We start from the raw sequence: 72,089 nt of genomic DNA on the forward strand, positions 1-72,089 counted from the left end.
CTTTATTCATCCGGCATCGGAGCTTATTTGCACGCAAGTTTCTTTATTTTACTTTTTCTACACCATGGACATTTTTTCGGGGGAGCCTTTCCAGCTCTTTGCCTACACAGAGGAAGACCAGGAGCGGATTGTACGCGGGCTACAGGGCGATACGACCTTTTTGAGCACTCCTACAGTCAATGAACTCAGAAAGCAATATGAACAAGCCATGAAGAAATCAGTGTCTCTCCAACTCCATCTTGTAACACTCGGTGAATATCTCAAAGCCAAACGGATACCAAGGGGAATGCGGTCTAATGTTCGACCGAACCTCTTCTCACAGGACGCATCATTTTGTTTGAAATTCATGCACATTTCTAATAAGTACTCTCTTGATCTTATCCTGTTAAACATTGAATATCTCCAAACTGAGACCAAAAAACTGGATGCTTTCACCATGGAGCTGACACAGAAACTTAAAGAGATGTATACCACCGCGGATTTTGAACAATTTGTAAAGGAAGTAGACATGAAATTAACAACACTAAAGAAGGAACAGGAACAGACAAAAAGAACGAAGTGGGCAAGGGATAATGAGGACTATCGGAACGGCAGAATTTACACCTGGCAAGGCATACACTCCGTTACTGTGGGGACCACACCTAAGGAAGCTCCTATGAGAAAGAAAAAACGCAGTCCGACCATGAAAGCACAACGCGACGACCTGTCCTCCACTTCAAATTCATCAACACCAGGCGAGTCTTTTTTAGGGGACAACCCGGACAAAGACGATCCACCAGGAGGGGTGGCCGACGCCACTACAAGTGGAGAAAAAAGCATAACAGTAAAGAACAGAACTTTACCATTGAGAACAGCGAACAAGAGGAAATGAAACCGGTGGTAGTCAATATTTCCTCAAAACAACTAAATGTGAGTGAACTGTCTGTATTGGAAAAAGGCTTAAGTTTTTGTCCATGTACTTATACTGATTGGTTTCAACTAGATGTAGATTTACATAGATTGTACCGCAATATATGTCTTAAACACTGGTTTCATAACAATCCAGCCACTCCTAAGGTTCACACCAATCTTGATCCAAGACAATTTGGTTTAACGAACAAAAGTAATTTTTTTCCCAATACAGAGGTCCCAGCCATCATAGCGTTCAAGGATGCAGTACAACATGACATAAATCTATTACAACAGACCAGAAACGACAAGTTAACACACACTAACCTCAACTCTGAGGAAATCTTGGCGTTGGGACAACTTGCACGTGACAGTGACATCACGATCCGCCCCGCCGACAAAGGCGGAGCGGTAGTGGTCATGGACACGTCGATGTACAACGCCGAGATTCGTCGACAACTAGACGACACTACGGTGTATAAACGTGTCTCATTTGACCCCAAATTTGAATTGGGACGACGCATCTCACAGATCCTGGACACGGCCGTGAACACAGGGATCATTAGCGAGAACATGCACAAATTTCTAACTGTCACGCATCCACGTACCCCTATCATATATACCCTCCCCAAGATACACAAAAGTCTTGAACACCCCCCAGGGAGACCAATAGTGTCCGGAAGGGGATCTATCACATCAAATATAGCCATCCTTTTAGATCAGGCACTGAGGGAATTATCTACTAGGGGACAATCACACATACGTGACACCACCGACTTTTTGTGCAAACTGAAACAGACACAACCATGTGACCCGAAAAAGCTCACGCTTGTTTCTTTTGACGTAGTATCGTTGTATACTTCTATCAACCATGAGATGGGCCTGAAGTGTGTGGAGAAACAACTACAGAGATCCAGCTTCAAGCAATCTGAAATTTTTTTCATTCTGGATCTTCTAAGATTGATATTATTCAATAATTACTTTTTATATGGCAATGACTTTTTTGTGCAACTTAGAGGTGTGGCTATGGGGGCCAATATGGCCCCCACGTATGCCAACATTGTCATGACCACGTTGGAGGAGGACTTCGTCTATGTGTCCCACCACTTCCAGCATGTCATGGGGTGGTGGCGATACATAGACGATGTCTTCCTCCTGTGGACCGGTGACTTACAACAACTGACTGACTTCCACCAATACCTCAATACAGTGGACAGTGACATCAAATTTACCATGGTACAATCTAATGAGAACCTTCAATTTTTAGATGTACTCATCGAAAATACGCATCACGGCCTTACAACTGACGTTTTCTACAAACCCACAGACAGAAACACTATTCTACGTTTTGACAGCAATCACCCACGCCCTATGTTGAATTCTCTACCCCTCAGCCAACTCTATAGAGTTAAACGAATAGCCAGTGATGAGCACAAATTACAAAAAAACACCACACTGATGTTATCCAAATTTAAACGACGTGGATACCCCAATAGGGTACTTCTTGATAACAAGCACAGGTTGGAACGTAAAAGTAGGAATGAACTACTAACACCCACACAATCGGAAAACAAAGGTGAAAGGATCCCCTTCATCTCTACTTACTGTGATACGAGCACACAAGTAGCATCCATAGTGAGGAAACACTGGAGGCTACTACAAAGTGATCCCTCAAGAGTGCCAGCACTACAGAATCCCCCAATACTCTCATATAGAAGAGCCAGAAACATTAGGGACCGGGTAGTGAAGACCGATACAGGTCCATCCAAAACTCCAATACAAAGAGGCCTTTTAGGCCCTATCCGTAAAGGGTGTTATCCATGTCGCACATGTATTAATTGCCCCTATGTCATCAAAGGTGATACGTTTACCCACAAAGAGACACAGTTCAGAATACATCATTATCTTGACTGTAATAGTGACTTTGTAATATATCTACTCAGTTGCCCATGTGACTTGAAATACGTGGGGGAGACCACACTTGACTTCAAGACGCGATTTACGCAACATAGGTATACTATCCGTAAAAAGAAAAAAGATCTACCGGTCAGCCGACATTTCACTGAGGCAGGACACAAAGAGAGTGACTTGAAATGTATGATCATAGACCACATCCCATCATTGAGAAGAGGTGGCAATCGAGAAGCCATACTCAGGAGATGCGAATTAAGATGGATACAGAGACTGGGGACCTTACAACCCCAGGGTTTAAATGTGGAATACAATTTGAGTGGGCTTGTTTAATGACACTTCCCTTTAGGGCTGACAGTAATGAGAGCACTCTTTGGTAGGAGTCGTCCGACGGCCCTGTGTGTAGCCCTCCTGGGACTCCACAATGTAGGTTAAAGTATAGTATGGGGAAAACATCCCCGCCAGTAATGAACCAGACCGTATACGTCTGAATATTGAGAATATTGAAACACGACAATTCATTTTTCGTATGTATATATTTATTTATTTGTCTGTTTATTTATTTTTCTAGACATTTTGGAAACTTTTGACCCTCATCGGCTGGATCACCAACCCCCGTAAAGTCTCGTGCCTTCCTCTTCAGTCGCCTCCAACATACCATAGACACATCACCGGAATAGTCACTACTCTTTCACGCTGTGCACCTTGGATCACCATATCTACTTGACAGACACAGAAAACCATTGGTCGTAACCAACAGGGAGTACTTTAGAGGTTTTTACCTCAGATTGTGCCCATCACTCCAGCAACACCAGGTAAGACGTCGGGACGGGACAACGGTGGTCCATTTACAGGATACCGCGACCTGCCCCGGCGATCTGAGCAGGGTATCATGAGTGGTGTTTACACTACTTATTGTTGCCCCTATGCCCCTGGTTATGGAGTGGCACAGTATTGTATATCACCCATTGTGGGATTTGACCATTTCTGTATATAGTTTTTGTTCCTCTTTTCCCTTACCCAATATGGCGCCCGATATCGCAAGAACAAGTGCACATGCGCCAAAATCACGTGGACGGAGCCCGCCCACGTGACTATGACGACTTCCGGTGACGCGGTGTGATCATCATCAAGACACTGATACTTCCGGCGACCTGCCCCTCCTCCTTAGGAGCTGATGATTGGAAGGCTGAGACTGGGGGCGGTCCTACAACCGATGTGGAGGCATTACCTACTTACAGTTGTATTGTTCACTTATTTAACGCAATAATTTCTATATACACAATATACCACTGCGAGTTGATGTTGTATATGTATCACTTGTAAAGACACTAATACATTTTGTGTAAGTTTGTACACGATTGTTTAAGTCCGCCCACGGACCAATGAGATGTAAGACTGGCCCTTATAAGTTTGCACACTGGCCATGTATACTATGCTTGATAAAGGCTCTGCAAGAGCTGAAACGTTGCACATGGAATAAAGACACCCCCACCATTTTCACTACTACTTTGGAGTGCTGCCTGTTTTTGGAAAGATTATATTTGAAGACGCTCTAGCCAGAGGGTCAAGGACGTTGCACCCAACCAAGTTGCTGTGCTGCTCTGAAATTTTCCCTTTCTTTGACTTAATTGAGCTATTCAAAATGAGGCCGGAGGAAGTGGGTGTAGCAATGATTAATATAATACCCCCTCACCCAGGAACATGTATTTTTCTATATTTTCATCGCACCCACTGTTTAGGGTGGACCCAATAAGAAGGCAGGAACAGTTTGGGGGCCCAGAATTTGGGCTCACTGTCCTTGTCCATGTCCTCCCGTTACACAGTTGCTTCGAAGAATTGGTTCAATCACTGGCCCATATGATGGGGCTTTCACACCTTATTATGTAACCATTTCATATATTTATAATTATATCAAATGGCTTTAATGTATTTGGGAGTTTAGGGGTTTAATATAAAACTGCCTATTAATAAAGACAACGGGGGTCATTTACTAAGGGCCCGAATCGTGTTTTTACGGTGGATTGTGGTGCATCGGCGCCGGCGTGCCGGCGTGCACGCCAACGGAAATTGTGGGGCGTGGCCGAACGAAAACCCAACGGATTCAGAGAAACCACCGCAATTTTTAAAAAAAAGTGTCACGGGACACTCACTTACCTGCACCCGGCCTGGCTTGGTGTACTTCAGTGCATTCCGATGAACTTCAGCGCAGCAGCGACACCTGGTGGACGTCGGAGGAACTGCGTTAGTGAATCGCCGGAAGACCCGAATCCTCCACAGAGAACGCGCCGCTGGATCGCGAATGGACCGGGTAAGTAAATCTGCCCCAATGTATTTTATATAGTAATTTGGTGACTTGCAATACCGCAATCCGCACAACATCTCGGTGTTCTGTAATACTGACCAGTTCTAGTAGCATAGGAACGGCAACTCAACAGCACTTTTTAGCAAATTGAAATTCTCTTAATGGCACTATGGCATCATTGTATCACTAATGTCTCTGATGTCATTTTATTTGAGTCCTATAAATACAACTAAACCCATAATGCTTTTGACTTGCTCATTATATATAACAAAAAAGGTGCTTGTAAACTACTATTTCAGTGCTGCTATACCTCTAAGAACCTCTACCAGACTTGAAGCAGATTTAGGTTTTTAATCTTATCATTTTATAGCTTCAATGAATCCCAAAATGAGATCGCTAGGGTGAGAAAATTTGCTGTGTACTCATAGTTTAGCAATAAAACCGGTGTTATTTTTATGTGTTACAGCTATGGTGTACAGAATATAATTCCAGATGTGGACGATGTACTTGCTTTCAAAGATTGCAGGAGACAAATTGTTACTCTGTGCCCTTATAGTGCCCTTTTGTAGTAGATAACTTGCCAGCAATGAAATGTAGAGAGCTGAATCCCAGCTGTTGTACTTGTATACTCCTGCATCTAACTGTGTAGCTACAATAGCAATTATTTGTTTGACTATGGGGGCCATTTTAAGCAAGGTTATATAAAGTTCACTTGTTCAGAGGCTTTGACGAAGCATCTAACTACAAGAAAAGAAAAGCCTGCATATACATATTATACCTTTGTAAGTGCATTTAAATAAAATACCTGTCCTTTATGTTCATCTTATTCTATGTAACAGAAATAAGTGTATGACACAGACTGATGTTTCCCTATTGTTATGGATAGAGAAGAAGAATCCTGCATGAGCTCACACAGCCCTGGGGAGGAAGAATTGTTGTCACTTATAAGTCATTGATTTCCCTTCAGTAGGTTGCTTTTGTATTACACAGTAGATTTCTCTTTACTGCTTTTATATCTTTTTCTCACACGTCTCATGCCCCCATATTGCAAAATTCAGAGATGGGCTCAAGAGTAATGATGACTGGACCTGTATAAGTTCAGGTTTAGCGGAGTACTCCAAACCAAAACTTGAATTTCTGTTCGGGTCTCAACCCGGACCAGTACCACACCCTCAATCCTTGGTGTTAACTGTCATTGCAGACGCACGTGGCGGGATCAGTTTAAATTGCCAGCAGCAATTACTCTGCATTGTCTCTACATTCATTGTTTGACCTAGACTGTTGTGCTACTAGTCTTTATCGTATACAGTACAAGAAGGTTGATTTTTTATATATACACATATTTTCTTAGAGAAGAAGATTTTTAAGGAGCAGCTGAACATATTGATATACAGGCAGTTTTGAGTTCCGTGGACCTTCACTTTTTACATTACCAAGATACCAAGGCAAATATGGTGTCAATTTTCAGAAATGGCTCTATGTCTTCACCAAGAAATTAACTTCTACTGTAGGAAAAATATTGATGGGATACAAGAGACTACATATAAACATATCTGACATCACATAGTATAATATGTGACAGCCATAATGGGTTTACTAAAGATAGAAGTTGTCAGACCTGATCTGCTTCTATGAAGAGGTGAGCAGAAGCCTGGACAGAAGAGATTCTGTTAATATTGTGTTCTTGGACTTTGCAAAGGCATTCAACACTGTCAAAGGTTTGTCAGGAATTGTTTGCAATTGGATTGGAAACTGGCTGAAGGATCATATACAGAGAATTGTGGTCAATGATTCCTAATCAGAAGGGTCACCAGTTATAAGTGGTGAACCCCATGGATTTGTACTCTGCCCACTATTATTTAACTTATTTATTAATGATATAGAGATCATAATTGATAGTAGTGCATCTTTTTTTCAGATGACACCAAGCTGTATGATGTAATACAGTCCATGAAATATGTTCATAGGATGCAACTGATTTGAACAAACTGAGGATAAATGTGGATAAATGTAAGGTTATGCACCTGGGGTTTAATAATCCACATGCAACATTTGTCCTTGGTAGAGTAAATTTGGGAGAGTGCTCCAGAAAAGTTGTTCTTGGTTAAAAACAAAGGGACAGTGTCTCTGTCTAGAAAACAAAAAGCTTTAGGTCTCAGACACACAACCGTATTGGAGCACCCAATCATGGTGCGGTGAGCACAACTATGAACAAATAGTTGTAAAAATGTGTTGGTCTTTAGACCAGTGCAGAGTAGAACTAGAGAGTTCTTGGCGGCACCAGATTAATCATTGTGTCTGATATTTAATCGGGTGCAGTATAAGATTGGTGAGTTGTAATTTCTACCTCCTACTAGTTGGTGTAGTTTGCTGTGCCACAATATTGAATTTTCTGATGCTTGGGTTATTTTCGATTCGGACATGTCCACTGGTTACAAAGGGAAAAAACAATGTTCTGCAGGAGTAAAAAACAGCCTAAAAATTGTCTAAAACCTTCAGCAAATGTAGTGCATTGCATTCAGGGTACAAATTACTCCATTTTTCTGACATAGATCTATACACCAGTGTCTAACCGCGCTGTGACCGGACGACTGGAAATATTCACCTCCCGGCCTTGTGTTACGACTGGAATCCTATCTGGGCAAGCACATGGCCCTAAATGAGGCTTTACTCTCCAGAATTATTGTGTTGCCTTACATCCCTTCCTCATCACTTCCCTTTCTTGGTTAATTTTTTTTTTCAACTTTACTACCTATTTAACTATGCAATTATGTAGAGAGACTGAGATCTAACTGTATACTCACGTTCATACAGAAAAGTTGTCAACTACAAAGTAAGACAGTCTACTTTGCTCCTAAGGCTAGTATGAGCACATAACCTATGACAATAACACATAAAAGTATACAAATCTGATCAGCTCCTCATGCTCTCCAATATTCTGCTGGTAGATTAATGTTGGATGACAGATTATCTTTATATTGTTAATTCTTTTAGTATAATATCTTAAGTAAAGATGATTGAACCCTCTAAATTTCAGGTTCAGATCCTGCTTGCATCCGGTTTTTAGTACCAAACACGGATCCACAAACACACACCTAACAGGTAATTTAAAAACTGTTTAAATGTTGGTGGCAAAGTAACCAGTGAGATTTCAACTACTGCGGTTGTATTGCATACTGAAATTTTAAGGAGGATCATCGTTCTGGATAATTAGAACATTGAAGCGACACTTCTCCCCAAAATGGTGGCGCGTTTGACAATTGAAATGCAGTTTGGGACTTTTCCAGAGGCATTTAAAGAGTTATTGCTGTCACTGATCACAGGAATTGACAGTGGGAGTTGCGCTGAACCTGGACCTGACCTTAAACATCTAATGAAGTTTGGGGTTGGATCCAGGCGAACAAAGCCGCTAAGTTCAGTAGGAACCTGAACTTTGCAGTTCTGGTCTGCTCAACACTCATCTTAAGTCATTTGGGCACATGTATCACTTCCATTGCTTTCTTTTTTATGTGCAACTTTTTGTGAGACTTTTCGCAGTTTGAGACTTTTTAGGTGTAGAATCAAGCAGCGTACTGAAGTTAGCTTAGTTAGGATTTCATGCAGTGTGCCGTATTTATGTTTGTAGCCCAGATGTTTGTTCAACTTTGTAAGACTTTTGGGATCTGAAATTGTCCCATTCTTGCACCTAATAAGTCACAAAACAGAGCATACTAGACCCAGACTTACTTCTGGGAGCTACTATTTTGGACTAAAAAGTCGCACATCACAAAAAGTGAGACTAAACGGGTAACTCATCACATGTATCACAAAGGGGAAAACTTAAGATTCATTGCAATGATTCAGTAGGCCAACTTCAGGAAACTTGAAAAAGTGGCAGCCGAAAAACTGATACATGTGCCCCATTGTGTTAGTAACTTTATGTAGTAAGCAAGGAACAAAATTGGAACAACTCCAAAATAGACTGTATATTCTAGGTGTTGTATGTAAAAAAATAACAATTCACTAAAACAGCCATTATGAAAATATCTTAGTAAAAGTACTTTACAAAATAGTGTCAAACAGTAACATGCAAAGGTAATAATATGCATCCCAAATGCAATACTAACAATTTGTCTTCCTTGTCAAATGACAATATGTTTTCTTAGGTCTCTGGTCCACTGGCTGTGACATCAGGAACACAAAAATTGGTTTGCATATGATACTTTGGTAAATTCTGAAAACAAATAATATTATTCTTCTCCCTCCGAACTGAAAGGCAATTCTAAATATTTGGGACAACACATAAGCAGAGAAATGAATTATTCATGAAAGACTGAGATAACTGATTTATGTGAAATATAAATAGTCATTTTCCATTTACTAAGTAAGGACATGAAGACTGCATAAAACAAGATCTCTCACCTAGGTCCCTCCTCTATTATGCATGAAAGAAATGTCCTAACAAATAGAAGCTCTGCAAGATGGCCCAACAAATTCACACATTATTTGATGGGCCAAACATGTTTAACCCCTTAAGGACGCAGCCATTTTGCAGGTTAAAGCTCAGTCCGATTTTTTGGATTCTGACCTGCGTCGCTTTATATGGTTATAACTTTTGAACACTGTTACTTATCAAAACGATTCTGAGATTGTTTTTTCCCCACATGTTGTACTTCATTTTAGTGGTAAATTTTGGCTGATAAGTTTTGCGTTTATTTACAAAAAAAAAGAAAATATGATAAATTTTTTGAAAAATTAGCCATTTTCGAAATTCAAAATCATTGCGTTTCCAGGCAGATAGATTTACCACCTAAATAAGTTGCTGAATAACATTTCCCATTTGTCTACTTTACATTTTCATAATTTCTGAAATGTCTGGATAATTTATTTTGATGTCACGCGGCTTACAAAAAGAATATCGCTTTTCCGGATTTTCAGAATTGACTATTTTGGGGATAAATACAGTTTGGAATGAAATTTTACATATTTAGCATCAAAATCCCTATATAACCAACCCATTTTCAAATCTGCACCCCTCAAGCTATCAGAAACAGCTTTTACGAAGATTGTTAACCCCTTGAGATCTTCATAGTAATTGAATCAAAATGGAGGTGAAATTTAGAATGGTCAAATTGTTCCCTTATACGTTCATTTAGCACTAAAATTTACACATTTCCAAAATATAAAAAGAGAAAACCCACCATAAAATTTGTTCTGCAATTTCTCCTGAGTACAAAGACCCCCCACATGTGGCCGTTACTTGTTTTATGGGCGCACAGCGAGACGCAGAAGGGAAGGAGCGCCCTGCAGCTGCCAGGATTTTAGTTTCCTCATTGGCCCCTTTTGAAGGCTATAAAATTTTCGCTTTTGCGTTATTGGGGCCATGTGATGCCATTTTTTTTGCGCGATGAGATGCTTTTTCCATTGTTACCATTTTGGGGTTGGTATCACCTATTGTTGAAAATTTAGGAACTTTTTTTGAGGGCAGGAGTAGAAAAGCATCAATTCTGTACTGGATTTTTTACTCTTTTTTTTTTGGTGTTCACCGTATAGACTAATAATCATGTTATCTTTATTCTATGGGTCGATACGATTACGGGGATACCAGACTTGAATATATTTTCTTACGTTTTACTAAATTTGTCAAACAAAACCCTAATGTGGGGAAAAATCTATCATTTATGTATTGCCGTCTTCCAAGTGGCATAACATTGTTACTTTTTTGGCTACGGAGCTGGTTGATGGCTTGTTTTTTGTGGGACATGTTGTACTTTGCACCAGTATCATGTCGGAGTACACATGGTTTTTTGATCGCATTTTATAGCATTTTTTGTGGGATTGAATAGCTAAAAATCATAATTTTTGGAAGGTTTATAGCAGTTTTTTTTACGGCGTTTATCGTGGGGGTTCAATAATGATTTACTTTTATTCTACGGGTTGTTACGGACGCGGTGATACTATATATGTGGGGTTTGTGTTATGATTTAGACTTTTTTTTTAGTTATATGTCTCTTTATGTGTTTTGGGGGTTTTGGGCATTTTTAGTGATTTATTACTTTATTTTTTTATTGAATAACATTTTTTTTTTTACTTTTTCACTTTTATACCATGGTACATGAACAAGAAATCCTCTGATTGCTTGTTCATGATAATATTCTGCAATACTCATGTATTGCAGACTATTATCAGTGTCAGCCTATACACTTGCATAGGCTGGCACTGTGCCAGTAAGATGACGTCACAGACGCCATCTTACTGGCAATTCTTGCAGGTAACTCTGGGGTCCAGATCGGACCCCAGAGTTACTATAGCAACGATCGGCGCACCCCGAAAACGGTTCGGGGGGGCCGATCGTGGGGGAAAGACCCCCCAGATACATGTTAGATGCCGCGGTCGCGCTGACCGCGGCATTTAACGTGTTAAGCACCCGCGATCGGAGACAACTCCGATCGCGGGTGTTACACTGGGGTGCCGGCTATCAGTCACAGCCGGCACCCCGTCTTTCCCGATGCCGGTTCGGCTCAGATCTTGAGCCGAACCGGCATCAGCTCAGCGTCCGATATATCGGACGCTGAGCGCTAAGTCACTGAGCTCAGCGTCCGATATATCGGACGCTGAGCGGGAAGAGGTTAGAGGGAACCTGTCACCAGGGACCTCATTTTCGCAAGAGACAGAATGTAAAAGCCCATTACAGTTGCATTGCAAATATGCCTGCCTTCTCTAAGCATTTGCATTACACTATAGTTGTGTGTTATAACTTACCTTGCACCCTGACAGAATCCTCTGTGTAGTCACAGGGGTTGGGCTTTAGTTTGGATGCATTTCAAAACAATATGTGACTTGTCTGTGCGGCAGACTGCTCAGCTTTTGGCCTCCACCTTTGTGCTCCTGCGCATCCCTTCCCTCCCCCACTGATGTCAGCTCACCAGGCTGTGACCTCTGTGAAGGAACATGAGTGAGAAGCTGTACAAGAGCACAAAGGTGGGGGCTGAGAGCTGAGCAGTCTGCAGCACAGACAAGTTTTTTTGAATGCATCCAAACCAAAGCCCCCATTTTGTCAGGGTGCAAGGGAAGTTATACCACATAATTATATTGTAAGAGAAATCAGAATGGCATATTTGCACTGCAGCTGTGATGGGTTTTTGCAAATTGTCTTTAGTGAAAATGAGGTCCCTGGTGACAAGTTCTCTTTAATTCTTCAATTACCCAAGTGAAAACTGACCAAGTACCTCTTATTCCAATTATGTTAAATTTCAAAATAAATTCAAAATAAACATAAATAATGAAATAATTTATATAATTAGAATAATAATAAAGGTAATAATGTCATTATTAATATCTGCTTCACAATTTGCATATTAATTAAGTGGTTTCATCTCCTAAGCAAAAATAATTAACAAAGTGTTTCAGTTTTTTTTTTCCATTTTCAAGTAATTGGTGTATTATAATCCTGTAATAGTATTTTGATCATTTGCATTTCATTTTAAATGGCATAAATGCAAAATACACCATACCTAATGCCACTGCATTAACAGCATCATGAAACATGCTTAAAGCAGCACTTTTCTTGTTTGTTAATGAATAACTAGAACCTTGAATTTCATGAAATAATTTCCTTTTTCTAATTAAGAAAAAAACCTAAAACGTTACAGGCAGTATATCCGTCATTGCACTTCATTTCATGACTCTAGGCTACACAATAGAATCAGACAGTATAGCAGCTTGGGCAAAGTTATCTCAGATTTTTCAGGGAATGTGTCATCATAAAATAATTTTAAGTCAATGTATTATGTTTATTTGTTGCAATCACCACTACCGAAAAGTGATCTCTACAAAACAAGCATCAGTTATCTTTACACAGGATTACACAAGTAAAAAATAAAGTTCAAGCACAAATATTTCATATAAAATCATAGTAAATCCTTATTGCAGCAAATATTACTCAGGTATGTGCTATGACAGGTTTCAGTCTCAGTCTTTTCAAGCCTGGAAGCCGTGTGTCAAAGAGGGAAGGTATTAGAGCTTGATCATGTACTCCTGGACTTGTAAAGGTATAGCTCTTCCCAGCACAACAAGCCAGTATTGATATGTTGTCAAGCAGTTTATTACCTTTTCGACCATGTTTCCTTCATGGCCCATCATGATGGCATCATCCAGAAAATCAATTTTACAGTGAGATGCAAACTGATAATAAAAAGTGAGGGAGGCGGAGAATTCCACATTGAAGTACATCTCTCCCTCTCAGAACATCCCATCTTAGATGGGGAGAGCTTGACTTCTGTGACAAGTTCTTTGTCTATGTGACTTTAAATAGCCAATATATATCTCACTTCAAAGTTGATTCTCTGGATGAAGCCAGCTCCGCGGCAATGAGAGAAGCATGATCTGGAAGGTGTTAAGCGGCCTAAAAAAATTCTGGTAGGGGCTTAATAGCTAAATTACTACTGGTAGGTTCACTTTCAGCTCTGGTAAAAACACAACACTTGGTTAATACTCTGTTTGCTAAACAAAACTTATATTGTGGTTAAGTGGTTCAGTAACTTACCTGTAAGATAGTACAGAAAAATGCAGCCAGTCTAGAAAAAGGAATCAAAAGCAGAGAAAAATCCACAATCCTAAATATTAATTATTTTAGGAAGAAGATATGTATATTACAGCACATGTAAGTGTAAGTATTTCTTTCAATATGTACCTACATAAGCCTCTACTATTCTGCGAAAAAGTGATTACAGCTCAGCTCTTTTATCCCGTGGTGAAAAAGAAACAGTCTTGTCTCCAACTAATAGAAAAAAATTGCTATTGGTACATTTCATTTCAAGACAGGCTGCTCCATGATAAATCTTAATGTGACATCTAACAGAGAACGGTAGCAGAGAAAATAATCCCGAAGCCCAGGGCTGGAGGAAAATGGGCTTGTAATGGTGTTGTCAGATATGACTGCACCACAGCACTACTGCCCAGGCTCCAGAGGAGATAAGAAAGTGGCAACCAGGGAAATCATCCGGCCCCGTGGTTTATGTTGCACAATTTAGTCATTCCCTAAAGGCAATTTAACTTAATTTTCAGCAACAATATCCCAGTGTTTGGTAACAATTATACTCAAAAGTTATCAGATGTTGTCACATAAGCCATAAGGACACCCATAATGGAAAATGAAGCAGTGGGTTTCCTACATTACAATCTGTTTGGTACTAAAATCCATTAGTCATCAAACATTAATGGAAATGATGGTGGGTTACTTTATACTCTGCATTTTATAAGGTAGTTTGTAAGAGATGTACATAGAAGTGACAAAAGGCAGATCCATGGTATTTGTCCATAGGCCATTTAACATGTGTAGCAAGTATGTATTGAGCCTGCTGTTCCTCTAGATTTTTACCTTTGTTACATTTTGTGTCTGCCTTTAATTACATATAACAGTAAGGCTGCATTCTCACTGCCGTATGGGGAATGTATATACGGCCAACGTATATACGTCATATATTCGTTCCCCATAGACGGCAATGGGCGCGCGGCATCCTACAGGAGTAGTACGGTGCAGAACACGTGTGGCATCGTACTGTTCCGTAGCTGGGCACACCTCAGTGTGAATGTAGCCTAAATGTGAGTCTTATTAACAATTTATTTTCAATTTTTGGATTTCGATTTTCAACTTCGTTCATTTTAAAAAACAAGTGTTTTTATGTGCACCATCTAATATGTTGTGCAGTATACTGAAATGCTCCAAAAAAATTACAAATGCAGTGGAAATGACAAAAAAGGCAGCTAGGACTTCCTAGAGGGCTTTATTTTATTCTGACACCTGTTACTTTCGTTTTTTTTTTTTTTTTTTTATTTTGTTGGGCCTGTTGAAATATTCATTGATATCATTTATTTTTTCTGTTACTTCAGGCCCTTGGGGTTCAAATATCTGATCACTAACGACATGTAGTACAACAGTATTGCAGTATATTGAGAATATATTCATTTTGTAAATCAGCCTGCCACATGCAGACTGTAACAGGAAAAACAAATGAACTTGGCTAGTGAAGCAAATTTGTTAGTGCCAATGTGCTGTCACCTAACAGGTTAACTGCTGTGATTGGAGCTAGCACCAATCACAGCAATTAACACCAAGTATCTTCTGTATAAAACAGCAGCCACTTGTACTGTATAGAGATTGCTAAGCACATGTGCACTCTGAACATACCCCTGGAATACAGATATATTGTAAGTCAGTATGTTTGAATGGGTTGAAAAGGATCTATCTGCTTTCCTGACTCTTCTGTTTTATGAAATAAAAGCATCATGGACCATCTTTTCTTCTAATAACTTTCTTCTAATAACAAAATATTCCTCTATCCGCAGTAGGCAGGTTAGGTGGCGTAAGTTCCTGTTTGTGTAAACTGTGACTTGGCCTTAGCCTGATTTACTGAGCCACACCCTGCTCTCTGTAGTTCAGTCCTGTGCACCAAGAGTTACTAACCGGATGGGCAGCTGCTCCGGTCTGCTGCTGGAGGCGTGTCCTGGATCTGCTTTATATACCTGCCCACTCACATCAGACCTTGCTCATAATACTTATATGTCAGCTCATTTCTCACCTATGCTTGTGCTATTGTATTCTGCTGTTTACTTGCTTTTCTGATCTCCGCTTTGTACTATTGACTTCCCCTTTTAGACTCTGATTCCGTACTGTATTTGCTATCTCGTTGTTTCCCGGACCCCTGACCTCTCTTTCTGTGTTTGTTTGTCAGTCTTGTTTTGTGCCTGCACCGTGATTTAGGGAGGCAACGACACCCAGTTACTGCCCACCACTTAGGGTGGGGCCTGTAAGAAGGCAGGTAAAAGCTTAGGGCTCATTGTCCGGTCTGTACTCCTGCGCCCCTTCCCACTCTCCTTAGAGAATATTTATTAGCCATTCGAGGATACGGGACTACCATTCCCTTAGTCGAAAGGGTGTAAATCAACACAGTTTTACATTGTCAACATTGATAAACATAGTGTGGCCACAACTTTCAACTCATAAAACACAGTTATTAGTTCATTATTCATGATGTTAATAATGTGTGAAGTTTTATTATATATTGGATTATTTATAATTATTATATGATACAACAAATCTGTCCAACCCTGAGGCAATTTTGCTTGAAAGGAGCATAGGGGCTTATTTACTAATTGTATTGTGTCGCAATCACGCCGGCTTTCACGCAACACAAATCAGGGGGCGGGCCGTCGGACGATGCGACTGATTCGGACAAACCGTGGGATTTAACATTTAAATTGTGTCGCAATACCAAGCACTTACATGCACCAGGAAGAAGAAGGTGAACTCCGGCGGACCTGAGCGGGGAAGCAAAACATGCAGGAAATCGGGCGCATGATCTTTGTGAATCGCAGTAGCTGTGCAGGATCGTTGGACAACGCACCTAGGGGATCGCACAGGGATGGGAAAGTAAACGTGCCCCATAGTGTTAGAGTCAGTGTAATTGACCCAGTGCTGCATCCAGATCAACATTAAGGAGGGGTCAGGTACATTTGTAGTTCTTTTTTCATCTGTATGTAGCATTTTATTGGAGTTGGGCACCCCCCTTTTAAAATGATTTTGTTTTCTATTGCATTCTGTGCTAGATTGGTTATTGTGATGATTCTCTATATTTTTTAAATTACTGAATAAAAGAGAATAACTAAATGTTAGTTTGAGTAAGCGTGCATGTATCTTCTATTATCTATATAATAATAATAATAATATCGATATAATTAACATAACAGTTATAAAAAGCAGCGCTTGTTTTTTAACATAAAAAGGATGCACTTAACACAGCTTTGTTTACTGACTACAGAACATTTCATATTACCTTTTGTGTTGTCTGGATAATTCATAGCCTGGAGAATTATGTACCTATATTTCCTGAACTACTTACTGAGAAGGTGGCTATGTGGTCAATCATATTGAAGCTTTTGCTATTCACAACTTTAGAAATATGCGATTGTCACTACCAAGATGAAAATAACTTGAAGCCTGCACCCTGCGGGTCCACTTATAGCTGAACCTGTGACAGTTACATGACATACTATATAGATAGTTACCATGACAATAATGCTCTATAATCATTTATTTAAAAAAAAATACCTATTTATGGCCACTTTTATGAAATTACGTGGACATTTTTATGAAACTACATGGACACTTTAAATATTGTTATGCTGTGAGAGAAAACTAGGTATCGACCCAAAAAGCATATGGTTCAGGACTGAATAGAGTTTCAATTCCAATTACTATGGTGCAAGTTATTATTTCCTTGGATCTGCGCCTTAGTGTCACATGGTTCCTAAATATCTGTTGTTAGATTTTACCACATAAAGACTAACAGTACCCTTAGGGTGGGTATGAAATGTGCTTCCTAGAATTCCCTCTTTTATGTGAAAGCTCACATGGTTACCTAAAAAAAAACATAAAGTCACCTCCAAAGCCACATGAAAATGAGCAAAGAAGAGTCATTTATTGGGTGAGATGAGTTAAGTTTAGAGGCGGTGGTGTTACTTCAGACCCCAAATATGCAGTTCTATAAAATCTCAAAACATGCCTTAGGTGTCATATTAAAGACAAGAATCTCATCTTTGGATATTTTTCATGAAACTAAGGATCCATGTGGCCTCAGTAATTACATAAGATTTTATACAGGTATACAGGTCTCTGCATGCAGCTTTTCCATTCGAGCCATAATTCATAACCCATATTTATTAGTACAGGATGGGACTTTAAATACTCTGTACTTACACTGCAGTACTACTTTATTTTTTCTGCAGTAACTAAATATGTGCTTGACCTATCAGTCTTTATCTGTATCATCACTTTTAATCTAATAGAAATCTTTCCGTTCTTACATTAGCTCAGAGCTTTGGGGCTTTCTATTATTTCACTGGAAGAAATATAAGGAAACGCAATTAATCTTCATTTTCAGTAGAAGGTATACTCTGCCATGCATTCATTTAGTTGGAGACAACTGGAGTCAGATACTACTCAGGAAACTTTGTGGAGAGAATTATTGTTTGCTCAGCTAAGCAGCGAATGTGACTGGTGTTTTATCATAATTACTCCTGCCTGTCTTTCATCATTTTAATATTGACTTAGCGGAAGTTGGAGAATTATGTGGATGTATATTTTTAAATACTTTTTTTGCTTTATTACCGTATATACTCGTGTATAAGCCGCGTTTTTCAGCACAAAAAATGTGCTGAAAATCCTCCGCTTGGATTATACACAAGTCAATAGGCAGCTCAGCACTAAAAAAAAAAAAAAAAACTTATATACCGATGTCCGCGCTGCTCCCCGATGTCCACACTGCTCCCCCGGGGAAGGATGGGGGCAGGCTGGGCTGGCTGTATACTACTGGGGGCAGGGTGGGCTGGCTGTATACTACTGGGGGCAGGCTGGGTAGGCTGTATACTACTGGGGGCAGGCTGGGCTGGCTGTATACTACTGTGGGCAGGCTGGGCTGGCTGTATACTACTGGGGGCAGGCTGGGCTGGCTGTATACTACTGGAGGGGAGGCTGGGCTGGCTGTATACTACTGGGGGCAGACTGGGCTGGCTGTATACTACTGGGGGGAGGCTGGGCTGGCTGTATACTACTGGGGGCAGGCTGGGCTGTGCTGTATACTACTGGGGGCAGGCTGGGCAGGCTGTGTACTACTGGGGGCAGGCTGGGCTGGCTGTATACTACTGGAGGCAAGCTGGGCTGGCTGTATACTACTGGGGGCAGGCTGGGCTGGCTGTATACTACTGGAGGCAGGCTGGGCAGGCTGTATACTACTGGGGGCAGGCTGGGTTAGCTGTATACTACTGGGGGAAGGCTGGGCTGGCTGTATACTACTGGGGGCAGGCTGGGCTGGCTGTATACTACTGGGGACAGGCTGGGCAGGCTGTATACTACTTGGGGCATGCTGGGCTGGCTGTATACTACTGGGGGCAGGCTGGGCTGTGCTGTATACTACTGGGGGCAGGCTGGGCAGGCTGTGTACTACTGGGGGCAGGCTGGGCTGGCTGTATACTACTGGGGGTAGGCTGGGCTGGCTGTATACTACTGGGGGCAGGCTGGGCTGGCTGTATACTACTGGAGGCAGGCTGGGCAGGCTGTATACTACTGGGGGCAGGCTGGGTTAGCTGTATACTACTGGGGGAAGGCTGGGCTGGCTGTATACTACTGGGGGCAGGCTGGGCTGGCTGTATACTACTGGGGGCATGCTGGGCAGGCTATATACTACTGGGGGTTGGCTGGCTATATACTGGGAGGCTATGACCAATGCATTTCCCACCCTCGGCTTATACTCGAGTCAATAGGTTTTCCCAGTTTTTGGTGGTAAAATTAGGGGTCTCAGCTTATATTCGGGTCGGCTTATACTCGAGTATATACGGTAAGTACGTTCTGCAATCTTTATTCATTTTCTATTCTATTTCTATTCTTGCTGTGTCTGTCAACATAGTGTCCAAAGGCTAGAGGTGCTCCCAGGAGACTAAAATGACCACCAGCAGCCACAAATGTGCATGTGTCTGCACAAATGGTTAGAATCTGACTCCTGGAGGAGGTATGTGTGCTCATCTCTCCAGCGGGAGCACCCGCTTTTCCTCCTTTCCATCTGCGCTCCAGTGGTCATAGCACCACATAACATTTCCATTTCCACTTATACCTTGCAATCCGTGCCTGATGAAGGTCTGAATTAAAAAGACCGAAACGTTGCAAAATAATAATTTTTGTTGGATTGCTAAACTGTTTATTCTGGATTAAATAAATTCTCATCAATTTTTGACCTAAAAAGAGTGCCAAGTTATCTTTTTTCTATAAATACAGTGTAGTAGCCTACCATATACCATATGCACCCATTTAAACATCGAGTGATGTGTATTTTCTCCACCAATAAATTCTCAACCCCTAATTTACAGACCCCCCCAACATATGGTTTACATGATGCAAAGTAATCTATAGTATTCTATAACTAATATATCCCATCCTGTTATTATGTTACATATGATTTTATATACAGTGCTACTCTGACCAATGTAAATAAATAGCACCCCCTAGTTAATATATCCTGTCTATATATCATTTATTTTTTATAAATCCCTGCTCTCATATTTGTTAAAGGTCTCGTTATTCACCCCCCAATTAAAATTATATACAGCTCCCATATACAGATCCCCTCCAGCTTAGTAATATACTGTACCCCATATGCAGCCCTCCCAGCTTAGTAATATACTGTACCCCATATACAGCCTCCCAGCTTAGTAATATACTGTATACCATATGCAGCCCCCCCAGCTTAGTAATATACTGTATCCCATATACAGCCCCTCAGCTTAGTAATATACTGTATCCCATATACAGCCCCCCAGCTTAGTAATATACTGTATCCCATATACATCCCCCCCAGCTTAGTAATATACTGTATCCCATATACAGCCCCCCCAGCTTAGTAATATACTGTATCCCATATACAGCCCCCCAGTTAGTAATATACTGTATCCCATATGCAGCTCCCCAGCTTAGTAATATACTGTATCCCATATACATCCCCCCAGCTTAGTAATATACTGTATCCCATATACATCCTCCCAGCTTAGTAATATACTGTATCCCATATACATCCCCCCAGCTTAGTAATATACTGTATCCCATATACATCCCCCCAGCTTGGTAATATACTGTATCCCATATACAGCCCCTCAGCTTAGTAATATACTGTGCCCCATATACAGCCTCCCAGCTTAGTAATATACTGTATACCATATACACCCTCCCAGCTTAGTAATATACTGTGCCCCATATACAGCCCCCCAGCTTGGTAATATACTGTATCCCATATACACCCCCCCCCCCAGTATAAGAAGTATCTGTCCCCATATAAATATACACAGCCTCCCATCAGTATAAGAAGAATCTGGCCCAAATATAAATATACACAGCCCCCCCCCCAGTATAAAACTAATCTGGCCCCATATAAATATATGCAGCCACCCAACCCCAGTATAAGAATAATGTGGTCCAAATATAAACATTCAGAGCCCCCCAGTATAAGAATAATGTGGGCCAAATATAAACATACACAGCCCACCCCCCAGTATTAGAATAATTTGGCCCATATAAGTATATATAGAAACCCCCACCCCCTATGCCGTTATATCAGTATTCGCCCCTTATATATATGGCCACTTTTAATTGAAAAGTGTATATGAAAAATAATAAAACTTATACTTACCTCGAGGCAGGGTGCTCCCACGGAGGAGCACCCTGCATGGGAGCACTCATTGAGATCATTTTTGGTCTGAGTACTGGTTAGGTGTAAAGATTGTGGGTAGAGCCGTGAGTGTTTAGAAGGCTCATTAGATGGTTGGTACCTCCTGCTTTGATTCTGGGGTGATGAAGCAGATGCAGCTCAGTTGTGTGTTTTTTACATTCACTCAATTTTCCTATATCTGCCTCTTTTATTAAATGCTCCCTGCCTGGTCCAATTGGGATGAGGAAATTGTTCTGCTTCTTCTTTTTCAAACCTACCTCAGAATGATGAATAAGTCATTACCCACTCAATTTTTCAATCAGCTACAGTCCATCTTGTTCACAACACCCAAATGTTCACTACTTAATCTTGTATTTGATGATGCTCCTATTAGTTGCTGCAATTTAAAAGGACAGGTGGATCTCAATGTAATAACTAGTTTGTAGCAAAGGGCCATTAATACAGAAAACATTCATTTGTTTCTTTTAATTTCTCTGTAAAAACACTGAGTTCTGTATAGGAAATGCGTCCATTTTATAGCGCCATCAATATCCTGCACGCTCAGCATTCCATTTCCAGAAGCTTAGAACAATGATCTCACCAGACAGTTTATAGAAAAAAGCTATCCGCTCGACTTCTTTAAGTTATTAGAAGAACAAATATCAATAAAGCAATTTAACATCAGTAATGATGCAGTTAAGCAGAACACTGCAGTATACCAGGGTCTGGCATTTCCTCACGGATTTGTATTTTTATTGTATCAAGGGAACTTTTATTCCTTAAGGAAGTATAAAACATTCTGCCTATAATTATAGATAATCATCAACGTACATGAAGAATATATTAATTTTCCTGTTGTGTCATCGCAATTCATTTCCATTTTCTTTTTTTGATTAACTTATTCTGTGTCTAAATCAAATGTGGGAAAAAGGGGAAATGTACAGAAGTCATGGGTGGTCCTATATAATATAGTGACATGGTCGGTGCCAGCACTGAGCTTACTGGGGCAAGTGCGGGGCCCCAGGGCTACTGGGGGGTGCACATAAGGTTGTACATAAAGAATCCATTGGGGTTAGAGGGGCTGTTTCTCATGAATCCAACGGGGGCAGGGGGGAGCTTATATAAAATAACCATGAGGGGGCTGTATATAAAAATAACCCATGAGGGGGCTGTTGATAAACTAGGGAATATTTTAGGGAACAGGAGACTTTTTTAGTTTCTGAATTTTTAATGCCTCCATGTGAGCTCACTGCAAAAGAGCCCACTGAGGCTCTGTCGCCCAGGGGCCTACTGAAACCCGGAGCCGACCCTGTATACTGACATTACAGTATATCACACAGTCCAGTCCAGTATATCTATGGTTAAATCATAGACCTCCAAAGCCATATTGACAGTTTTACATTGAAAGCTCACCACCCTACTATTAAGTGAACATATCTCTTGATCGCTGGGGTGATGTCTATAAATCAGGAGAGATTTCCTGTCGCTAAACCTTTCCATTCTTTACAGAGTTTGATAAATGCTTGTATTTTAGAACATATCCCTTAAGACCTGCTTAAAATGCTGATTCTTCACAGTGAGAATAAAATTGCTTTGCTTTTTGTCTTGTTAATTTCTGTGTCAACACAATTTTGCAGTGGTATGCAGGAGTTCTATTATTACTTTCCACAATTACGTCTACAAGTTTCTGTATGTTTTCATATTCAAAAAGTAAGAATAAAGATTAAATTATGACTACACTTTCATCAGACCTACTCAGGGTTGTAATGTTTAGGTATCTTTGACCCTATGACCCTATGACCATGGGGGCCCAATGTGTAACACAAAATGCATGCTGAAAGAGCAGTTACATTTTAATAAAGCTCCGCTGACAAAGGGGCAACTGGCATTATGGTTACAAACTTACTAGAAGTTGTAAGAGACAAGTGAATTAGAGGTAACTTGTAATTCTAGGTGTTTGCTGACCGTCACAGCACAGCTTCTCCTTGTTCCCATTATACCAACGTGCACCTGCAAAGCAAGCAGCAGCAAGAGGGTAAATTATTCATTTAACACCAGCTTTTGGTGCAAGCAGCAATCACGAGTATTTCTTATCAGGCTTCATGTCTGAACAGACTTTTCAAGTTCGACTTTTCAACTTTGTTGGGTCCGCTCATCACTAATCATTACTGTTAATTGTAAAAGCAGGTCTGGAAGCAATATTAAAGTGCCTGTGGGAACCTGTCATTAGGTGAAAATGAGTATCCTGATGACAAGTTCCAAGTACAACAATAAAGTGCACTGAATTTACCAATTTGTCCATAGAGCATATTGAGGAGAAACTTCAATTGTCCCCATCAAGCTTTACCTCTACTAAAAAAATGTAAAATATAGGTGAACATTATAAACTATATTTTACTGTATCAGATGGAATATAGGTTTCGTAGTTATCATAAAATGCTCACTGACTCCAAAGCTGTCAGCTAAGTGAAGGATTAAATTACATTGGGCCTCATTTATTCAAGTGTTTGCACCAGTTTTCTGTCTGATTTGGCACTGAAAGTGTGCGGTCACACGTTGCAGTTAAAACTGCATCGCAATTAGTTTTGGGTTGGTTTTAGGTGGTATTACATATTTTAACAAGTGAAAGACATCAAATCAACAGGTGAATGAAACAGCTTTCTCCTTAAAAATCTAGTTCACCCCTTCAGATTATGTATTTCACCTGTGAAATTAACAAAACTGCACCTAAAACCAACTCAAAACAAATTGCGATGCAGTTTTAACTGCAACGTGTGGCCGCACCCAAAAGAACGTGCAAACTGCTTGCACATGTATTTATGAAGCGTCAGTTTTGCGCCAGTTTTGTGTTTTGGCTGCACTGTGTCCACAAAATTCTGCACCTAATGGGGTGTTCCGATGCCGATTCAGACCATGCGCTACATTTATTGCAGTGATTTTGTCACATGCTGTATGTTTATGGTACACCAAAAAAAGTTGGTGCACGCTTCCAGAGCAGTACAGGGAGTGCCAGATAATTAAAGACCATGCACCCGTATTCAATAATCTGGTGCACTCTGCACACTCCAAAGGCACTTTACACTACTTTTGATAAATCTGGTCCATTGTGTTTATAGGTCTATAAAGAGGGGAAAGAAAGGGGGTCATTTACTAAGGGCCCGATTCACGTTTTCCCGACGTATTTCTGATTTGCGGCGATTTTCCATGAATTGCCTCAGGACTTTGGCGCACGCGATCGGATTGTGGCGCCTCGGCGCTGGCATGCACGCAACGGAAATCGGGGGCGTGGCCGAATGAAAACCCGACGGATTCGGAAAAAACGCTGCATTTTTTTTAAAAAAGTGTCGCGGGACTCGCTTGGTCGGGCTTGGTGAAGATCAGTGCATTCCGGGGAACTTCAGCGCAGCACCACCACCTGGTGGACATCGGAGGAACTATCTTAGTGAATCCCGGCCGTACACGAATCCACCGCAGAGAAGGCGTTGCTGGATCGCTAATGGACCGGGTAAGTAAATCTGCCCCAATGAGTCAATTCAGAGAGGAAAAAAAAATGCACATACACAGATACTATTACACAGATACTTTTTTATACTGTGCTTATAGAAATTGGTGAAAATGGAGAGGAAATAACAGCCAAGTGAGAAAAAAGTCAAAAGCCAAACAGTGAAGCTATGTAATATCCTGATGGTGTCAATGTCTGAAAGTACGTATGCTCAAGAACATGATAGTATCCTGTCTCTACCACTAGTACATTGAAACTAAAAATTAGAGATAGACATTGACTGAATATATACTGTAGGTCCCCATTGGAAAAGACCCTTCTTCAAAGCAAAGAAAAAGTTGCAAAGGTTTGCCCAAATCTGCATTTGAGACAATTGTGAGACATTTGCATGCCAGAAACTGAAAATAATGCTCATAACATTCTACAATCAGGGAGATAGCAGAAGTTGTTTTTCGCTCACTGCTGTGTTAACAAAGAAGTAAGAGTCCCATCTTCACTTCTGGTAGACAGACAGTCCTTGATAACGAAGCTTTGAAGCCATTATCAACAGGCACTTTGCAGCCTGTTTATTTACAAACTAAGCTGAATTTCTGAATGATGTACCATATGTACTCGAGTATAAGCCGAGTTTTTCAGCACAAAAAATGTGCTGAAAAACTCAAACTCGGCTTATACTTGAGTCAAAACTCACCTTTCCCATGCCCCCCATAGTCTTCTCTTTTTCACAGTCTATGACATCAGCCGCCGCTGTCATCATATTGGGGCTTATTTACGAAGGGTCCGCAGCCGCACTTTCGTCAGATTTTCCGATGTTTTTCGGGGATTAAGGTATTTAACAGGGGATTGTGTTGCACATGATTGGAATGTGGCGCAGCTGTGCTGCTACAGAAATCGGGGGGCTGGCCTTCGGAGGATCGGACTAATTTGGACTGAGCGCAGGATTTATCTTTGAAATTGTGTTGCAAGATCAAGCATTTACATGCACCAGAAAGAAGATGGTCAACTCTGGCGGACCTGAGCAGGGAAGCAACACATACAGGACATCGGGTGCACCATCTTAGTGAATTGCGGCACCGTGCATTATCGTTGGTTGGACAGTACACTTTCTGTGAACTCCTCCAGATGAGTAAGTAAATGTGTGTGCTGGCCGTGGTATGTCCGTGTGACGCTCGCGGACACAAGCTGTGACGTCAGCCACTGCTGACATCAGAGTGCGGGACCTGCCGCTGCCAGACCGAAGAACAGAAGACCCGGGAGGGGGGGGGTGCCGAAAAGGTGAGTTTTGACTTTTGGCTGACCATAGGGACAGGGGGCTGAATATATTGGGGAATGCTGGCTTACTACAGGGGCAAATGGGTTGGATAACTACAGGCAGGGCCGGCGCTAAGGGTAGGCAAAGGGGGCAATTCTTTCAAATGCATCTTGAATTTTGTTTCTAGGTGCTATGGATCCAGAGATATTCAGGTTTAAAGTGAGAATATCAGGTGCCATTTTTATATATAAAAATCACTCCTGACGGCATTTTAACAGTTAATAGCTCTGTTTTCCTAACACTTAGAAACACAAAATTAGATTCATATAAAAGAAGAGACTCTTTTCTTTCATAGAAAAAAGAAGTGAGGTTCTATGTGTCACAGAGCCAGAGATCCAGCCCCCTGAAGTGTACCCCCCCTTCCAGATTCTTAACCGGCAGCTACAGGGAGCATTTGCTGCACACAGGAGCTGCTGCACCTCACAGATAATGGAAATATTCACTTTATATGTTACTACATTTTGAGAAGGAATAATATCAACTAATATTTATGTTTTTAAGCCCTCTCACACTTTCTCTCTTATTGCATTTTATTTTGTGATAGTTTACCTTACAATGAACGTTTGATCCTCTTCGCCTAATGTGACTACACCGCAACCAAAACATGTCCATAAAGTTATATGTAACACCAAAAACACACACATGTTCTGGAATAAAGTTTTCATTTCCCACCATCCTCCATTACTTACACCGATGTTATGACGTTCTCACTCTCTTTCTTATGAAGTGCGGAGGGTTCTGTTATTGTGCGGATAATACAATGGTGACATCTAAAAGTGACTTTTATTATCTCATTAGAGAGGTTTATGGATATATAGTTATTTATTTTCTAAGGAACAGACAATGATACATCTGTGTGAATTTTCTGCAGTTCCCTTTGCTGTAATATTTTGGTGAATATCCACATGTGGGGTCTGTATGATCTCCTCACATCTTACTGTATTAGGAAAGTATATTTTCTTTATATAAGTATTCTGGATTTGTACATATTTTAGAGGACATTTTGAATGTTAATTGCCAAATGCATCGCTTGGTTGTCTGCTTTCAAAATTCTATAGGTTTTATGGTGCATTTACTTTTTATTCTGTTTTATTGCTATATTTTGCAGGTTGGGACTTAAAATGTCTAGCTGAAAAGCAGATATCTAGTTATTACAGTTTTAATGATATTATGTGGATTTATTTATGTGAACGTATCAATATGGGACATTTGTGAACTCTACAAATGTCCATGTATTACATTTAGGAGATGTGAAGGTAAATATTTTCTGTTTGGAACAAATTTTTTGCCATCAAAGTCAAATTTTAAGTATATTTCATAAAATGTTTCAGTTTGAATCAAAATTGCATGAAGGCGCCGAGGTCTATAAACTCTTTGATGCAATTTTGAAAATGGGGCAAGTGTCTGCTTTCAGAAAATATCGGTCCCTGTCCCCAATGGGCCTCACAGTCTAATCCACCTACCTGTAATTTTTTGGAGTGTGGGAAGAAACCGGAGGACATGGAGGAAACCCACACAGTCACAGAGAGAACATACAAACTCTTTGACCGGCGCTGCAAGGCTGTAGTGCTAACCACTAAAATTCTCCAAAATTACAGTTTGTATTACCATACTAAAGGGAGCCTCTTGCTGACTGTGACTGTTCATAAAATAGTTTTATTTTGGGGCCCCACTTTTAGTTTTGCCCAGGGCCCCACTTTGTCTAGAACCGGCCCTGACTACAGGGGCAAATGGGCTGGCTAACTGCAGGGGCAAATGGGCTGGCTAACTACAGGAGAAAATGGGCTGGCTACCTGAAGGGGAAAATTGGATGGTAAACTAAGGGGGCAAATGGGCTGGCTAATTGCAGGGGAAAATGGGCTGGCTAACTGCAGGGGCAAATGGGCTGGCTAATTGCAGGGGAAAATGGGCTGGCTAACTGCATGGGAAAATGGGCTGGCTAATTGCAGGGGCAAGGGGGAAGGGGACTTGCTAGCCATATACTGGCTGTGACCAATGCAATTTTCACCCTTGGCTTATACTCGAGTCAATAGATTTTCACAGTTTTATCAGTGTATCGATGGTGCTCAGAAGAAGTACTGTATATTGCAAAGGGCTTTTATGAGTATGTAGCAACATTTGTTAAAATGTGTTTTTATTAAAGTGACTAATCATGATGAATTTAATACATACATTTAAAAGTCAATTCGTTAAACCAAAATTAAAATTGAGTGAACTATTTTACCTTATTATTGCAATCAGCATAATTTATTGTTGTTATTCAGGATGCAAACAGATACAATACATTGAATAATAATAGTAATAATTAAAATGTGATGTGAATAACCACAAATAATATAAGTCAATCATTCTACATTTAATAATGAGTAGAGGGAGATATCATATTTGTAATTAATATACACAGCACAGAGAAAGCGAATCTCTCATGTATGTTATCCAATCTGTCATTATGTTCTATTCTGCTAATCTTCTTTATTTCAATTTTATTCTAAATGTATAAAATAACACAAAGATTAATAAACAATGCAAGGTTTGGCACTAGCTACTACCTAATGAGTGTATTTTATCACCGTCGATGCAATTCCATTCTTCCCTTCAGCCCTTTACCTGTTTTTAAGACTCAACAAGATATTAAAAAGGTTACTCTTTTATCTTATGACACTTATTTCTACTGGGAGAGATAGGTTCCTGTTAGATTTAAAAGCTGCAGAACATATTCTTTGGCCTTCAACAAAATAGATATGTCTTAAGCTGGCTTTAATGAACAGAGTGATAAATCTCTGGGGTGATCCTTATAACCACAATTTCTACATTTACTGAGTACAGACAGATATAGTTCACAGCAAAATGTGTCATGTTTTTATGTTATTACTTACAGTATTAGTCTTTATTTCTCATTGCTTTTGTACATTAGCACCAATATATTCTGCACCACTTAAAGAGGTTGATCTCACATTAGTTCATGCTTCAACGGGTCTTCTATATCACACACACACAGATGGACATCATTTATATTCCAGGATTTTAACTTGACTTCATATACTGGAATGCAATTCTGTGTGAAATCTCTTTACTGAGAACAGTCCAGCCCTTCCCCCCTCCTCCAAGTCACTGCTATAATAGGCTTCTGGTTAGATATTACAATATAAGGGAGGGGCTGGTGAGCAGTCTGAATGGGGAGCTCTAAGAACACAGAATTTTCTGGAAAATCCCCTAGTGCTTCAAGTCCAGATACAATCCGGGAATAAGAATGCATGTTTTACAGTCCTGCTACTACTAACAACAGAAAAGAAAGGTATGCAGCTCTTCAGCCACTACCTAACACTGTCTGCAGTTTTATGTTGTAAAAACTGCAGGCAGACTCTCTTGGAGATGCATGGATTCATTGAAAACTATTCTGCTTGTCCTTTGTGCATTTCACTACACACTCAAACACTGAGCAATCAACAATGATAGCATTCATGAAATAGAGATAAATGTGGGAGATTTATCAAGGACTGTTGCTTGATGTTAACCCTGTCCTTATAGCTACAACGTCCGCTGTCTGCCCACTCCACTGTCCAGGACAACTTCACAATGCCCCTCAATGTCTGCTTGGTGTGGAGGTTACATAAGGGGAAAAATAGTTGCATAATTCCTGGCCGAGCCCCACAAGTCTTGATAAATCTGTCTTGCGCGATTGTCGAAAAGTCACAGCATTGAGGTAAAAAGGTATAAAAGCTATTGCTAGTGCCCATCCTATACACCTGGAAGGCCTGGCAAGTGCCTTGAGATTTTTGAAGAATCTTGGACAACCTGTTTGCATTCATCTTTTCTATGTGCTCCTCTAAATATCCATATTGCAGAAACTTCTACCTGATATTGTTTGTTTTATAGCAATCTTTTTTAAAGTTAAAATACTACAATATGCAATTTTAATATCCATTGAGACTGCAGAAATTATAGTCAAATATAAACTGCATAAACTGAAGAATATTAGGTAAGTTTGTCAGCAACATGTTATATAACATAAGTCAAAGACAATGAGTGTATAGGAAGCTGTGAACGCCAGAGGCCTGGTTTTTAGAGAAAGAAATGCAGCTGAGGATAAAAACTTGTTCTAAATAAAATTCTTGTCTTCAGGCAAAATGAATGGGATATTTGAGGTCAGTGTCACATGTATGCTTTATGTGAGTCTTGCAGTAGCAAGTGCTGAATATTCACAACTTGTCCTGCTAAGGTTACAAGTGCGATATGACTGATACAAATTCAGTTTACCTAGTATTTTAGCTATGCTATGTTATTCAGGGTGAGCAAACTGCCTGGATTGACTGGAAGGACAGAAAAGGATAGTGAGTCCTAAGGCTAAAACCTTTTCCCAGTTTTTCTTGCCAACACTGAGTAATCAGTGCCAACGACATTCCCTTCCTGTGCCAAAGTATAAAGGTGGGACAGTACAATCACTGAAGAGTATTCAGAACCAAGAGTTCGAATGCAATACAGAATCAATAGTCAAACTGATAATCAGAAAACAGGCAAAGGGTCAAGGAATCCAAAATAAAGAGGTCAAGATAAATGCCAGCTAGCTCCAAATAAGACTTATAGCAAGCAAGGGGGGAAAGCCCAGCAAACCTTTTATAAGATGTCCCAGGCCAGAAGATTTCTCTAACATCTAGACAATGCAAAAATGTGAGTGAGGGAAGATTCAGACAGCTGATTTAACTGGATCCAAACCAGAGCAAATCCACAGGAGACTAACCAGTGTGGTAGAAATTAAGGAAGCTCGGAAAGGAGTAAACCAGTGTTCAGACTAGTAAGGATAGAATGAAACAAAATGACACTTATTAGTGTATCATCAGCTGAATGGGTAAAGATGTTACAACCCACTTTGCAAGATCTTTACCAGCCAGACCTGGGCAATAGCTATTAAAATGAAAAGCGGTTTGCACTTGTTAAGCAAGTTTTAAATTAAATTTGTAAGATTTTTTTTTATTTTGTGTGAAATATAAAAATTATGTTAGATTTAGGTGTTTTTATTTTGCATTTCTTATTCTTGCCATAACACCAACATGTAGTGTATATACAGCAATGTTTTCATGCTTGGATGGCAGTAATATCTGGGCTAGTAGTAAATTGTAGGAGGTCTTGCCCTCTGACTTCCTCCTGACATCAGGTACAGTAACACATCATAATTTGCAGACAGATGACTATGTGTGGCATGAAAAATGTATTCAATTACTTCCCTTACTTAGGTCTATCCATTGTTTCAGCTCACAGTTTGCAAAGCATAGCTGATTTACAACCTGCCAGAAGCCGCTGATTGAAAATCAGATTTCAATGTGGGTATGCATTCCCTATTGCCATGCAAGGCAGAACATAAATAATAGCTTATAGTATATTTTACGAGTCATTCGTGAACTTCTTTACTATGTCCCCCAATTCCATAATTACATTGCAGGCTCAAGTCTCCAGCTGGATGTGCATGAATAAGAAGAGGAGGATACAGCCTTGTATTGACAGTTAATCATTACACTTACATTTCCATGAATTAAGTCATATCCAATGGCTTTAAGGTTAAAATCTCTAAACACTGCAGGAAAGGCAATTTACATTTCTGTAGATCTGTATCATAAAAGCATCAAATTATAGCCAGTCTTAAAATATATGCTGCACCTTGCAGCAGGCGATAGTTTGATAATTGTACTGTGGCCAAGGAAGCTGTCTCCTTGCCTGACATATTCCTTTAGTGTATAGTGTAATTTACTTAAGTTTTTGTTTTAAAGTTTTTTATGATTGTGGAATATCTAGTTAGGCTTTGATTTATCAGTTATATGCATTAGCCATTGGGAATAGCTTTGGTAGCTTACAGCAAATATTTCTGCTTAATATGCTTCCCTCTCCATATGAAAGTGATGATTTTTGAGCTATAGGACTTTACTTCTAGTAGTCAAAACAGACTTTTGACTTTGAGGGAAGCTGAAATATTTTAAGTTAAAAATTAATTAAAGTAAAAAACAGTACATTTCTACAAAAGTCATGACAAAAGTAAAGCTTAGAGGGTTTGGGCCCATATAAGAAAGTGTACCAGGGTAGGTACAATAAATTAATACGGTCAGTCATTGTATATGCATCCCAGTCAGGGGCGCACCTGCCATGAGGCGAGTTGAGCATCTCGCCTCAGGCACCTAGTTCCCCGCCGCCACCATGTGCCGGACCCCCGCTGCCGCCGGACAGGACCACGTTGCAGCCCTCCATCCGAAACCATGCACCCCGCTGGCACTGTGCGCCCGCCCCAGCTGCCACGGACACTGTGGTTCCGGCACTCCAGTGCTCTGTCCAGCCCCATGCTTCCGGCCGCTGGCCGACACTCCTGCCCCCGCATGCCTCTGCTCCCCGCATACCTCCGCTCCCGCCCCCAACACTCCGCCGCTCCCCCTGCTGCTCTCACTCCCACGGTCCCGGCTCTACTCCACCCAGTCTAAGCTCCCAGCTCCGACTCCTCTCCCGCGGTCCCGGCTGTTCTCCCCCCAACGAAAGCTCCCGGCTTTGACCCCACTCCCGCGGCCCCGGCTGCAGTCCCTCCAACGAAAGCTCCCGGCTCTGACCCCACTCCTGCGGTCCCAGCTGCACTCCCCCCAACAGAAGCTCCTGGCTCTGACCCTGCTCCAGCGGTCCCAGCTCCCAACCCCCCCCCCCAACCCTCGCTGCTGGGCTGCTGGCTCCTGGCTCCGACCCCGCTCCCGCGGTCCCGCCTCTATTCCCATCAAGAGACAAGGCAGCACTTACCATATATATACCATATATATAATTTATATGTGTGTATATTTGCTATATGTATGTGCAGTGTGTGTGTATTCTGTATCTACTGTTTGTATATGTATATATGCTGTATGTATATGCTGTATTTGTAATATTTATCAGGACATCTATTTTGTACTACATGGAGATATGCTGTATGCATTTTATACTACATGACGGTATCTGTATTTTATTCTACATGGTGGTACGCTGTATGTAGTTTATACTACATGGCGTCATGGTGTATGCATTTTATACTACATGGCGGTACTCTGTATCTATTCTATACTTAATGGTGGCACGCTGTATCTATCTTATACTACATGGCACTATGCTGTACGCATTTTATGCTACATGGTGATATTCTGTATGCATTTTATACTACATGGCGGTACTCTCTATGCATTTTATACTACATGGTGGTACTCTCTATGCATTTTATACTACATGGTGGTACTCTCTATGCATTTTATACTACATGGTGATATTCTGTATGCATTTTATACTACATGGCGGTAGGCTGTATGCATTTTATACTACATGGCGGTATGCGGTATGCATTTTATACTACATGGTGATACGCTGTATGCATTTTATACTTCATGGCGGGAAGGCTGTATGCATTTTGTACTACATGGCAGTACGCTGTATGCATTTTATACCACTTGGCGGTACGATACGCTTTATCTATCTTATACTATATGGTCGCTGTATGCATTTTGCATTTCTTTATTTTTACACCAAACCAATATGATGGAGCTGGTCCTGACATTCCTGATATATTACACATATGGGTGGGGGCTTCTCTCTATGGCTCGCCTCAGGCAGCAGAAAGGCTTGGTACACCCCTGATCCCGGTACACTTTACTCTGCTGCCTGAAGTAGCTGTGGGTCATGTAACCTTTTGGGACTTTCTGCGATGCCTTGGCAATGACATGCACATTAGCGTATCAGGGATTGCACTTGCCCTAGTAAACTATTTTATATGTGGCCAAGCCCTTTAAGCTCATTTAACAGGAGTAGTAATTAAAGAGATTGGCCACTTTGACATAAATCTCTGCTGTATGTACCTGTGTCTTTGCCTCCTTTGATAGATTCAGACGTTCCCTGTTATCAGCATGCTGAGTAGCGAGGATCGGGAGTGACGACCCAAAGATGTAATCGGGAGTGACGACCTTTCACAAAATGGTACTTCTTGATGCAATGTATTTAGTCTGTCAGTATTAAACTGATAGTTGGTCTATTAGACAGAGACTTGGACTGGTCCTTAGAGGCCACTATATGTGGCGGCCATAGAAATCCCTGGTGATGGCGATATAATGGTGTAAATATAAGAATCTAATTGGGTCACCACATTATATTTACCCTGTTAAGGTTTGCCATTTGAAACCAGGAGCACTGCCTCCTCCATCTATCAGAAACCAGCAGGAAACGGGAAGTCACAGGAAGTGCCAATTCCTGTTGCAGCGGAGGCACAAGACCCATGGAAAATGGCAGTGAGCAGCAAACTTTAATAGGGTAAGCATAATAAGGGAGACAACATTAGAGTCTTATACTTACCCTGTTAAAGTTTGATATAAGCCGACAACCCCTTTATACTTCAGTAGAAAAGCAGGGGTACCATTACAAGCACACTAAAACATTATCTAGAGACAGATAAATCTACTGTTAAGTAGTAGAATTAAATATTTCATCAAAAAATAGCCTCTTAAAAATGTTTACATCACATGACAGTAAAAAAGGAATTTACCACCTTAAAGGATATCTACCCCCAGGATGAAGGATTGTAAACCAAGCACAATGACATGCTGCTGTGTGCCCCCTTTGGCAGGATCTGCTCTTCTTTCAGCTTCTTATGCCCTGTTTTTTACAAAAAAAGGCATTTTCAAATTGTGCAAATGAGCCTGTGGGGCTCTGGGCTCCATTTACATAATTTATAAGCCCTTTTTCCTTTTTTCTTAAAAACCAGGGCATAGGGCGCTTAAAGAAGAGCAGCTCCTGCCAGAAGGGTCACACACTAGTATGTCAGTGTGCTTGGTTTACAATCCTTCATCCTAGTGATACCGTGTTTCCCCGAAAGTAAGACAGTGTCTTACATTCTTTTTACCCTCAAAAGTCCCACTATGTCTTACTTTCGGGGTATGTCTTATATTGGAAAAAAATTTCGATATCCCACACATCTCCCATAGGGTTACAGCCCCATACAGTATCCCACACATCTCCCATAGGGTTACAGCCCCATACAGTATCCCACACATCTCCCATAGAGTTACAGCCCCATACAGTATCCCACACATCTTCCATAGGGTTACAGCCCCATACAGTATCCCACACATCTCCCATAGGGTTACAGCCCCATACAGTTTCCCACACAGTCTCCCATAGGGTTACAGCCCCATACAGTATCCCACACAGTCTCCCATAGGGTTACAGCCCCATACAGTTTCCCACACAGTCTCCCATAGGGTTACAGCCCCATACAGTATCCCACACAGTCTCCCATAGGGTTACAGCCCCATATAATATCCCACACAGTCTCCCATAGGGTTACAGCCCCATACAGTATCCCACACAGTCTCCCATAGGGTTACAGCCCCATACAGTATCCCACACAGTCTCCCATAGGGTTACAGCCCCATACAGTATCCCACACACTGTCTCCCATAGGGTTACAGTACCTGGTACCGTAATGACGATGGGATCAATTCCACTGTAGTGCTGGGTAGAGGTGTAGCTTCTTCTTCCTCGTGAAGGAGCCGCTGGTCCAATCAGAGGCTGCACATGAGGGCACGGAGGCTGCGTGTTTCTGTATGCCCCGGTCCCGCGATCTCCTGCTTCCGCCGGCATCAAGCTCCCGCCCACCCTTTGGCCGGCTCCAACCTGACCCCCACATACAGTACCTCCGCTTTCCACCCCTCCACTCCCGGAAGCTGCATCGTACTCCCGCCCCTGCCGGCCGACTTCTGACAGCAGCCACCAATCCCCCCTCCGCTCCCGGCTCCCCCTGCTGTCCATGGTCCTGAAGCCGGTACCATATAATTTGCCTCCGGTACGTCTAACTTTCGGGGTACGTCTTACATTAGACGTCCCCCCTTACACCCCCGCTACGTCCTACTTTCGGGGGTGTCTTACAATCGGGGAAACACGGTAGATGTCCTTGTAAATGACAAGACCTGAAAAGGTTTAATGACCACCTATTTTAGTGAATGTTCAGACATGGTTTAAGGGCCATAATTTTGTGTGATACCTTGAAAGGTTTTTTTCATGACACATAGGCTTAGTTAAAATATAACAAATATCAAAGGATTGTTTTAGTTTTATTTACCAAAAAGTGTGAAAAATGCTTTTTATTGTAATTAGAGATGGGCGATTCGATTCTTATGATTCTAACTTCGGTTAGAATTTCAGGAAAAATTTGATTCGTCACGAAGCCGAAGTTTATGCTGATTCGCGGGAACAAAGTAGTTTTTTTCCCCCTCATGTTTGTGCTAAATGGGCGCAAGAACAACGTGTTACATGGGGCAGGGAACTCTGGGAAGGAGAAAGGAACACCCCCAATGACATCTGCAGACCTGTAAGCCAATCAGCGAACGCATACCTCCCAACCGTCCCGATTTCAGCGTGACAGTCCTGGTTTTTAACCCCTGTCCCGCTGGAATGGCCGGCTAAGATAAAGTCCCGATTAGTCCCTCCCTTCCCCGCGCTACCTGTGGTTGTCCCGGCTCCGTGTCCCGCCCCCAGCGCCGCCTCCGTCTTCCTGGTGTCTTCAGGTCCGTGCAATCTTCTGCACAGCCCGGCACCTCCCCCATCAACGCCCCCAGCCCAGGGATCAATCAGAGCCCAGTTTCTCCCCACAGGGCTGTTCTATGAATGGAGCACAGGCTGCCTCTGCTTTTATTTTACTAGATGTGACTTAACTCCTTAACCACCAGGCCCTTATTTATTTTTGCGTTTCCATTTGTCATTCCCCACTTTCAATGTTCCATAACTTTTTTTTCCATGTTCAGGGCTGTGTGCAGCTTGTTTTCTGTGTAACCAAGTGTCCTCTCTATTAACGGTATTAAATATTCTGCACCATGTACAGGGAAGTGGGGAAAAAATCCAAATGCAGTGATATTGGTGAAGAAACGCATTTGCGATGTTTTCTTTTGTGCCTTGTTTCTATAGATTGCACTGTGAGCTCCCCATTTAACACCTCTGCTTTATTCTTTGGTCTGTACAATCACAGAGACACCAAATTTATAGAAGAATTATTATGTTTTAGATTTTAAAAAAATGGAAATCTTTTGTGGAAAAAAAAATTCTTAATTTTGCCAGATTTTGGGCCAATTACTTTTCTATACTTCGGTGTGTGGAGCTGTTTAAAGAGGACTTGTCACCCTGAAAGACGGCACTAGGAGGGCGCATTCACACGTTGCGTTTTGTCCTGCGTTTTCATTGCGTTTGAAACGCATTATAACTGAGGAGAGGTGATTTGCCTAATTACATTACTGTTAATGTTTCCATTTACAGAACGCACTCTAAATGCAATGTCAATGCATGCGTTAACAGGTGTAAACCGTAATGTAATTAAGCAAATCGCCTCTCCTCAGCTGTTGTAATGCGTTTCAAACACAATGAAAACACAGTCAAAATGCACCTTGTGAATGCGCCCAGAGATGTTAATAAAGTAAACAGCTCCTAGTGCTAAGACAGACACAGCGGTGTTATACTGATAGCGTTACCGGAAACCTCCGATAACACTAACAAACACTGCCGTGCTGTACCCTAGAAACGCCAGACCGCTCTCAAAGGGTCCTACTTATTCATGAGGCGGGCGGTCCCTCTTCCCCTAAACGCCTTACTCATTCCATAGGCCGGTGGTGACTGCTGCGTGTCATGCGGCAGTCACCACCCACAATCCCGCCCCCTCATGAATACGCCACTTTGAGAGCGATCCGACGTTTGTTGTGTACAGCGCAGGAGTGTTAGCGTTATCAGAAGTTTCTGTGTAACACCGCTGCGTTTGATTTAGCACTAGGAGCTGATTACTTTAGTAACATCTAGTGCCAAATTTTTGGGTAACAGGTCCTCTTTAAGGTGTCATTTTTGCGTTATGAGATGACATTTACATTAATACCATTTTGGAAACATCTTATTGAAAGGGTGCACGGAGCATGTCACAATAATTCAGTGCATCCGCCACAATGTGTGTTATTTGTGTCTTCCAGGACCGTGCCTGCTGTGGACTACTTCGGATTCAAAGGATTACGTCGATGACCGACATTTCTAACAAATAAAATGGTCAACGAGGGTGTGTCTGCGTTTTTTGTTTAATTAAACTTATTTGCTAAAAACGGTGTGATTTATTTTTTTGCGACACTCTTCATATTTTGCCATGGTAGTGGTGCCAGCTAGATGACGGTGCTCATTATTAAGGGCTGGCCTTAGTGTTTGCCTTAATTTTTTTGGAAAATTCACACTAACGCCCATACCATTACCCCGGTACCCACCGCCACCAGGGGTGTCGGGAAGAGATGGTCTATAGATGGTCAGGTAGTGGGGTGGCTGCAGGCTGTTATTGTTGCGCTGGAATAGCCCCCTAAAAGTGGGCTATCCCAGCTCAGTATGGCAGGCTACCGCTGCTTTTTTGTATCTGGCTGATTTGAAAAATAGGGGGCACCCCATGCCGGTTTTCGCCCCATTTTTTTGTAAAAATGGGGGGAACAGCCTGGGAGCCCCCTTTTAAGGATTGGACCCCACGCATATTTTTACCAAAAATTGGCCTACTTGGACAGCACTTTACCACCTGAGGTAGAGGATCCCACTGGGCAGCCAAACTTGATGCGTGGCCACAACTTGCAGAGTTTGCAGTAGAGAATCTGTCCTGCCCGGCCAGTAGTGTGGCATCAGAGCAGGTGTTCAGTGCAGTGGAGGCCATGGTTACCCCCAGGAGAAACCGCTTGTCCACCTGTAATGTGGAGAGACTGACCTTTGTCAAGATGCATCAGGTTTGGATCGGCCAGGATTTCAACTCAACAATGCCTAATGCATCAGATTAGATCAGCCATGATGCCTCCTCCAAACGTTGAGAAATGAGTCGGGTTTCTAACTTCCTGCCTTAGCTACTATTCTGATGCTGCCACCTGCCTGATGCCACACATCTGCTGCTAGTTGTCCCATCTGCCTCCTACCATCTTTACCAGGGACTGGAATTGTCCGCCACCTCCACACTATATCATGGTGCCACTCTGCAGGCTCCTGCTGCTTCTGATGCCACCTTCACACTATATCATTGTGCCACTCTGCGGGCTCCTGCTGCTGCTTCTGATGCTACCTTCACACTATATGATTGTGCCACTCTGCGGGCTCCGGCTGCTGCTGCTTCTGATGCCGCCTTCATACTATATCATTGTGCCACTCTGCGGGCTCCTGCTGATGCTGCTTCTAATGCCGCCTTCACACTATATCATTTTGCCACTCTGCAGGCTCCTGCTGCTGCTGCTTCTGATGCCACCTTCACACTATATCTTTGTGCCACTCTGCGGGCTCCTGCTGCTGCTGCTTCTAATGCCACCTTCACACTATATGATTGTGCCACTCTGCGGTCTCCTGCTGCTGCTGCTTCTGATGCCGCCTTCATACTAGATCATTGTGCCACTCTGCGGGCTCCTGCTGCTGCTGCTTCTGATGCCACCTTCACACTATATGATCATGCCCCTCTGCGGGCTCCTGCTGCTGCTTCTGATGCCACCTTCACACTATATCATTGTGCCACTCTGCAGGCTCCTGCTGCTGCTACTGATGCCACCAACACACTATATCATTGTGCCACTCTGCGGGCTCCTGCTGTTGCTGCTTCTGATGCCGCCTTCCCACTATATCATTGTGCCACTCTGTGGGCTCCTGCTGTTGCTGCTTCTGATGCCACCTTCACACTATATCATTGTGCCACTCTGCGGGCTCCTGCTGCTTCCGATGCCACCTATACACTCTATATCATTGTGCCACTCTGCAGGCTCCTGCTGCTTCTGATGCCACCTTCACACTATATCATTGTGCAACTCTGCGGGCTCCTGCTGCTGCTGCTTCTGATGCCACCTTCACACTATATGATTGTGCCACTCTGCGGTCTCCTGCTGCTGCTGCTTCTGATGCCGCCTTCATACTAGATCATTGTGCCACTCTGCGGGCTCCTGCTGCTGCTGCTTCTGATGCCACCTTCACACTATATGATCATGCCCCTCTGCGGGCTCCTGCTGCTGCTTCTGATGCCACCTTCACACTATATCATTGTGCCACTCTGCAGGCTCCTGCTGCTGCTACTGATGCCACCAACACACTATATCATTGTGCCACTCTGCGGGCTCCTGCTGCTGCTTCTGCTTCTGATGCCGCCTTCCCACTATATCATTGTGCCACTCTGTGGGCTCCTGCTGCTGCTTCTGATGCCACCTTCACATTATATGATTGTGCCAATCTGCGGGCACCTGCTGCTTCTGATGCCACCTTCACACTATATCATTGTGCCACTCTGCAGGCTCCTGCTGCTTCCGATGCCACCTATACACTCTATATCATAGTGCCACTCTGCAGGCTCCTGCTGCTTCTGATGCCACCTTCACACTATATCATTGTGCAACTCTGCGGGCTCCTGCTGCTTCTGATGCCACCTTCACACTATATCATTGTGCCACTCTGCAGGCTCCTGCTGCTTCTGATGCCACCTTCACACTATATCATTGTGCCACTCTGCGGGCTCCTGCTGCTTCTGATGCCACCTTAACACTATATGATTGTGCCACTCTGCGGGCTCCTGCTGCTTCTGATGCCACCTTCACACTATATGATTGTGCCACTCTGCGGGCTCCTGCTGCTTCTGATGCCACCTTCACACTATATCATTGTGCCACTCTGCAGGCTCCTGCTGCTTCTGATGCCACCTTCACACTATATCATTGTGCAACTCTGCGGGCACCTGCTGCTTCTGATGCCACCTTCACACTATATCATTGTGTCACTCTGCAGGCTCCTGCTGCTTCTGATGCCACCTTCACACTATATCATTGTGCAACTCTGCGGGCACCTGCTGCTTCTGATGCCACCTTCACACTATATCATTGTGCCACTCTGCAGGCTCCTGCTGCTGCTTCTGATGCCACCTTCACATTATATGATTGTGCCACTCTACGGGCTCCTGCTGCTTCTGATGCCACCTTCACACTATATGATTGTGCCACTCTGCGGGCTCCTGCTGCTTCTGATGCCACCTTCACACTATATCATTGTGCAACTCTGCGGGCACCTGCTGCTTCTGATGCCACCTTCACACTTTATCATTGTGCAACTCTGCGGGCACCTGCTGCTTCTGATGCCACCTTCACACTATATCATTGTGCCACTCTGCAGGCTCCTGCTGCTTCGGATGCCACCTTCACAATATATCATTGTGCCACTCTGCGGGCTCCTGCTGCTGCTTCTGATGCCACCTTAACACTATATCATTGTGCCACTCTGCGGGCTCCTGCTGCTTCTGATGCCACCTTCACACTTTATCATTGTGCCACTCTGTGAGCTCCTGCTGCTTCTGATGCCACCTTCACACTATATCATTGTGCTACTCCTGCTGCTGCTGCTACTGGTGCCACTTTCACACTATATCATGGTGCCACTCTGTGGGCTCCTGCTGCTTCCGATGCCACCTTCACACTATATCATTGTGCTACTCTGTGGCTTTCCCTGTTGCTGCCACCATGTTGCTGACACCTGTGGACTCCTGCTGCTGCTTTTTCTGTCGCCACCTCCACACTCTTATCATTGTGCCACTTTGTGGCCTCCTGTTGCTGCTGCTGCTAATGCCACCTCCAATTTATATAATTGTGCCACTCTGTGGCTTTCCCTGTTACTGCCACCATGTTGCTGCCACCTGTGGGATCCTGCTGCTGATGCCACGTCCACACTAAATAATTGTGCCACTCTGTGGCTATCCCTGTTGCTGCTACCTTGTTGCTGCCACCTGTGGGCTTCTGCTGCTGCTTCTGCTGCTGCCACCTCCATACTCTTATCATTGTGCCACTTTGTGGCCTACCATGTTTCCGCCACCTCCATAATTTGTCATTGTGCCACTCTGCAGTCTACTCATGCTGCTGCCAACTGACCGCTGTCTCCCTGGAACACCCTGTGATTTCCATAATGCTGTTTTCACCCTCCATCACTTTATTGCCACTATGTTTGGTTTTCCCCTTCATTTCATCTGACAGAAGGATGAAAAGCTTCAGGATTGATAGCCAAATGCAGGAGTGGATACAGAACACAGAGGACATGCAAGTATCCCATTTGCTGCTCATCTCTATTCTGGATCAACTCCTGTTTTTGGCTTTAGCAATACTGATGGATTATTGACTGATTGAAAGAGGACACTGATGAGTGAAAAGAAGGGCAAAATGATCAGTGACCTCAATGCAAAATTACTGCCGACATCCTCTGCACTCTTTTGGGGGGCTTTCCACATGTATCTGCGTTTAACAGAACAGGTTCTGTCGTAATCTATGGAATCATCTGATGTCATTGTAAAAAGAGTTCACTCTTTGATGTTATAGTGGGATCTTGGCTCTCAGCTCGGTCCTTTCGAGCTGGCACAGACGTTACCTTGTCAGGCTACGTTCCCGCTTCACTTATTTGGGGAAGTTGGCCTATGTAAGTGCACATGGAAGTGAAGAGTAAAGCGATTTTAAGAGCCGCGGCTGTCATGTGCGTGTCATACTAAAACACTGCATTGTTTGAAGACCAAACCACGCTCCCTATGCATATTTAAGCATGGCACAACGTTCTACAACACCCTACAGGCTCTCTGCAGCCAGGAAATGCCTGTTTTTTAATGTGATTTGTTTTGATTCGATTCAGGCCGAATCAAATTTTTTTGAAAAATTTGATGAATTGGGACGAAACAAATTTTAACAAATTCGCCCATCTCTAATTGTAATGTTTGCTATTTTATTTAAATTTGTGGTACAAATACAATGGGGTACATCTATTATTCGTGTCGCAGATTCCTTTTTTGCTACATGAAATGTGCAGGTTTTGAGACTGTGATTTTAAATTCTGTTGCAAGGGCTTATTAATTTAACGCAGGGCAGAAGGTGTCTGAAAGGATTCTCCATATTTATGAAGCTGTCATAGAACTTGATAGACTTGCTTTTTGTGGGGTTTAAAATCTGCACCCAAATTGTACAACCAAAAGCAAAGTGAAAGTGTGAGTGAAGTGTGAGTGTTGGGAAAGAAGCCAAATTGTACCGCAACAACAACAACAAAAATGGCTGCGAAAAAATGTGCCACAGCCAATAATAAATGCCCCCCGTTGAGTGGTCAAAATTGAATTAATTATGCTAGCTATTAATTCATCAATTATCTTAGTTGTCTTTGTTGTGCTTATTTAAACATTTTAAAAAACCTTATAATAATTTGTTCACAAAACCTTATAAGAAAACATTTTAAGACTAAGTAGCTTTTAATAATGATCACATTGAATGTATTTCCTTGTCAGTTTACATTTGCCTTGTCTTTCTTTGTATTTGTTTTCTTTTATTGTTCAATCATTAAAACACATATAGGAAGCATAATACATGACTCTTCAGAGAACATAAAACAGCAGAGCTTCATATTTGGAGATTAGCAGCCTGCATTGCAAGTTGATGAATATCTACACTTTATTGTCTCTGATGCAACATACTTACTAAAGTGAAATCTGGTACTTTAAGTAGTTTACAAGTTTTGCTTCTATATTGAAAATATTTTTGTAGAACAACCATGAAAGTAAAGATGTATTTCAAGCTAAAACTGATTAAAAAATAAAGAAAGAGACAAAATTTGTAGTCCCTTGTGCAGAGCACAGTATTTCAAGTACAAATTGTCCATACTGGGCGAAAAAATATGTAAATGTATTCAGTTGTTGTATTATTTTTGCTATTCCTAGAAGATATTTTTTCCCACTAAAGCCCTCGGGCACACTAACATTGATTTTATCTGTGTTCTATCTGTGTTTTCAATAGATAGCACATGCACAAATTTATTTCTATTGGCTCACACACACGGCCAAGGACTGCCAGACACTTATTATTGTTGTCATCGGCATATGAGCAGACTTTGATAACAAAAGACAACATTCATGTGTACGTAGCTAAGTGCTTATTTACACCTTTGTTATTATTTCTCAGTATGGCATCCGTGAAAATGTGTGTTTTTTCATGTGTCAGTTTTTTTTCATAGATCCGTGGTCCAGTCCTATTTCTTTCATGTTTACTTTCAGTACCTGTCCAGCAACCGCGCAAACACTGGCAGGCTTGGTGCTAGCTGTCAGACTAGGTAAGTGGTGGTGAACTGACCCTGAGATGTCCCTGCGGGCTAAGGCCCTGCCTAAAGCAGATAACCCGCCCTGGTAAAGGCGATCCCACTATCAGGAACCTAACTGATGGTTCCTGAGCGACCCTACAAGATGACAGGGAATACTTACTTCATCTGGCAGCTGCTGGATGGTGGCGCGGACAGGTAACCGGAATACAAGTATAGACCACAATACAGGCACAGTTCACACTGGTAACAGAAACCAACACAAGACCGAGACAGGAAGATGGGGTCACACTAGGAGATAAACAATACTGAGGGACAAACAACAGATACAGACAGACAAGTGAAGTCAAACAAACCGAGTCAAAACCAAGATGGCAGCAAAAGTACAGAATCGTATAGAAAATAGAATGGTAAGTAGGCAAAGCAGAAGTCAATACACCGAATAGCAAGAACCACAAAAGCAAGAGCAGTAGATACACGCCACCAACAGCACACTGGGGAACTGTCAATCAGACTAGTAACCCTTGCCGGGCAGGACTAAAATGCAAGGAGCAGGGTGTAGCTCGGTTAATCAGAACACCAACACTAAGCCACAGTTCACACACAAATAATCGACATCTGCGGATAGAGCATCACAGACGTTACATTTACAGATCACGAACAAGAGAAGCTATGGGTTTGCCAAGAAATAAAACTGATGCGCAAGGTTTTTAACAGACGCAATAGACATAGCAGTCTGAATAAACCATAAAACCATAATATCATCATTAGCTTCCCCAAAACGGCCCAAAATAGTCTTGTTTCTCCTCTGCCCCACTTGCCACCTCAACACTAGTTTTCACTATTAAAATTTTTAACATTTACTGGGTAACATAAACTTTTTCCGCTGGTTATTCAGTCACTGATGATCAGTCCTGATAAAATAGCCAAGCATAGTTTTCAGCAAAGCCCATTGTACTTTTATCCTCTTCTAAAGATAAAAATAGACCTTAAAGACCCTAAAAAGCATCTCCCAACAGGTTCATCCCTGGGCACTATGATTTTTCAATGCAGGTCGGCACCCTCTGTGATTTTGTCGGAGGGCAACTATCGGTGAAATGACAGCTGGTAGCCTGTCTGAGACAGACCGTAATATAGAAGTAGAATCTCTACAATATACTGCATTTCAGTAAATTGTGTAAGTGAGTAGACCCCTTAGGGTTCAAGTACTCTAGGGGGGTGCAGAAATAACAAAATAGCAAAACAAAAATTGTAAAAAGTTGAAAAAATATGAAAACAGTTATAAAACACAGTTAAAATAATCCCCTTTTCCACACAAAAATAGAAAAACAAGTAAAAGCATAAATATTAGGTATTGCGTCCCAAAATGTCTGATCTATTAAAATATAAAAATGATTATTACCAACGATAAAGGAAAATAGTGTCTAAATGTCCAAAGACCCACTTTTTCACCATTTTGCCTCCAATAAAAATTTTAATAAAAAGTGATCAAAAGGTTGTACAGTTTTCAAAATGGTATCAATGAAAACGTCATCCCATCTCACAAACAATGACATGTTTTACTATGTACACTTGTCACGGGAGCTCCCGTGATCCGAGACAGAGATCGCGCACCGGTGCCCCTCAGCGTTGCTCCAGAGCTCCGATCATCTCACCTCCCCTAGCTCCAGCGATGTCCTCGCCTGCTCCCGTTGCAAGAGTTGGTAATTGGCACTGGCCTGCTATAAGTTTCTGCCTCTTCCTGTGACCCTTGCCGAATCTTCAAACTCCCTTGAAGAGAAAGCTCCTGTGATTCCTGCGTTCCTGTGATTCCTGTGTGCCAGTCCATTCCTGTGATTCTTGTGGTTCCTGTGATTCCTGTGTTCCTGTGTGCCAGTCTGTTCCTGTGGCCCTGCTTTCCTGTGTGCCAGTCCGTCCCTGTGGTCCTGCGTTCCTGTGTGCCAGTCCGTCCCTGTGGTCCTCCATACCTGCTTACCAGCTCTTCCGATTCCTGACATGAGTCCTGGTGTGCCTTCCTGTGCTATTCTCCTGCCGTCACTCCAGGTACAGACTGTCTCCTGTGTTACCACCCTGGCAGCCACCGTGGGCTAGTCACACCTGTGGAACAACCTGGTGGTTTCCCGCCGCAACAAGTCCATCCTGCTTTGCGACGGGCTCTGGTGAACACCAGGTTCCACTTAGACTCCGGTCCCAGGTCGGCTAGTACCACCTCCCGCGGTGGTCCAGAGGGTTCACAGACTCCCAGTCGTGACAACACTGAAGTACAACGTGTTTGTTTTTTATGCAAGGTTTTTGAATTTTTTAAGACATAACTAGATTATATACATTTGGCATTTCTGAGATCGTACTGATTCAGAGAATAAAGGAATGTGGGTCATCTCGGCTGGACAGAGTAAGCCATAAAAATAAAACCCATCAGAATATGGTACAATTCTGCTTCTTTGCAAAGTCCACCACATTTGAAATTCTTTACAGCTTCCCAGTACATGGGACAGAATATAAAATGGTGCAACTAGAAAACAAAATTTGTCTTGAACATAAAAAGCCCACATATAGGTTTGTGAACAACAAAATGAAAAGGTTACAGCTTGTGGAAGGAGCAGAGTAAAAAAAACGGAAACACAATAAAACAAAAATCTTGGTCTTGAAGGGGATAATAGACATCTACCACCAGGATCATGGATAATAATCCAATCACACTTACATGCAGCTGTGTGCCCCCTATGGCAAGGGCTGCTCTTCATTAACTTTAGATGCCATTGTTTTTGCAAAAAAGTCTTTAAAACATGCAAATGAGCCTAAGGATCTCTGGGCTCTATTAACTGCTATGGAGCCCAGAGCCTCTCAGACTCATTTACATAATTTTTCAAGCCTTTTTTTGTAAAGACGAGAGTATAAATTAAAAGTAGAGTGGATCCTGTCAGAGGGGGCAAACACCAGCATCTAAGTGTGCTTGGTAGATGTCCTTAAAGAGGTTAAGTTGCAACCAAGATTCTCTAGAATCCTCAGTAGAAAACCTAATTATGCAGCTGCATATTGGCTACTTTCATATTGTTATTATTAGGGTTTTAAGGATTAGGGTTTTCTCAACTGAAAGTAGATTAGATGGCATGCATTTACTGGTTTTCTGGTTTCAGGGGTATAAAGATTAGAGACGTTTCTGTTAAAAGAAGACAATTTTGTCAGAAAAAAATCTTTGCTTCTTTATGCTTGCAGTGTCAGTAGTATTTATCTTTCTCTGAATTGACTATTAACCTGTAATTTAATAGTCAAATTTAAGTATTGAAAGAAAAAGATTTTCATTTCACAATGCCGTTATGCCATTTTTCAATCTTGCATAAAAACCAACATCTTGCTGTAAAAAAGCCAACACACACATGGTACATTTTGGAAAATATAAAAAATAAATAAAAGAAGGTTTTATCATGGACCACCAACATGTGGTGTATTCCCCATCCCTTTGGGCACATCAGATATTTCTAGAGGCTCCTGATGGTCGGCAGGGAGGTTCTAGAGCAGACCACATCTTCTGGTCTTCTCCAATTCTGACACCCTTCTGGGTTGCTGTACGATTCACTATGAGGAAGATTGTTGATTATATTCTGCCCCTTTTTGCGTCTCTTTTCCTCCTTCAACACTGCAAGTTCTCCTTCCACGTCTACAAGGTTTACTCCTTGGCTTACTTGTAATGGCAGCAGGTTCGTGTATCCTGCTTAAGTGGTGTCAAATGGATGTTCCCTCTGTATCCTTCTGGCTTTCAAAGGTCAATGACATATGCACATGGGGGAACCAACCGCTTCAGCTCATGGTACATTTGAGAAGTTTCAAACAACCTTCTCAAAACATTGTATAAATAAAGAATTTTTAAAAAGAGCATATACATTTTACCTCATACAGATATTAAAACTAAAGCATCACAACTAATATGCATATAATCAAATTTTGGAACAACCTCCACAGTTTTTTTTATCAACTATTATCCTTCTGCTGTGAAGCCCAAACCAGTTTGAGGGCTAGGTCACACTTTACTACTGAAAGAAATGGTTTGGCCGTGTTAATGGAATATGCATTTGCATATTGGTATCAGATACTAGTTGCAAGGAACTGAACAATGGTGGATTTTAATGGTGACCTGAAGATATTTCGATCCAACACTGTCAAAATAAGCAGAACTGAACTCAGTTTAGTTCGGCTGAATTGGTCAGGGCCAGTAAATATGCCGGACTTACAGACTCGGCTTCAGGCAGTCCATTCAGCCTTGTGCAATTGACCCTAGTTGTGGGATTTGGAGTTACAGATATTACTCTCACTGTTTATAGGGAAATGTACTATTTTTATGTGTTACAGACAAAAAATATTCACAATTCAGCTTATACTAAGCTGTAAGAATAGTTTTCTATTTGGTAGATGTTCTCTGAGATCTATTACTGGGTGGGCATAAAAGAAAAAAAGAACAACCTTCTGATAATTCAGATACAATTGATACATTGTAGATAAACAGGAGACATACAGTACATATTGGACCCTTGTACCTGTTGACACACATTTAAAACTTTTTAGCATGACAGCAAAAATCTCCTCATATGCTGTAAGACTAAAATGGAAAAGAGTCATTTTACCATCCTTAATATAGCTGCAGAGTTATAGCAAGTTATGCTTAATTTATGTATTTCTATGCCTGGAAGACACTACTTTTGGCCCATGGTTTATTGAAAATGATATCTTCAAACTTTGATATAGGCTCTCAGAGGCAATTTTGAGAAAGGTGACCTTTGCTGCTGCCAGGTATGACATATCTGGATTTATCAAGCTTGACTACTGTCATCCTCAAGGTTGGCAGAATTTGACATGCTGGTTGATAACATTCAGGAAATCGACTGATAAATAGGTGAACTATTACATTCAGTATATGGTTATATAGCTTAAAAACCTTATTTCTATGCACCTTCAACAGCTTCTTTAAAATATTGCAGACCTTATGTTTTATAACTTCATAGCTCCATTCCACCAAAAATGTATCCCTGCATTTTACACTTCGTGTAGGAATGACATAGAGTTGTACCAGTGTAAATATCAAATGTTATACAATTTGCATAAAGACATTATGCTTTCTATTCTCAAAATTACACAGTAATTTATTTATTTTCATTTTGGTATTGTAGTTTCCAGACACAGTCCATGACACAGTTTCCAGACACAGCCCACAGACAACAGTCAGTTAAGAGTCCAAAATCAAGTATCCTTCAAAGAATCCCAAAAATCCACACTATGTGAGGTTGTGTCTTCACAATGGGGAACATTAACTAAAAACTGTGAAAACTGAACTATTCTTCATGAATCTGGCGCTCCTTGCACTGCCCCAAAAGAGGCCACCAACTTTTTTTTGGTTCACCTTTAACATGGGGTGTGTGACACACCTCTGTGAGACTTTGCATGTTAATGTAACGCACAGTCCAATTACTTGATATTGGCATTGCTATCTCTTTGGACACGTACGTTCCTCAAGGCCAAAAGTAGAAACATATTACGTTTAAAAATTTGAATACACAAAAGGCAGTGCAAACATAAAACATACTCTTGTCAGATAAAAATGGTTACAAGGTATATATACACAGTACATGCATAACCAATTATAAAATAAAAAGGAAATAAAATGGACAACCCTTATACTGAAATAGAAGACTTATCCGGCTGTGGAGGTCAGCAGATGAGATTTAGGCAGCCCATCCCATAGATATGGATCCTCCAAATGACTAAAAATAGCATTAGCATAGCCCTATAATTTATTGATGGTGGGTTTTCCTCCCACCTCCCAGCTTGTGATGTCGCTGAAATGGATGTTCCTATTCTAAATATAAGCTATCCCACCCACCTCAGTGAGGTGGTACAGAGCAGGAGTGGTACTTGTCACGATTGGCACACACGGATTAGTCACATACACAGAATGTAAGGTAGAAGGATTTTTATTCGGTATCTCTGGCACACAACGCGTTTTGGAGTCTAATATTACTCCTTTATCAAGTGGGTAGGTACTGCAGCGCGGGTGAAGGGCTGGTTACCCAAAGCTAATGGAGGTATATAGGACAAAAGTCAATCCACAATCACAGGCAAAAACTGTTATCGGGAATAAAACATCAACAATCTTTATTGTATACAAAATACAGCAATCAAGACCAGTATTGTTAAAAATGACATTAAAAGATTCCACAAAACACAAAAGAGTGTGGTGGTGGTCCAAAACAAGTCAATATAAATATATCTCCACTGTAATGACCTAATGTGCAAGCCAAGTTTATGCAAATTCACCCACGTGACATAATGCAAATAACTGCAGGAGAGGCTTGACCACCACCACATAACTGCAGTTTTTGCATTATGTCACGCCCGGGTGGGTAATATGAATTTGCATAAACTTGGCTTGCACATTAGGTCATTACAGTGGAGATATATTTATATTGACTTGTTTTGGACCACCACCACACTCTTTTGTGTTTTGTGGAATCTTTTAATGTCATTTTTAACAATACTGGTCGTGATTGCTGTATTTTGTATACAATAAAGATTGTTGATGTTTTATTCCCGATAACAGTTTTTGTCTGTGATTGTGGATTGACTTTTGTCCTATATACCTCCATTGGTATTGTTGTTGTTGTTTTGGTGTTAGGATCTGTACAGGAATAGGGTTATCTGATTGGTATTCATTGGTTACCCAAAGCTGTCAGGTGGCGTTTCGAGCTCCTTCTATAAGGTGGAGGGGGTGATGCTGTCAGTGCTGAATACAAGCAATGGCCATTTTGAGCCCACGGCGCTTCCTCCGGCTTATGCGTTTCGCGAGTAGATATGATTTTGAATTGTCACTTAGTTTTATGTTAGGCGGGAAAGAAACAGCAATTGTTATTTTTGCAATTACAAATGCTTGTTGTGTTTTGTTATTTTTTCACAGAATACTGCAGAGACTATTTTCTATGTAAATGTTTTGGACCTATAGTTTGTGCACCATTCAAAATATCTAGAAACTATACTTTAAAGGAAATCTACCATTTAGAATGGTAGGGGTAAGCTGTAAGTACCGAGCACCAGCTCAGGGTGAGCTGGTGCCGGTACTTACTTTCGTTTGTGTTATAAACCACGGTATCGCGGTTTTAACACTTTTTAAACTTTAGAGCAGAAGGGGCTTCGGCGCTGCGCGCGACCGTGCGCGCGCAACATCTCTGCTATTTCCTATGGAGGCGCGCGCACGCAGCGCCGAAGCGTCTTTTGCTCTAAAGTTTAAAAAGTGTTAAAACCGCAATTTATAACACTAACGAAAGTAAGTACCGGCACCAGCTCACCCTGAGCTGGTGCTCGGTACTTACAGCCTTCCCCTGTCATTCTAAGTGGTAGGTTTCCTTTAATGGTCAGCATCTCTAGGATCCCACCCCACATTTATCTTCTCTGATTTTGTACCTTATAAAGTGCATTTGATTAACTTATAAAGGTTTTGTTGGGAATATTGAGATCAATATAGACCATTGATGGGCAACCTTTTGAGCATGGTGTGTCAAAATTCGCCAAAAAACTGAGCATAACTCGGGTGGTGTGTCACCTTGACACACCTTGTGTGATTGATCCTACCATGTACTACAGTATGGCAGTATATGGGGATTTTCTACATCATCTATTTATTACAATGTGCTGGACAATCTTTTAGCCTCCCGGTTACTGCACCTGGCTGTGTAGGAGCCGAGGATGAAACTTAACTCTCCGGCGGCCGCGTGTCACTGAAAATGGCTATGCGTGTCAGCACTGACACGCGTGTCATAGGTTGGCCATCACTGATATAGACAATAGGTCAGATTATCCTACTGCCTATCCATTCATTGTGCTATCAGGAGGCCAATATGGAAGAAATGATAAAGGAAATAAAATGATGCACTCTGTGTTTGCGTGGTTTTCCTCGGGGTCCTCCAGTTTCCTCCCACACTCCAAAACATACTAGTGGGTTGATTAAAATGTGAGCCCCATTGGGGACAGGGACTGATTTGGCAGTTCTGTGCAGTGCTGTGTAATCTGTGTGCGCTATATAAATAAAGAATTATTATTATTACGTGTAAGCCCATACTACATAAAGTATTTAGTATTTTTTTTTCCTTGTTTTCTTTCAGGGACAAAATAACTACGTTAAGCTTGCAAATTTATTGAACACATTATTTATTAGAAATCAAAGCCCATTGAAACCGTTAACCACAAACCTTGTCTTCCTTCAGAGATGGCATGCCTCTCTTTAAAAATCAATTGCTCAAGGTCCCCAGCAGTTATACCTTCTGTAGTCCTTCCTTATAAAACTGTAACAGTAATTCTTTATATTTCAAGACTACCTGCAACTTTGGTATCACCCTAACGGACTGGTGAGGGATGAAGGGGGGGAGGTGGCTTTTACTTATTGTTGCCTCTGACATTCATGACTCATATAAGGGGATACATTATATTATATTTAGCAAGGGCTAAATACAATACTACATTACGTTTTCCTAAAAATGAACCTTCAAATCTTTCATATATGAGTATGAAGGACCTTGGCTGAGATTAATTACTTTATAATAAGAGGTAGCTGTATTTAACAGTGAAGAGAAATAAATTACAATTATTGATTGGAAAAGTTATCTCAAACAGTGTCTCATTTGATTAATTACTTATTTCTCAAAGCTGACCTGGCTTTGTGTTAATAAAGCTCCCTGCTGATAAGTGACAAATCCCAATACAAGATTCTTCAACAAGGTGCAAACGTGCTTTGTTCTCCACCCTGATGTAATTGATGGCACTTTTAAAACTTTAATTAGTTCCTCAAGTTTTTTAAAAATATTCTGTCATTTTTTTCCATATTTTTCTTCCTTGTCTGATAATACAAAATTAAATATGACAGGAGAATAAATTGGTTTAGAATAAGAAATTAAATAGAAGGAAAATGTAAAGAAAAGGACAACATTATAAAAACATGCCGAAATTAATCGTTTCCACACAGCATTTCAGCAAAGAAATATTATTGTTTTTCTGATGTAAAGTTATACAATTTTCCTATAAACTTTTTGTATCGATTCCTAGAGGTTTTCTAGATCTCTGCTTGCTGTTATTCTGACCCTGGTCATGTGATATCACACAGGTGCCCGGCTTGTTATATCACAGTTCTAATTAATCGCTATGCACCAGTGTGACCATGGTCATATCTTTGTCAACTGGAAGTAAACATAGAAGAGGTTTTATAGAATGAGAGCAAGCACAGATCTAGAGAACCATGAGGAATTGGACAGAAAGTATATTGGAATTTTATGTAACTTTTCATTTATACAAACAATTACATTCATTTGCCAAAAAGAGAATATTTCTTTATTCATCGGAACACCCGCCATGCGTGTTATCATAGAAATAACCAAGAGATTTTAACCTTTTAGTAATCCCAGCACAGCACTCTTGCTTGGCAATTGAAATCGATGCAAGGTCCAGTACTGAGTAGATTTCAGTTGCAATCTGCATTTTATGTGCAGGTTATAGTAAATGTGGCTGGTCTGGACGTCATTGCCCTCACCTGCCTTGTACCTTTTTTAAAGATGGCACTCGGCATGCAAGTGGCCAAATGTTGCTAAATCCATATGCCTGGATTTGCGCCTTTTTCATGCTTTGTATGCCAAAAAACTGGAGAACAAGACATGACATATAATGCTTTAGATATTTACATAGTCTGATTAAACACTGGATCTTGCCACAAGAGAGGCAAAAGTGCATCTTCCACTGCCTTATGAAAAATGTTCTCAGAGGCTACTTTTTGGTAGTCTACCTCTTGGTTAAATGTGAAGCTGCTGAGAAAATATCAGTAAAATCTGTTCGCAGAGATGTGATGGTGGTGCACATAATTATATCTAGGAAATACCCGATAATACGTAGCCATTTTCAGGCCAAGTAGATGTGATGGGGCAGGCCAGGCCAATTCCAATTCCTGGTGCAATGTGCGCTCACAGGGGAATATCAAGATAAGCTAGCTTGTAATAATTTCCATTGAAAGGAAAATTCTTAAATTATGGGTTCCCTTGGAGACCAAATCTTACTACATGCTTAAAGAGAAACTGTCACCAGGAACTTCATTTGGCTTTAGTTTGGACACATCAAAAAACAGCTTGTGACCTGTCGGTGATGCAGAGTGCTCAGCTCTCAGCCCCCACCTTTGTGCTCCTTCACAGGAACAGAGCTCACAGCCTGGTGAGCTGACATCAGTGGGGGAGGAGATGTACAGGAGCACAAAAGTGGGGGCCAAGAGCTGAGCAGTCTGCAGCACAGACAAGTCACATGTTGTTTTTTGAAATGCATCCAAACCAAAGCACAACCTCTAGCCCAAGTAACCAGAGGATTTTGTCAGGAAGCCATGTAAGTTAAAACACACAATTTTATTGTAATGCAGATTCTTAGAGAAAGCAGAAAGGCATATTTACAATGAAGGTGTGATGGGCTTCTGTAACCTGTCTTCAGTACAAATAAGGTCCCTGGTGTCAAATCTATACTTAATATTTGAAGCTCAGAGAGGGGGCCACATGTGTGAAATCCTTAAAGATTTGTTGAATAGCAATGAGAGTTGTTGTGCTCACCTTCTCCTGTTGTACAGCCGGCACAACACGTTTAGCGAGATTTTAGTGGTTTTGGCGGATCCGGCAGCCTTCCTGGTCTCCGTGGTGAAGAATCATCTATGGAGTATGTATCATGGATAGAAAAGGTCTCCAGGCTAGATACGGCGCCAAATGATCCAACTTTAAACCTTTTGTCTTTGTTTAAGGTTTCCTTATTAGCTTGAGCAAGATGCGTTTCGAGCCCGGATCGGGCTCTTCCTCAGTTGCATGAAGTATGCAATAACATCAGTTTGTTGGGCTTACATAGCAAAAAAAAAAAAAAATTCCTTTTTTTAAATAAAGTTAGTCATGTGATGATGTATATAAATCAAGCAGTAAAAGACAAAGTAAAAAAGTGGAGTAAAAGAGGTAAAATATCAGCAAAAACAACTTATCATTGAGAACATATACATAGATATATTGTGCTTGTGTCAATAGAATAATGCACTTTATCTATTAAAAGTAAATAATTTTTTTTTTTTTACTAAAATTTATTTAAAAGCTAGTTCTAAATAAAAGATCTTGTTATATGGGTTAAAAGTCTGCGATTGTGGATAGGCTATATCTCTGTTTATATGTGGCGCTGTTATGCAGGGTAGGATAAAATAATGGGGCATCTTGGGAAGATAGGAATTATATATCTTGTAAGGTGAATAGCCATTCTTTTTAACGATTGGTTCATGTCAGTACAGTCTCTGTCATCTCATTAAGGCCAGAAGGTTTAAGAGTATTGAGTTTTTAGATCCAATAGATCTCTTTTTTCTTCAACATCCCAAACCTGTTATTGATTTTGGGGCCAATGTGATCAATTGGGGTTATATTGATTTTCCCTTCACCATTATGTTTTAGTGTGCAGTGCTTAGAGAGTCCATGTTTGAGTACTTTGTGTTTGATGTTATATCTATACTGATTAACTCTACAGTGTAGGGCTTGGGTTGTTCTTCCCACACATTGCAGGCCACATTGACACTCGATCAGATAGATTACATATTTGCTACAGCAGTTTAGGCTGAATTTCATATTGAATGTTTCGCGGGTGGTAATGCAGATTCTTAGAAAAAGCAGAAAGGCATATTTACAATGAAGGTGTGATGGGCTTCTGTAACCTGTCTTCAGTGAAAATTGGGTCGCTGGTGTCAAATCTATACTTTATATTTGGCATTTGGTGGTCCAGCGATACGCTTCTAATTATTTTTTGTCCATTGGCCCTCTTATAGCTCTGTAGACTACTAGTTTTTCTATAAGATGACAAGAATATAAAAATATCCATCAGTATGATTGCCTGGCAATATGTTTATGATAATGTGCTAATAACTATTATATTCTTATTGGTAGAGGAGTTGAGTAGAAAAGCCCTTCTGCCTGTGCCCTAGGTTTAGCTTAACTTCCTATACTTAACACTGGGCACTGGATAATGTGAACTTCTCTGTGAACTATCCCATTCTATACGGTTCTTAATCTACATACATATCTACATACATAACATTTAAATAAAGTAAAGCACCATAGTAATTGACTCACCTTGCAGTAACAAATGAACCTATCATAAAATGTGTTATTGACTTGACAGTAAAAGCTATAAAGTTATTATACTTTATGCTTTGTGCGTATAAAGTATGTAACACTATAAATGTCTTCTTAAACAACTAGCTAATTTATTACTTCCTCTAAAACACAATTGTTGCAAAAAAAAGTTACAAGTTGAAAAGTATTGGATTGATAAGGTGAGTGACCTGATAAAAGTGTAATATGAATTATTGCGGGCTTAGAATTTCCCTGGAGCTGTGTGAAAGTCAATAGGAGTTTGTTTGATATGCTCAGCACGCATTGCCCAGACCACGTGCCTCTATCTGCCAGGTTTATGATGTGACGGGCCTATGATTCATCATGACAAGCCTCATACTGGCTAGGAATAGATTTTATAGTGTGAGAGTCCTGTCTAACTCTTGACTCGCAATTCAACCTAGACAGTAAAGTGGATATAAACCAGCATCATAAATCTTGACCAGTATAATTAGAAGGTTTAATACAATGTTTCATCCTCTAACATAAAATGTACATCCACTGGGGCTTGTTGCTCACAGCTTACCAAAAAATTGTTTCATTGATATGAGGGTTGGGAAGATGTCACCAGTTACGTAACCTTCCTGTCGCTGGTGAAGTTGCTTCATGTTTGCATCATTATATGTGAATAGGAACATGGAGAAACAGTGTGGGGGATGTATTATTGCTGTCTTAGAGCTAGACACGGTAGGGGGAAGATATATCAAATGTATCATGTTTGATCACACTTTGTGACAGATTTGGAGCATAAAGTTTTGCTGGATACCGTATGTAAGACATTTTCCTGACTCCAAGATCATCCTTATTGTGGTGCCACATGCCAGATTAGTAGTAATCTGTGCATGCTTATATTATTACTAGTCATTATAAATTGTAATACTTCAGAACTGTAGTACTATGAGGCTTAGAATTTTGGTTTGCGATTTTTCACATTTTTATTATAGGGACCTGCTCAGCTTTCAAGTTACTTTAAAGAGGCCTAAATAATGGTAAAGCACAGTAAATTACCCCATTATAGAAACTACACACCTCAACGTATGAGAAACCACTTTTAGCAAGTTTGTTAATCCCTTTGATGTTTCATATGGGTTATCAGGGCTTATAGCTAATTGATTAGATTTTATTAACTCTAAGTTGGTGGAGGAAATGAAAATCATCAATTCATGTTAATGATTTTTTTTTTGATTATTCACTGTACCATAAAAACAATGGGGCAGATTTATGAAGCTGTTTGAAAGTCAGAATATTCTAGTTTCTAATGGCAACCAATCACAGCTCCCCTTTAAAATATTCATGAGCACTGGTAAAATGAAAGCTGAGGTGTAATTGGTTGCCATTGGCAACTAAGAATATTCTGACTTGATAAATCTGCCCCCATATGTTGTTTGTACCATTTTTACTGAATACAAATTTGGGAACATTTTGTTTGATTTAACATCTCCATCTTTCCAGAGGCATGACTTTTTTATTTTTTGGTTGACAGACCGGTTAATCGCACTTTTTTGCAAGAAGAGTAGTTTTTGATCACTTTTTAGAACTTTTTTGTGAATGGTTTTGATAAAAAAATCATCTTTTTCAGAACGTTTTTAGTTTTTTTTAATCATGTTCACAGTATGGGTCCCATTATGATTCTGATGTATTCTACAGATCATTTTGTGAAACTGTATGTCCATTTGCACTAATGCATTTGTAAAACAGATGTACAGTTAAGTCCATAGCGGTAAGCGGTTAAATGATGCTACGTGTGTTTGTGTTTAGTTTGTGACCACTCATTGTTTGCAGGGCCATGTTACAGTTTAGTTAATATATTTCATTGTTCTGTTCCATTATAGCACAAAACAGCAGTGCAAGGACTCCAACGAAGGAAGGCAACAGTTAACATGTTTGATGATGATGAACTTTGCAATTTGGGTTTGCACTGAATATGAGGGGGTTCAGCACCCACAACCCCAAAGTTGACTTCGCATTTGTGTTTGGGAAAAATGGCAAGCTTGTTAACTGAGCAGCCAATCAACCTGTGTTTAGCCTCCTAACATGCCCTCTATGGGCATGGCTGTAATTGGTTAGGCAAAACATGTGACTCTGCTCTACAGAAAGAAGACAGAGCTAGGGAGACTCTGTTGATCGAGATAGGATCACTCATGGACTTAGTAAAGATGAATGATTTCCATTTTCAGTGCAGATATCTAGGGATCTGAGTCTGCTTTTATAAGGCACAGGTAAAAAATCTGAAATAATTGCCCTTTACAGGGAATTCGGAAAAACTTCATGTTGCTGCTCATAGGCTTCTTAAGTGCATGGTCAGTCTTATTACTACTAGCATCATAGAGTCTTACATTACAGCACCAGTCTTAGTATTATTTGCATTTACTGCATCAAACAGTACTATCAGAACTATTTGCATCATACAGTTTTCCCTTACAGTCTTAGTACTATTTGCATTTACATCATTAACGATCTTTGTACTTTTTTCATTATGCAGTGTGCAGATTATGCACACTTATTGCAAATTATGCCATTATATTAATATTTGCACCTTACTGCAAACATTTTAGTACTAGTTGCATCATACAGTGTTACCTTATAGTAATAGTCTTAGTACTAAATACAGAAATATCCACTCTTTTGATGTCCACATCTCTTTTCAAATAAAGACAGAAAGCTAAGGATTTAACAAAAAAAAAAGGCAAAGATTTATGGCAAAGATTTATTTACATCACTTTACTAAGGAGAAGATTGAAACTCTGCTGAAATTCCAGTATACACAATGGTATTTGTTTGAGGACCTGAACATTAGGGAGGTCTATTCATGCATGTCCAATGCTGCAAACCACAATATTATACTTCTTTTCAGATGAAAGCAATAAGCAGTCAATTCCACATGTCCCGGAAGAAGCTTTGATTGGTGGTGAACCCTGGGTTAAGCAGGACCCGAATGTGCACAGTGTGGATTTTATCTTCAAGCCTTTTTGATCGTTTGATGGAATAAATTGTTCTAAAAACATCAAAAGGTATTGCTTTATTTGCATTTGTTACTGCCGATAGTTACCCCTTAGTGAGGTATCATCTTTACGAGAAAGACCATTTGGGGTTGTGAAGACGCAGCAGTACCATGATGTCTGCATGATTGTTTATACATAACCTGTGGAATTGACTGCTTATTGGTTTCACCTAAAAAGAAAGATGTATAGCTCTGTGGTTTGCAGCTTTGGACATGCAAAAAGTACATGGACTGCTGGACTGGTTCGAATAACCAAGAGCTCCCTGGAGCTTTTTGTGCTATTGACTTCACAAACATTTTCTATTAGGGAGATCTAAGCTAAATAGGCCCGTGTCATCTGTTTCTCTTATCCCGAGAAGCATGCGAGGTGATCGCTGAAAAGTGGGATTTGAATAATTAATTTGGAAGGTTAACCTTTTGTGAAATGTGGTAGTATTTTGCATATCATGCAATCTTTTATTATAAGTCCACTTTTTCTAGCACATTTGCAAATCTAAGTAATGGTCAGTGTAAAATTCCAGAGTGTGGGTGGGGACTCGCTAAGCAGATATTTCATTATTCCTCTAGTGCTGTGTGCTGATAATGTGGTTAAATTATCAGGGTGCTGGTTTATATACACTTTTATTTAGCTTCTTAACATTCACTAGAATCTTACACATAGAAAGAGAGATGAGACAGATGACAGATGATGTGATCCATGAAATGCATATTACACATGACATTCCCAGCTTTACTATCACAGCCATAACATACACAGCTCTGCTATATGCCTTCCTCCCCTTTTGCCTTCCCTGGATAAAGATCTTATCTGCCTGTAGCTTGTATCTTTACTCTCCTCATGATGTGGGGGCTTGAGGCAGAGAGAAGCTCAGTTTAGTGCAGCGTCAGACAGAAGAACAATATGTCTGCCGACCCTAGAAGATCATAGGTTGGGTCCAGGGGCAACCAAAATTGTGTACATTGGGACTGATAGAGACAGGTTGGAATTATATCTATGGAATGCTGTATTTTTGTTAACATTGAATTAGATAATTGCTATCCTGAGTACATTTAAGAAACTTGTCTTCATAGGAAGAGCCCTTTAATTATGCTATAGAACCCAGACAAGATCTGTCATAAAGAAACCATGGTTTGGTGGCTGCTGACCTCAGAGGTCTATGTTTTTCAATATAATCAAAAGTTTGTTGAGGTAGGTAGTGTGGCATTTCACGTCTTGCAGAATGTGACCCACATTTACTAAGAATTATGTGTAGTGTCGGGTATAGTGCAGTGTGTGCCGCAAAGTGTTGCATGCGCCACATATCTGCCCTGGACACTTCTTAAATACATGTGCAAGCCGTTTTCACTGAAACGAATGTGCAAAGTCCATCAGAAAACTGGCGCAAGGACCTTAGTAAATGTGGGCCTGTGTATCATGTGCATAGAATCATAAGTCCTAATCAGTAAGATTGGGTGAGCTTGGAGAAATAATAAAAGAGAAAATCAATGATTAATTTCTTTTAACATACTGTACATTATTACTCGACAAGTTATTGTACTGTAAATGAGTACAACCTACACACTTTTTCTTCTTGGCGTATTGATTTGAAAAATGTTAATATGCTGTCAAGATTGTTTATTTGTAATGTTATTTTTTACCCAATTGAGAGACAATAAAATTGACAGGAAAGAATGCTCAGGCAATTAGACAGATGACTGAAAAGGGTTCAGTTTCTTAAGATTTCTGAATAAGGCATCTTACAGCTCTGTAAATGGAAAAATAAAAAAATATGGTTTTGGGAAGATAGAGAGTGGAGAACAGAAACACCAAACTTAAAAAGGGTCATGTTGTTAAGTGGCTAAATGAATTATGTTGCTAAATGATATATCATGTTGTACATTCAATTTTGTTTCTGGCCTTCTACTCTGTGTATACCCTCTCAATTCTTTCCTGATATTTTGTTACTTCTAGTACAGTCTATTATATTTAGTTTGGAATCACAAATTCAGTTTTTTGTGGCAGCGTTTTAGTAATTTTCAGCCAAAATAAACTAAGTAGTTAAGTAAATTGACAAGCAAGTAATGTAATGGGCTGCCATTATATTCTCTACATATAAAAATTTAAGTGTAAACAGCTATGAAGACAATTTATGATTATATAGACCAATTGGCTGTATTCTATTACCTATAGACAAACCAAAGAAAATTCCGTTGGTTAGAAATATGTGATGACCATGTCATTTTACACCTTGTTTAAGCTGTTTATTGCTGAAAAACAACAAGCTGTTATCCTCGATTCAGCCATCCATCAGAGTCAGCTGTCATGGTGCGGGTTGGAGCCATCTACTCTATGCCTGCCGCTTGATTAATGAGTTGCTAAGTTTGAAAGGCTATTTCAATTCCCAGTCATGTGAGGGTTTAGATAATGAGATAAAAACTTGGTTCTCTCCCCTTAACTCATCAGTCAGTTCCTTACTCAGAGCACAATACTGTGTTGTAGTCCCCGAGGACTGCAGGCATAGCTAATGCACTTACACCTAATCATATCATGTCACATTATCTTTGTTGTCTTCGTTGACACTGCTTAAATTACAGAACCTTTATAATCAGTTATCCCCCATCTCATATTCTCATGAGTTGGTTTGGAATTATGTTCTGCTTATTGAAGATATTTATGTGTAATCCTTAAAAGACCTGATAACCATTTATCCTGTTTTATGGAACACGTAGGATGAGCTAGAGATGTGCTGCGCCAGGGTTTTGATGCGGTAGGTCAGATCTGAGAGGGAAATAAAGCTGGTTGAGACTTAATTGCATTCTGTAATTATACATTACAAGGTTATAGCACCTCATCTAGCCATAAACTGCTTTACCTATAGAAGATTCAATTCAAAAGGGCAATTTCAGGGCTTTTTAAAGGATAGGCATTTTTGGAAATGTTTTTAATGTATTTGTGAGTAATTGAAGTCTAGTAATTTTGCCCAGTGGAAAATCTCAGCTTTAACACTATTTGTAGCCTAATTAATTCTTACATACAGAGAATTTGGTCATTTCATGCCTCGCTGCCTTAAATAGGCTATTTGTATAAGTAAAGTTGTTTAAAGAAATGGAACAGTTCAAGTAGATAGATGGTCACGATTCTTAAAGCATGGCATACCAGTCATGTTTTTCATGATTTCTTGAAATATAGGGCTGATACAATAGAATGTAATCTAATTGTCCTCTGCCCCATCTTTTAATCTTATTATATTTTATTTGGAGATTCAATAAAGATTTTGTTTTCTAGTTAAAAGGGTTGTGTCACATCTGCTCCTGTTGTCTCCTCTATCCGTGCTGGTAGGATTAGGAGAGTATTTGTCATCCTGCAATCTGAACTAGGTTCTAGTGGCTGTCTGACCCGATGTCTGCCACACCCCTCACATATTCTGTCTTGCAAGAGTTAACACTGTGGACCTGTAATTGCTTGCTCCTTCCACCTGTGGCAGGGCCTAGGTTCTCTATAAGTGTCCACTTTAGCCTAAACTATTTGCTGGTCAAACTGCTATCTTGCTGTGTTCTCTAGCTTCTCTTGTATTCTCTAGTTTCTGTTTTCTGATCTCTTGCCTGTATCTTGACTACTCTATTTGGATTGTGATTTGTTTATTCTTATTCCCCGCTGTGGCCGACTCGGATTGTATACCTCGTCTTATTGTGTTTGTTTGTCTGCATTGTTACGCGTTCACACCTTACCCAAGGAGGGAACGTCACCCAGTTATTGGCCTCCGTTTACTGGGGACCTAATAAGTAGGTAGGGACAGATTGGGGGTCTCAGTGCCAGGGCTCACTGTCCTTGTTTACGTAATGCCATTACAAGTTTTCAACTTTCCATACATATTTCCTTGTATTCCTAATGTATTTCCATGTTAGAATAAACTTATTAGACACCTCCTCTCCAGCATCAGCAGCCCTTTGCCACCTCCGTAGGTTTCTATTTATCTGTTGTCTTATTATGTGCTATTCAGATTGCATGCGTATGAGCCCAATAATATACATTGTTAGCAATGGTTAGAACAAAGCCAAAAAAAATGTGCATGTAGGTAATTCTAACACATCTGCTGCACGCTTTGCTTACAAAATTCAGTAATAAACATGTTTTCCTTTTTGGTTAATATAAACACAGTTTACTAGGGCTCTTAAAATAGTGTAAAGTGTTTTTCAAATTTACATGCAAAATGGCAAGGATGTGGATTCTTTTCCAAATGTTTAATCATTTCCGATAAAACAACAAAAATCATTAAAAACACTCTGTGCCCTTTGGGTCAGTGGCTGTCTTCTTAAAAACCCTTAAAACATAATTAGGGATGTAATCCAAGCCATGTATAAATTTGTTTCCTCCCACATTTTAAAATCTCTGCCATGGGTACCCAGATACAATCAGAAGTATAGTACAATAAACAGTTTTTTGCACTGTTAAACCACAAGGCTACACCTGAAGCATCATACAAAGACTCTTGCAAACCTGCTACTTTTGTTGCGGTCTGGATGTAACACTCATCGTACCACACATACGCATCCAAACAACACAGATCAGAAACATCTGAACAAAACTCTGAAGCACATTGCAGAGATCGGAGCCATCTGAAAAAGCGCAAGTGTTCCACACAGCGTCCACGGCGTCCTCGTGCAGTCCACTGATAGAGCAGTCATTGAGAATCTGTGTGGCAGGACAAACTATAGTCCTAAGAGAACAACATTGATAATCCTACTATAAGCCAGCTAACCATGAGTGCCCAATCACACATAATTATCTGAATATTAGTGGGTTCATTATACTATAATATTATATTACAACATTATAGCTGTTCAATAACTATATGCTACAGATATAGGGCCCTATATCCTGATACCATGAGCCTCCTGGACATGATCCACTTTTTGCCTATAATAATTGGGCACATACTTTTATGCATTTTTATACTTTTTTTTACATTTTTACCTTTAACATTATCATTTTCAGCAAAAAGGGAACTACTGCATAACTTTTTTATTGTCTAGAGTATAATGAGAACTACTGTACAACTCTAAAAAGACCTACGAAGTCACTATCGATAGAGACTTTGTATAATAGAGATTTTTGTGATTTTTTTGAGATTTTGTCAACATTGTTCACACAACATAGAATATCTCAAAATCAGGTTATTTTAGGAATTTAGTTTTAATAAGCAATATAATTAAATAACTTTAATGTGTGTTTAAGAAGTCTGAAACCTATTCTCTATGGTGTCCACATCTCATATATAGTTTTTACTCTTGTTAAGGTTGATCCTTTTGGTGTGAAGGTTCTGTGGTAGCACATAGGATTTGGAGGTAAAAATTGATAAGTACCACTGAATTTTTATATTACAAAAATTACAACTGGTCGACGCTCCATTTTCTAGATAACTGCACAGTACAGAAAGACAATCAAATGTACACAAGATGTCAACTATTGAGGTATAATAAACTTGGTCAAACCAAGATGGCGGCAAGATACAATATCATGTAGTAGAAGACTAGTCAAGTTTCAGGCAAAAGGTCAGAATCACAGTGAAATCAAATCAACATAGCTCACAGGAGCCTAAAAGACAAAGTCAACAACAAGCATAGTTTTATTATACTAACAGGTATAAATGGAGTGAATAGATGCAGCCTCCATAGCAGATTGGTACAGCTGGCTGTCACTCCTGAGACACATCCCCAGCTAAGAGAGGCTGCTAACCTGTCACTCAGCCTCCTACATAACATCATACCCGGATGTAGATCCAAGCCAGGAGAACTGATCTGCTGGACCTTCCGACAGCAAAAACCGGGGAGCAATGAAGGTGCAGAAGAAGTCAATTTATATTTAAAGAATAATTAAACATTTGAAGAAAGAATATTTTTCTTTAATAAAGTATATTACAAAATAAACTATTATCCACTGCACTATTAATTTTTGCACTTTTGTGAAACGCTTATTTACACCTTGAAGAAAAAAATATAGAAACACCCCCTACTCAAATTTCTGGTTTTAAAGACCATGTCACATGTAGAAAATGCAGCCACTGTGACCTTTGATCCTCGTGAATGTTGTTATCATGTGACCTTGCAATGAGCACTTGAACACACATTTTCCCTTTCCAAATTTTGCTGCTATTTCTGATCTATAATCATTATGACTAAGTAGTATTCCCTCTTAATTCACATAACATAGTGTACATACTAAGTGTCTTATTCAGTCCCTTTCTTCATCCATTCTTCTGTATGCTTTTACTTTTACAATCTGCCCCCGGCAAAAAACAATAACAGAACAGATATCATATAGTGGATAATTATCTGACTTTATGTTGTGCCACAGGACATCTTTCAATCATTAAAAAGTGTTATGTTATTTTATATGTGTAAAAATGCCGACTTGAGGAGAGAAATGGATTTCTCCTTCCTGTAAGGCAACACCTATTTGTTACTGATGACAGTTTGTCAGTGGTAATTGCAGCATTCAGGGAAACACAAACAGCATTTCCAGTGCAAAATAACTATTTATGGATTGAATGCAGAAATCCTGAAAAGCTTTGTAAGCCTTTTTCTGCTACAAAGATGGATACATTTTTTTTTCTTCTTACCATAAAAAAGGCATATACATGTATTGTATCTGTTTTCTCGCCCTTTCTCTGTAGTCTTTGAAATATTCTGTGAATAGGGACTAGCAATACCTAGTGGTCTGATCTTCGGTTTCGGTTTATGATGGCATCTGGTTTAGGAACTGTATTCATTTTGGGATCTGGTCCAGGAAATGTGAGCAAATGGTATATGACACAGAATACTGTATAACACAACAGCACATCTAGTGACTGAAGCAATAGTTGGTATTCACCATCCAATGGGCCAGGTCCACAGTGCTCTGTATAAAATTGTATTACTTGATAGAGGCTTTGAAAAGCCAAAACTCTGCATAGTGGATAAACAACTGCTAATTTAGCTTCACAATTTTTTTCTGCCTCCCTTCAGTTTGCTTGCATACCATGAGGATTTAGGCCCAACAATCTCCATCATCATGTTATCCAAGATAGTGTCAAGATCACAATGCTGTCCATCCTGTGATTCCCTACAGGTTATTGAATACAGTCTTTTTTGCACATGACTGGATGGAGTGTTTTAGTTCTTAATCTTCATAGTAGGTTCCCTGTAACAACCTGACTTATTAAATAGTAAAAGCCTGTAGCTGACAAAATGTGCTACACTATACATGTACAAAGCCCAGGGAGTAATAAATAGAAAATCCTCTGTTTTTCCTAATATTTGCTTTTATTCATGACTCTTTTGTGCACATTTGATGGTTATAACTTCCCTCCAGTCTAATTTTTTTGTCATTTGTTCAAAAAAACCCAAAAAACTACAGAAGCCTGTGTATGTTTACTTACCATTTTAAAAGGTGTTTCAACATTTCTATGATTTCCACAAAAAAGGGTAGCAACTTTGAGGAAAGGATGTGGCTTAGCAAAAGTGGGCACATCTCACCTGGTGACAAGATATGGCCAAAAAATGCACCAAAATCTGCAAAAATGTTCTGGTGTTTTCTAGGGAGCTGAAAAATTGCTGAATAGATTTATTACAATGAATGTTGCTGTATGATGAATCTGGTGCAGTTAAGAGTGGTTCTCCAGGAATTCATTTGATTGATAATCTGCAGGATAAACCACTAATATCTGAAAATGGTATGGAGGTGCTATTCAGCTCAGCAACAGAAGCAGGTGGCTTCATCCTGTTTATAGTTGCTGAAAGCCATAATTGCAGTTGACTGCTTCTGTGTTTCTGCTGAGCGGAACATCTTTCTTTCTTTCTTTCTTTCTTTCTTTCTCTTTCTTTCTTTCTTTCTTTCTTTCTTATTTATGTCCAATCAATTTATTAGTATGCATTGGATGAATTTTCTATATTACACACATAAAGTATATGAATTACACTTTTATATACACTTTTTATCTACTCTAACACTATTTATGTAAATATATCATAGAGAGAATATGTATAAAAATTAATGTAATGTGCACTTCCTATAAATGTATACCCTGAACACCCCACTTTTGAGAAAGGCAAATGGAAGCTAAAAATCATAGTGCTGACATTATTTTGTTGGTTGGCACCCACTCTAATAGGGTTATTTAAAGCAGTGCCGTTATAGACTTTTTGGCGCATATTTATCAGGGCCGCTTATCGCTAGCACTTGTGATTATTTTGCCTTTCCGCTACCTTCACACCAGTGAGACGTGAAGGGGCATGAGGGGGGGAGGCGCGGCTGGGAATGGGACGGCACAGGGCAGAACTGGCCCCGAGACAGCGCACTCACCCCTTTGTGTCTATCTATTGTGGGAACTAGCTTGGTAGAAGCGGTAAAATTAGTCCAGAATCGCAGTCAGAGACAGTGACACAAGTGCTTTGGCTATAAACAGGGCTTTGCCTTGCTTTAATAGCAGAAAAAATACAAAATAAAACATAAAGCCTTAACTTCAGGCTAAAATAAACACCTGCTCGCCTGAACTCTAACTAACACAGAGTCTTCCCTGACTACTCGGGTGGCGTACTACCAGCCACCTGAAACAAAACAAAACGTGGGTTTTACCTCACGTGACACACACAGTCCGTATTAGGCTCGCAGGCCTCAGTGCAGGAGAATAGAGACAGGTTCTGCCTCTCCACATGTTCCCCCCCTGTGAAGCACAGAGTGCAATCCTTTTAAAGCTCTAGTTGGAGCTGAGCTCCAACACCTGGGTTTCCTGAAGCAACCAGGAAAACCAGTGCTGGACAGGAAGGGAATGACCAGCCCCACTACCAGCCTGCCAGTCATTCCAAAAATCCAGGCCCGAAAATAGGATTTACCAGATCCTTTAGCAAGCTATGTCTTGCTAAGGACATCAAGTCTTCCTGGATCTTCTACATCTCACTCAGTTTTCCCTGGGTGAGATGTACACCTCCTGTCCCCTAGAAGACATATGAGAGAAATCTAGGGGAAATATAGCGATTTCCCTCCACCTTACCAGTCACTATCTCACACTATCTATCTATCTATCTATCGATTGTATCTCTATTTCTCTATATCTATCCATATTACCTCTCACATAAGCTGTCTTATACTCATTGCCTATAGTAACCAATCAAAGCTCAGAGTTCATATTAATGACCTTTGGCAAAATAGACACTGAGCAATGAATGGTTGCTAGAAGCTAAACTGTGATTGGTTCGAACTACTACAACAGCCAGCAGACAATGGCTCCTGTAGATGGTGGTTAATAAGTGTATTTTGGAAAGTGCAGGGGGGGGGGTCGACTTAAAACCTAGTCTATGACATTCCCCGAGTCACAGAACGTGGCTGTACAAAATTTGGTAAAGTTTTTATTCCCATTTTCTCTATTTTTTTGTAATATACATATATACAAAAATATTTGCAATATTTTGTAAATATTACCTTCACGGCCTTAGAGGTCACATTATAATAAGAAACCAGGACTCGGGGATTGAGTTGCAAGGAGTCAGAACCCATTACTGAATCGGACTGTGATCAATGATTCCAGGCTTTTCCAATCAATTCTACCTTACTGCCTTCTATTGAACTGAAATTAGTTCTTTTGTCCCTGGGTTAATTTCTTTTCCTTAGTTGATTTAAATAGATGATGCTCTGTCCTATTCCTAAAGGTGAAAGATGTCACCTATTAGGTGGCACTTGACAAGCATAACATTTCTAATTGTTCTGAAACCTTGAGCGTTTAAGCCAAGGACATGAATCCTGTATCATCATTCTTTGCCCTGTTAAAAGGTTTATGTTGTGTTGCACTTTTCTTTTGACTTTTCTAAGTTACACAATAATGATTTTTATTTTGAATGTATTGATATTCTATAATTATACTATAGCTAATTTAGGGTGTGATGGGTATTGGTATTTTGCACCAGTATTTTTATGCCAAAACCAGGAATAAAGTCAGCAAAGAGAAAGTATTGTGAAAAGATTTGTACATCTTCTATATACTGTATTAATATACTTTTGATACCCCCTTATGATGTCAATTCTTCTAATTGCAGCTGGCGACAGCTAGGGGCCAGACCAAAGGTTGGATCTTTAGGCCTAGGAATGACCATGCCCCAATATACTTGGCTATAGAAATGCTATTATTTTATATTTTATTCTTTGCTGGGTATCTGATATATTAGTCATGTTTCAGTGTTTTGTATATATGTACTAGTAAAGATTCTTCTCCTGATGAGGTTTATGCTAGGATTTACGAACATACAGGCAGTCCCCGGGTTACGTACAAGATAGGGTCTGGAGGTTTGTTCTTAAGTTGAATTTGTATGTAAGTCGAAACTGTATATTTTATAATTGTAGATCCAGACAAAAAAAATTTTGGCCCAAGTGACAATTGGAGTTTGAACATTTTTTGCTTTTATGGGACCAAGGATTATCAATAAAGCTTCATTACAGACACTTTACAGCTGATTATTGCAGTCTGGGACTATAGTAAAGCATTCAGAAAGTCTCACCTGAGGTCAGAGGGGTCTGTCTGTAACTATGGGTTGTCTGTAAGTCGGGTGTCCTTAAGTAGGGGACCGCCTGTATTACAGTCCTGTATCTGATGTGATGTGTGTTTGCTCTTAATAAGCCCCACCCATAAATCAGAAGCAGTTTATAATCTGTAAAAATTTGGTATTTTGTGATATTTTTGTTACTGCCTCAATCGTGACACAGTGCCACTAAGACTAAGATCCTTGAGGTGTTCACAATCACTGTATTCCCTACAGGATAATGATGACTGGATGACAAACTGTCAAAAGGAGCACAACTTCCAATATTTTATATCATACAAAACCAGTAATTGGGGAATATTTCTCAATATTTTTACTCCAGACCTCAATCTTGATTTGCCATTCACCTGGTGTTTCAAGGTTTTAAAGTAGTTTCTAAACATGTTTATAACACATGCCACATAAAAGAAATCCCACAAGAGCAGGCTAGAAATGAGGAAATAAAATAAAAGTGTATTTACTTTGGTGTCAAGTCAATCAATGCCTCAATCAGTGAAGCATGGAGAAATTACTTATTCTACATCAACAGTGCCCCATGAGGCCACTTATTGGTCATAATGGGTTCTAAGATTCGCAACGCTTCCAGCCCAGCTAGAAATACCAGAGAATAGATGAACATTACAATGCAGTAACTGGTAGTTTGAACAGGGTAACACTGGGTAACACAAACTTTTTTATTTCATTTTTTTTTCCTTAACTGAGCTCTAAACCCCATGGGGTTTTATAGGAAAACCACTTTTAGACTGGTCATTAAAACACTTATATGAGGACCAAAATGACAGGTAGACATTTATGGGTGCATCAAAAGATGTAAAGACCTTTGCTTTTTCTCCTATTGCAGTAGTAAAATAATTTACCAATTATACAGGAATGTATTAAATGGCCTACATTAAGTGGCAGACAATTGCATGTATGGCTTTAGACAACACAGCTCACTGGTGCTTTTTTATACTAAAATTCACTGAGAGATTCTGATGTAAACTACATCTCTTCTCACTCCTCTCACATGAGAGGCTCTGCTACTAGCAAAGGTTCCAAAAATTATCTAGAGAATATCCACAATATTGTGGCAATTTCAGGCTATACATATCAGGAGTAGGATCTCTCTCATGTGCAGTTTCTGTTCATTAGATCCACTTGAAGGCATACCATTTACAGAGGCATTGGTGTCTTTCTATCTCTGTACACATAGATGTTCCTGCTTAGCTCACCCCCTTCTTCCTGGGAAAACCCCTTTAAAACATGAAGGACAAAGGCAGTTTGTGCTTTAAGCCTTTGCCATTTTCCAAAACTGTGTTTAGGACCCTTGAATACTTACTCGAGATCTTCTAAGTATGTTTTTACATGCTGTGATGAACATATATGTAAGGGAGATTCACATGCCAGATATTGCCCTGTTCATCAAGGCATCTATATCCCGTAGTCTCCCCAGCTTTGTCATAATTAGCCTAATGGAGCTAGCTAGAGTGTTAACACTACAGGTGGCGAGCTTCAGAGAATTTCCAGGGACGCAGCGACTCCATGGATCCCCCTCCATTTCTTAAACAAGAGAAAATGGATCTCATTTACAAAGGGCCCGAATCGCGCACTTTCGTCGGGTTTCCCGACGATTTCTGATTTGCTCCAAATTGTCCCGGGATTTTGGCGCACGTGATCGGATTTTGGGGCATCAGTGCCGGCTTTCATGTGACAGAAATCCAAAGGATTAGGAAAAACTGCGGACTTTAAAAAAACATTTGTGTCGCAACATCAGCACTTACATGCACCAGGAAGAAGAAGGTGAACTCCGGCGTATCTCGGCGCAGCAGTGACACCTGCTGGATATCGGGCGCACGGACCTTAGTGAATCCTGGCAGACCCAAATCCTCTTTGGAGAACACACCGTGGGATCGCGACTAGACCGGGTTAGTAAATTTGCCCCAATGGCGCAGGTGTCGCTGCTGCGCCGAGGTCCGCCGGAGTTCACCTTCTTCTTCCTGGTGCATGTAAGTGCTCTGATTGCGTGTGGCAAAATCCCGGGGCAATTCGGCACAAATCAGAAATTGTCGGGAAACCCGACGAAAGTGCGTGATTTGGACCCTTAGTAAATGAGCCCCA

This window comes from Engystomops pustulosus, chromosome 4 (assembly GCF_040894005.1).
Source record: "Engystomops pustulosus chromosome 4, aEngPut4.maternal, whole genome shotgun sequence".
Classification (NCBI taxonomy): Eukaryota; Metazoa; Chordata; class Amphibia; order Anura; family Leptodactylidae; genus Engystomops; species Engystomops pustulosus.